Here is a 72,089-nt window from a genome sequence, read left to right as displayed (position 1 = left end):
TATTTTGTATAAGAAACCCGTGACCCTGTCTTAAATCGTGAAATTTCCTTGACTCTGCATGTGTTTGTGATGTGTAATCCGTGTTTTAAGCAGGCTGCTCTTACCTTTTCGAGAACACTTCACAGTAGCATAGAGATTCATGAACAGATGCTAATGATGCATTCCCGAATTTCTTATTATTATTGGGCGTTTTTCGTTGTCAGGGCCCCGTTTCACAAAGCTATCGCAGCATTACGACTGGCGTAACTCCTACACTGTAACATAGACTTACGACAGTCGTAGCGCTACGATAGCTTTGTGAAGCGGGGCCCTGACAGCCGTGACAGCCGTTGAGAGGCTGGTGTACTGCTGGGAACCGAGATGCGGCAGCTGAAAGTTTTCTTCTATGCAAACTGTTTGATTGGCGGTAACGGCCAGTGGGGTGTGGCATGTTTTTCCTTTGCCTCTACTCTAGATGTCAACACTGATTATCAGTGATCTATTCCGCCTCTGTTTTGTTGTACTCCCAAAGCTCTCTGGTTAATCACTGACGTTTCATACTAGCATGCGCGACGGGGTACAGGTCTGGAGAAACAGCTGGCCAGGGGGAATACCGGAATGTGCCACAAGACGAGCGACATGTAGACGGGCAGTATCCCCCCCCCCCCCCTTACCATAACGCTGTGGTCACCAAACTGTCGACGTTGAACAACACACGCGTCAGCATACCGTTCACCTCGCCGACTGTACACCCTTGCACTGTCACGTGTCAAGGTTTAACTTTGTATTCCATATTACCTTTGATTTCTGACCTCAATGCCATCATTATCAACAATATATTTTCTTATACTATTCTATAACTATTCAGTGTTTGTGTATAATTTTGCCGTATTCACTCTGAATATATTGTATGAGTCATGCCATTTCTTCAAACGTCAAACAACTCGTGATGACATTGCTTTGGTTTGACTTTGTAGGAGACTATTGAGCAGGACACATCTGATGCCCTGCGTCAATGTCATTCTCTTAATTAGCTTCCCACAGAGTTTACTTGTCAAATCATCCTACGAACCTCTGTTCTAATACTGCGATATTTCCCGGTTCTCGTAAAATCCCCCTAGCGGCCAAAAAATCGCAACACGAATTATATCCCTTCTTTCTATCCAATCCGAACACGTGTTACATCGACTTAGATCCAATTTGACTAACACGAGCAAATGTGGGGTCACAAATTTCCTTCCTCTCCCCGGGGACTTGTGTTGATGTGACACACAAGACATTTAATGGTTAGCTTGTCCGTTGTCAACGAGGGCGATGGAGACGCCATTGATCAGCCATAACATGACTGAGTTCTGTCTAGAAGAAACGTTTGCGCATCGCGCAGGGGAAGAGGTTCTAGTTTTTCCGAAGCATACGGAAATTACAGAGGCCTTGCGAATAATCACTTTTGAAACAACGTCGCTGATTGCACAACTAAATCTGATTGCAACCAATCACGAATCCTGAACACTCGCACCATGAAAGGGCCGTATTAAAACAGAGGTTCCTCTTACCTCTGTGGGAAGAGAATGCGTCAATGTATACTTCTTGTACATAATGTATGAATTATGTCATTTCATATGAAGAGGAAAACTTTTTAAAGTTTGACAACTTCTTTATTGCAATATATACAACGTTTCGGTGTAGATGCTATCACCGTTATCAAGCAAATGATACACAACATGATTTGGAGTCTTTTTCACAGATGTCCGATGTTCTTTGATTCTAATGTTCAGGGGGCGAGAGTCCCCACATTCGCATTGAATGTAGTAGACAACGCCTGAAGGGTCTTCTTTGTTGCATGTAGCTGGTTTACCGTTGACTTAGGAATATGCCACTAAAAGTCACATTATATGTTATTTCTTAATAACAACCACCAAAACTTCAAACAACTCATGATTACACTGCTTTGCTGAGACTTGTTTTGCATCGATGTATACTTGTCATTCATGTGCCAGCAAGTGATCCCTGAGACACTTATCAGATTTAATGGGAGCTTCAAAGAGGTGATTATTTTCAGTGGGACTAGTTCGGCGTGAAATTGTAGCTGTGAAAAATGTATTGATTAATCTCCAATTCGAAAGGTCAAAATACTGAAATAATTCTAATGCTAACAAATAACCTGCAACACTTGCTCCATTAGGCTTCACACATGGCTGAATTTCATTTCGTCTGTGCTTTCGGGCATTATGATAGCTTGCCTTGCAGCAACAACATCAGCACACACACACCACCCACACACACACACCACCACCACCACCCTCTCCACCTGCATGTTCAACAGGTATCCCTTTCTGCTGACAGATGTTCTGTTGTGTTCTTCACTATTAAGTGTGTTGCAGGTGTCTTTTTAATTTTTCTCCTCATCTGCTCAGGCTATTTGGTGGTCGCCTTTTCATATGCGCCGAACACTACACGACATGGACGATTCTGTGTTGTCTTTTATATGACACTATCAACATACAGATCTTGCATATATCAGCAATGATACCTATCCTTGGCCATGGTATATGCGGGAGAAGTGCACATTCATCAATGACTACGCCTGGTGTTATTGTGTGTGCTTCTTTTTGTGGTAATGTGAAAGCAGATAGATAACAGTTTACAGCTCATCGTGACCTTGTGGAAGTGACCAGTTTCCAATTTTACTTTCACTCATTCATCCTGCTGATATTCCACCTTCATCAAGATATAATTTTACAAATCAAATTGATCTTTATTTGAGACATTATGCCAAGGTACATTAACATCTGAATTACGTTGTAATACTTCTGACTCGATTCAGAAGTTCTCAGAAGAATTACTGAAATTTGCTAATGAAACTCTTCCTAAGTCCTCTCCAAATCCACACCGTAAACAAGCTAGAAGAGCTGGGAGGAAGGCAGAAACATATTTCCGCAATCACCCCACAGTCCACAACTTAAACAAAATTTAAATGTTAAAGCCCGACGCACCTTCAAGCAATCTAAACGCAAATCTTGGCAGAAGTATGTATCTTAAATCAATTCCAGAACTCCAGTGTCTAAAATTTGGAATATGAAGGTACATTATTAACAGATACATCAGATAAAGTACACAAACTTGGGGAATGATTAGCTGAACATACTTCCCCATCGAATTATACACCAATATATCATAAATGTAAAGACCAAGCAAAAAGAAAGTGGAAAAAAAGAAAGTAGACACTATTCTAACTTCTCAGAATATGGACCACATATTCATATGGACTGGTGACATATTTGAGTACCAATACATGGTTGTATTTGTGAATTTCTAAAAGTGCGAAAAGTTGGATAATACGTATGTGAAACTCGCTTACGTGTCCACAGTAAATTAAGAGATAGGCCCTATTTCAGTTTAGTTCATGTAAGATGACTTTATTAGAACCATGTTGCTGCCTATAATAGTATTTTTAGCTATATTTCACCAATTTTTTTTATTTGATTGAAAGTTCTTGTCTTTTTGAAGGCCGAAAACCGGCATTCTCGATAAAGGTTATATCCTTCGGGAAGGGGAGGGGAGGACTAATTAAAGAGATTTGCATGTATTCCAAATGTTTTTACTTGCTTCTGTTTCTACTTTTATTTGTAAAAAAGACATAAAACAGGCAACCGCGATCGGAACGATATCATTCCTGTGCAAAAATTCAACAGGCATACCCTTATAACTATCTAGACTGTCTGACAACAAGTTACCGGCAACAGTGCTACATGTAAATGATTTTCATTGCTTTCTATATCTAACAACTAAAAGACAAATTGTCATGTACTTTTCAAGGATAAGTGGTAGGTTTTATAAAGTGAAATGGAAAAGCTAAAGGTATTATCAAATGACTGCAGATGTTTAGGTAATAAGTCCAAAAGGTTAAAGGTATTTAACTTTAAAAAAGAAGAAAGGCAGTATATACTGTTTACAAGATGTGCACTTCACATCTGAGCAAATCAACCTAATAAAACAACAGTGGGGTACCAGTGAATGTTATGTAAGTACTTACACCTCCAATGCTCGAGGAACTACTGTCTTTTTTAATAATAACTTCAAGTACTGATCTCCAAACTCGATGAGGATGGTAACTATGTGGCTTTAAAAACCCTCAAAGATGAAATTACATATACAGTTATTGCCATATACGGGCCAAATGACGATGCACCAGAATTCTACGACAATATAATTAAAATGGTTATGGACTTTGATAGTGATGAAATATGCCTTTGCGGTGATTGGAATCTGGTGTTAAACCAACAATTGGACACTTATAATTATAAGCACGAAAACAATACAAAAGCTAGGAAAAACGTAATGGAACTTATTGACACCTTTGATCTTAAGGATCCTTGGCGAGAAGCTAACTACGAGTGCAAAAGATACACATGGCGTCAACAAAACCCCCTGAAACAGGCTAGACTAGATTTTTTCTGGATATCACATGATTTGATGCCATCAGTTAAGTACGTTAACATTTCACCGAGTATAAACTCATTCTTAAAATAGAATTGCCCTCTCTACTTCCGGTTTAAGTCTTGGAGCAGGCTTTTGGAAATTTAACAATTCTCTCTTACAGGACAGAAAATATGTCCATCTTATAAAGGAAACTATCGAAACAACGCAAAAGTATTATGAAGTAGCAGATGAAAACATTCCCTCTAAATACTCTATTAATGATCAATTATTATGAGTGACTTTACTTCTGATGATTCGAGGTAAAACATTTTATTATTCTTGTACCCAAACGAAAATATGTGCAAAAAAGAGAAATCACCAGAGCATGAGTTAGAAAAATCTTGAGGAAAGTTTGGATTAATCAAAAAATCATGCAGAAAAACAAACTATACTGGAAAAAATTAATACAATTAAAAACGATTTGGATGATATCAATGATATTAAGATAAAAGGAATGGCGATAAGGTCGAAAGCAAAATGGATTGAACACGGCGAGAAACCAAGCAGATATTTCCTCAAACTCGAATCCAGACACTTTCTAGATAAAGCAATCACAGAGGTAGTAAAATTTGACGGAACAATAATTACATAATGATGCAATACAACACGAAACTAAACTTTTCTATGAAAAATTATGTACAGCCCAAAACAATAGTCAGATAAACTTGATTGACTACTTCATGGATGTCGATGTACCTAGAGTAACAAAAGCAGAATCTGAGAGTCTTGAAGGGGAACTAACTTTATCCGAACTGTCAATAGCATAACGATCAATGAAAAATGAAAAAAGTCCTGGCCCCGATGGTTTTACTGCGGAATTTCTAAAATTCTTCTAGGAAGATCTGGGCTCTTTCTGTTAAAATCACTAAATTACGGATATAATAACGGCAACTTAATGAAGACCAAAAGGCTTTATTAAAGGGAGATTCATAGGTGAGTTACTAGATTGATTTATGATTGAATGGAACACACAGAGACCTATCAGATACCAGGACTACTTTTATCAGTAGACTTTGAAAAAGCATTCGACTCAGTTGATAGAAATTATTTGATACATTAACTATCGTTCTTAACTTTGGTTCAAGTATTATTAGATGGATTCAGACTTCTTATAATGATATAGAATATAGGATTATGGTCAATGTTTTTGCTACACAACCTGTGACGATTGAACATGGGAGTCGCCAAGGATATCCTATTGCACCATACCTGTTTATTCTATGTGTGGAAATATTAGGTATAATGCTACGTAACAATGATAAAATTGAAGGACTTAGTATCGGTAACCTAGAATATATTCTGTCGCAATTTGCTGATGACACTATTCTTATGTTAGATGGATCCGAAAAGTGCCTCAATGAAGTAATGACCGTCCTGCAAATATTTGCTCCTTTTCTGGTTTAAAGGTAAACGTTTACAAGACAAAACTCATTTGAATTGGTTAAAAAGAGATCATGTGACAAACTATGTAAAGAATACAACTTTGATTGGTCTCAAACAGATTTGAGTCTTCTTGGAATTAACTTTAATATTGATCTTGAAACCATGATTGAAGATAATTATATAGGGACAAAACTGCAAAAATCTAAAACAAATGAATATTTGGTCAATGCGTTCGTTATCTCCTTTTGGGAGAAAAACTTTTTCAAAATCCCTTCTACTTTCACAGTTAAATGGTCTATTCTCAGCCCTTCCCAATCCATCAAAATCACAACTCGATAAATTACAAAACGCATGTTTCAGATTTATATAGAATAATAAGCCGGATAAAGTAAAAAGAAACAAAATCACTTTAAACCCAGAACACGGTGGGGGTCAGGGTACCAGATCTACAAAATGTAATTTATGCTCCAAAACTTAAATGGATAAGTATACTTATTACTTCAAATAATAAATGGGGTCATATTATTCTAAATAAAATACCTAGTTCATATTCCATCTGATCTGGTAATTCAAAGCAAATTAAACAAATATGTATTCCAAATTTATCCAATAGATTTTGGAAAGATGTTTTACTGTATGGGAAGTCTTTCTTGCAAAATATGAATCAAGTGTATTATCAGAAACCAAATTAAATGTCAAACTACCTGGGCTAACTCCAACATAACTATTGATGACAAACCAATAATGTATGAAAACTGAAAGACTAAAGGTGTAGTCTTTGTTAATGATATTATACATTAGAAAGGTAGGTTATTAACTTTCGAAGAATTTTCTAAAAATATCAAATAAAACCAATTTTCTTACCTTTCAAGGAATCAAAGCAGCAGTAAGGTCATACGCACACAAACATAAAATTTACGATTTTTCAGAACCGCAGCAAAATTCCAGCAACCCTTAATTACCAATCATTTAATAATACTGCGGAAATAAGTATTTATATAATACTCTTTTGAATTCATCCTTCATGTGTTACCATGCTATTCCAAATGGGAACGTGTTTTAGACAGATATTTCACTGAAAAGAATTGATGATTTACAACATTATCCCAAACAAATGTACTAAAAGTACTGAACTTAGGTGGTTACATGTACTGTTTGCTGCCTACCTGTATGATCCTATAATGTTTGCCTGTACAAAATATTGAAAATAATAAAAAAAAGAAAGAAAAACGAAAGGAAGTGAATATTAATTCTGATAGTGGTGAGGGAGTATAATGAACGTTTCTTCTTACATGAATTGCACACTGGTTTAGGGCAATCGCACAATACTGCAACAGAGGGTGATAGTATTCATTATCAGGTATTAAAACATTTACCGGGACACTTGTCTTGAAGTACTAATATATGGACTACCAGAAATTTCCCTTCTTCATAGCGGAACGTTGCTGTCATTCCTATATCTAAACCTGGCCGGGATCATACAGATCCTTTAGATATAGGCCAATATCTCTTATGCTATGTTCACACTATTGCGATTCACGCCAAGATTGAAATCGTGGTGATCCCATCAGATCTTATCATATCTAATCGGATCTTGAGGTCAGTCGTGGCAATCGTGTTGATCGTAAAAACTTTTTGGACAGTTCAAAATTAACGGTTCTACGATTAACAGGATTAATTGTCAATCGTGATCATCGTAATCGTAAAAAAGCAACATATCCCATCTAATCGTACTTCCAAATCGTGGTGATCGGAATCAATCGTGGACAAGATAAACATCACAATGGTTGTGGGTTGTAGTGTTCACTCTATAGAAGTTCTAGAAACAGTGAAGTCCATGGTCAGTCAGGCTATATGTATATCCATCGGGGTCAATCGTAGCTCAAATAATGATCACCCTCGATCGTGATCATGAAAGACTTCGCGACCACAGCCATATCCTATCGCAACAGGGGTGCATTGGTTCGCGATGAACGTATAGGAACGTACCTGATCGTCCCAAATCGGGAACCCCGATCGAGGTGATCATATGTCAGATCGCGATCAATCGTGGACTCGATCGGGACAATCCTATCACATCGTATGTGATCGTATCTGAAAGGGAGACCAGATCGTGACAGATCATGTCAGCAATTGACCAATCGTGCCAATTTCGCATCCAAGCGCAAAAAAATCGTATCAGAACGCATAGACTCACATCACCTTGTATCCAAACCTAAAATCTCAGAGAAGTTCCACGATCAGCTACGAATGGCCAATATTGGGGTTCGTAAGGGATCGCACGACAGTGTGTTACCAGCTGTTTATGTAAGACCGTGAGAGAATAGTCAATAATCGACTAATATTGTACCTAGAGTTTCGTTTTGTGCTATCAGAACTCCCAAAATATCACAGAATGAAACAAGAGATTTGGACCAAGTCTCGTTAAAACGCCGTCATCAGCGAAGACGAGAATATTTTTTTATAGAACAAGGGAAGCAACAGGCCCGACAAGCCTTCATTACGAAAAATTAGGTTAATTAAAACTTAATTACGACAATACCTTGAACATTTAGCCTTTCGCCAGACAGACCCCATGCTCACTTAACAGTCAATTTCCCAAACCGTTACACCGATTTTCGTGAAATTTTGCCTGTACCTCCACCAGTAGTATACACAATAGTGGAACGGGATTAGGGACTTACCAAGGCCTTAATTTGAAAATTAAGGCCTTGGGAAGGACCTAATCCAGTTCCACCATTGTGTATACTACTCCCCTGTACTCAAGTCTAATCAAACACTGAGACTCTGTGGAGACTACAAAGTCACAGTGAACCAAGCATGCAAGCCAGACCCTACCCAATCCAAGGATTAAAGATCTGTATGCCAAACTCTCCGGAGGACACTTGTTCACAAAGATAGACCTTCGCGGCGCCTTCCTCCAGCCGCCTCTCGATGAGAAGTCAAAGGACTACACAACCATAAACACCCATAGAGGGTTGTTCAGGTTCAACAAATTGCCTTTTGGGATTTCATCCTCACAAGGCATATTCCAACGTTGCATAGACAATCTCTTACAGGACATTCCTATCACTGGTTGTTACCAGGACGATATTATCATCTCAGGTCAGGATGATACCAAACACATGGAGAACCTCACCACTGTGTTGGAGAAACTTTGGAGGCGCAAAATAAAAAAGTGTGTTTTTTCAAGGCACCAGATATTGTGTACTTGGGACACAGAATCAGTGCCGAGGGTCTACACCCAGTGTCAGAGAGAAAGTGGATGTCATCATAAATGCACCTGCTCCTACAGTCATGACTGACTTACTGACTTTGGTTTTACGCCACTTTTAGCAATATTCCAGCAACATCACGACACACCAGATATGGGCCCTACAGTCGTGACTGAACTTAAGTCATTCTTGGGTCTACTGAATTACTATGGGAAATTCTTTCAAAACCTCTCTACGGTCCTAGCTCCTCTACACTACCTTCTAAAAGAGGACATTCAGTGGCATTGGGATGCAAACAGAATGATGCCTTCACAGAAGCAAAAAGACTTTTCAACTCAGCAGAAGTCCTGGTGCACTTTGACAGTAAAAAGAACTAATTCTTGCATCAGATGCATATCACAGAACGGACTGGGCACTGTCTCTCTCACAAGATGCCTGACGGGATCACAGCATCCCATATCATTCGCATTGCGAACACGCAACCAGGCAGAAAAAGGGCACTCACAAGTCGAAAAAGGGGACTGTCATATTTGGAATTAAATGATTCCAACAGTATCTCTACAGGAGACACGTTCTGATCTCAAATGACCACAAAACCCTCCTATTCCTGTTTGGAGAAAAGAAAGGTGTTTCGGCTATGTCTTATCCACGTATTCAGAGGCGGGCAACAACCCTGTCTACCTACAGCTACTCCTTCGTCTACACTCCTAGAAAGGATATTGGTCATAATAGGTTACCACTACACAATGCACCTTCCTCGGTTACCACTCCTCTAGAAACGCTGTTTCTACTGGAATTCTTGGACTCGACGCCAGTGACTGCAACTGACATAGAAGCATGGACGAACCACTATCCACTTCTTTCACGGGTGAGAAGATTCATCACCAGTGGGTGGCCATCATCAATAAGTGACGATGCAATGAGACTGTAGATGCAAGAACCAAAAAGATCCGATACTCACATCAGAGTTTATTATAACTGTGTCTGGTTACAATTTATCCTTGAAACATAAATATGATATCCTTTAAACGTTGACATAGACTGGTGAACGGTTGTACAACGAATCAGGCTGAGAACGGTTTCACAACTGATGAGCATCGATGAAAACTGATGAGCTCTGATGAGGTTAAAAAAACTACAATAGAAGCAAAAACAATTCCATAATCTTCACTCATTAATGCACTTTAAACTTATTTACTTTTGGCATTAATAAACTCTACAATGCGTATTGAAATTGTACAAGGACATTTGGCTGACTGAACATTTGAACAACACTTCGTTGAACTGTTATCAAAATTGTTTACCAATAATTCATTATTAATACAAATGATAATAATGCAATAAAGTTAGAAATGATATAAGTTGAAAGTAAGTTATATTTGTTCCCTGACATGCAGTGATTCGCAGACAGTGAGGTGAAGCAACCTTCCAGAATGGTGGTCAGGTACAGACTGATGTGCATGCTTTTCCAAACCATGTGCTTTCTTAGAGAGGTCCTGTGATAAACAAGTGCAAGAAATGAGGCTAATTTAAATACGTTATGTACATTAGTTTAATTAGTTACAAAAGTTTAGTTAGTGTAAGTGGGGTTTAAACCTGCAACCTTTGGATTACAAATCCACAGCCTTTACCATTAGACCAAAGAGTTGAGATATTTGAATGTGAAATTTTAGTAAACCTAAGTTGAAAATTAAGTTTAAACTTTAAAACAATGTTAACAGATGGAATAATGGAATAATGAAACATTTAATCTTGTATTTACACAGACCATTCTTTTTCACAACGAAATGAACTGAGTTCACACGGTGGTGTGATACTGTGGGGACAACGATCTGTACCGGAACAGGGTCGCGCACATATACTTGAACTGTTGCATGAAGGACATCCAAGAATGGTGAAAATGAAGATGTTTTCACGTCACTATGTATGGTGGCCAGGCATTGGATCAGGAAATCAAGGGGAAGGTAAAGACCTGCTACACTTGTCAGGTGAATGGGAAAGCCACACCTCTGGTGAACATTCATCCATCCCTGAGAACGACTGCATATCGATTATGCTGGCCCTCTGATGGGAAAGATGTATCTAGTTATAGTAGATGCTCATTCCAAATGGATTGACGTGCATGTGTCAAACACAGCAACATCGGTAGCAACCATTCAGAAGCTTCGAGAAACTTTCGCGATCTTTGGACGCCCATTGTGTGTCAGACAATGGCACATGTGTTCCAGTTCAACATGTTCCTGAACAAAACGGAATCAAACACATATTCACCCCTCTATACCATCCAGGATCAAACGGCCTTGCAGAAAGATCAGTTCAGAAAGATCTGAAAGAGGGTTGGACGGCGGTATTCGAAGATAGCCCGGTATTCTACCGTATTCTACCTCACTCCATCACGGGGAAGCCTCCTGCTGAGCTAATCATGGGGAGAAGAATGAGGACCAATCTGGATTTGGTCCATCCTGACGAGGCCAGAGTAAGCAAAAGGCCTACAAAGATGCTCATGCACTCACCAAAACCTTTCGAGTCTGCAGCGTCACTAACTTCGACAGTAGTCAGAGATGGATCAGAGCCTCTTTGTGGCGCTCTTCGAGGACCTGCCTATGGACTTGAGACACTGTAGAATTTAGTTTTCTGACATAGTTCTAGTTTCATAGCTTCATTCAGATAAGCTTTTATCAATACAAGAGACTTTGTATTGAGTTGAAGTTAAATAATAATTATTTCAATTTGTTGTATATTTCTCATATCTTAAGAGGTGAGAAATGTGATGTATCGTGCCAGCAATAGCGTAAAAGAATAATAAGCTAAATTAATGGTCCCTCTGACAGTATTAAAGGAGGACTCCCCGAGCGCATGCACACAGAACTAGAAAGCATGGCGACCATGTGCTCAGTTAGGAAGGATAACAATGTATGGATGAACAACTTTTATTGCTGTTAGGTTCTAACACCGTTATCAAGCGAGTGATGATACAACGAAACGTTGCTCTCACAGCAATAACGAAGTTCATCCATATATCGTTATCCTTCCTCACTGCTCCAACTTCTAAATGCCTCTCAAAGAAGACATGTGCTCAGTTGTATATATCACACAAACGTGAATAAATCACTATGATACTCCCCATTGAGTGTAGTAATTTCACAACCTCCAGAGGGAGTCTCCAGTTCAAATTCAGATGTACAACAGTGAGTTGAGCTGAGTTTTACGCCGCACTCAGCAATATTCCAGCTATATAGCGGAGATGTACAACAGAGATTATCAAGTTTCTTTCCATACTTGCTGAAAAAAGTCTCTGAATCCATGGATGTATCAGTTTTAAACCCTGTCACAAACCAGAACAAAAACAAGGATTACAAGAACCAAATTATATTTACATCCCACTCATGTATTTGAATTCTCAATCACACAGCACTACGCACATACACACCGCACACACAACTTCTACTCTAATAACTAACTGATTCCTTGGTTTCTAAATACCTATATACCTATATATACTATAATTAATTGAAGCTAATACAGGTTAGAACATGTGCTCAACTCAGTTCATCTTAACCGACCACCACGGTTATGTTAGTCCATCTGGTTGTTCTACCTCGTGGTATCAGTACATTCCACTGACCACCGCCAGTCCATATACGACTGTTATCCCTTCTCTACCGTCAGTCCATCCGACTCGGCTTCACCTCTCCTGTACCCGTCAGTCCATCCGACTGTTATCTCCCCTGTACCGTCTGTCCATCCGGGACTGTTCACCTCTTGTACCGTCAGTTCATCCGACTGTTATCCCCCTGTACGGTCAGTCCATCCGACTTCGTTATCTCTCCTGTACCGTCAGTCCATCCGACTGTTATCCCTCCTGTACCGTCAGTCCATCCGACTGTTATCCCCCTGTACCGTCCAGTCCATCCGACTGTTATCTCTCCTGTACCGTTAGTCCATCCGACTGTTCACCTCTTGTACCGTCAGTCCATCCGACTGTTATCCCCCCTGTACGGTCAGTCCATCCGACTGTTATCCCCCTGTACCGTCAGTCCATCCGACTGTTATCTTTCCTGCACCGTCAGTCCATCCGACTGTTATCCCCCTGTACCGTCAGTACATCCGACTGTTATCTTTCCTGCACCGTCAGTCCATCCGACTGTTATCCCCCCTGTACGGTCAGTCCATCCGACTGTTATCCCTCCTGTACCGTCAGTCCATCCGACTGTTATCCCCCCTGTACGGTCAGTCCATCCGACTGTTATCTCCCCTGTACCGTTAGTCCATCCGACTGTTCACCTCTTGTACCGTCAGTCCATCCGACTGTTATCTTTCCTGCACCGTCAGTCCATCCGACTGTTATCCCTCCTGTACCGTCAGTCCATCCGACTGTTATCCCCTGTACGGTCAGTCCATCCGACTGTTATCCCTCCAGTACCGTCAGTCCATCCGACTGTTATCTCCTGTACCGTCAGTCCATCAGACTGTTATCTCTCCTGTTACCTCAGTCCATCCGACTGTTATCTTTCCTGCACCGTAAGTCCATCCGACTGTTATCCCTCCTGTACCGTCAGTCCATCCGACTGTTATCCCTCCTGTACGGTCAGTCCATCCGACTGTTATCCCCCTGTACCGTCAGGTCCATCCGACTGTTATCCCTCCAGTACCGTCCAGTCTATCCGACTGTTATCCTCCAGTACTGTCAGTCTATCCGACTTCGTTATCCTCCAGTACCGCCGTTCATCCGGACTGTTATCCCCCAGTACCGTCAGTCCATCCAACTGTTATTTCTGCTGTACCGTCAGTCAATCCAACTGTTATCCCTCCAGTACCGTCCAGTCCATCCGACTGTTATCCCCCTGTACCGTCAGTCCATCCGACTGTTATCCTCTCCTGTACCGTCAGTCCATCCGACTGTTATCCCCCTGTACCGCCAGCTTCACCCGAGTGTTATCTCTCCTGTACGGTCAGTCCTTCCGACTGTTATCCCTCCTGTATGGTCAGTCCATCCGACTGTTCACCTCTTGTACCCCTCAGTCCACCTGACTGTTATCCTCCTGTAATTCGGTCAGTCCATCCGACTGTTATCCCCCTGTACCGTCAGTCCATCCGACTGTTATCTTTCTCTGCACCGTCAGTCCATCAGACTGTTATCCCCTGTACCGTCAGTCCATCCGACTGTTATTCCCCAATACCGTCAGCCCATCCGACTGTCATCCCCCTGTACCGTCAGTCCATCCGACTGTTATCCCCTGTACTGTCAGTCCATCCGTCTGTTATCCTTCCTCTACCGTCGGATTGTCCATCCGACTGTTATTTCTGCTGTACCGTCAGTCCATCCAACTGTTATCCCTCCAGTACCGCCAGTCCATCCAACTGTTATCCCCTCCAGTACCGTCAGTCCATCCGACTGTTATCCTTCCAGTACCGTCAGTCCATCCGACTGTTATCCCTCCAGTACCGTCAGTCCATCCGACTGTTATCCTCTCTCCAGTACCGCCAGTCCATCCAACTGTTACCCTTCAGCAGTACCGTCAGTCCATCCGACTGTTATTCCTCCAGTACCGTCAGTCCATCCGACTGTTATCCTCAAGTACCGTCCGTCTATCCAACTGTTATCCTTCCTTGTACCATCAGGTCCATCTGACTGTTATCCCCTCTCCAGTACCGCCAGTCCATCCAACTGTTATCCCTCCCAGTACCGTCAGTCCATCCAACTGTTATTTCTGCTGTACCGTCAGTCCATCCAACTGTTATCCCTCCAGTACCGTCAGTCCAGTCGACTGTTATCTTCCTGTACCGTCAGTCCATCCGACTGTTATCCCTCTCCAGTACCGTCACGGTCCATCCGACTGTTATCCCTCCTGTATAATCAGTCTATCCAACTGTTATCCCTGCTGTACCGTCAGTCCATCCGACTGTTATCCCTCCTGTACTGTCAGTCCATCCAACTATTATCCCTCCAGTACCGCCAGTCCATCCGACTGTTATCCCTCCCGTACCGCCGGCCTCCATCCGACTGTTATCCCTCCTGTACGGTCAGTCCATCCGACTGCCATCCCTCCTGTACCGTCAGTCCATCCGACTGTTATCCCTCCAGTTACGGTCAGTCCATCCGACTGTTATCCCTCCTGTACCGTCAGTCGATCCGTCTCGTTATCCCTCCTATTACCGTCCTCCATCGAGTCTTATCCGTCTGTTATCCTATCCGATGTACGGTTCGGCTCCGATCTGGTCTGCTATCCTCCTCTGTACCGTCAGTCCATCCGAACTGTTATCCCTGCTGTACCGCCAAAGGTCCACGATTGTTATCGTCGGATCGTCACTCCATCCGATTGTTATCTCGTACCGTCCACTCCATCCGATTGTTATCTGTCGTACCGATCATTCAATGCGACTGTTATCTGTCCTGTACCGTCAGTCCATCCGACTGTTATCCCTCCTGTACCGTCAGTCCATCCGATCTTATCACCTGTAATTACCGTCCACTTCAGTCCGACCGTTATCTCTCCTGTACCGTCAGTCCATCCTCGACTGTTATCCCTCCTGTACCGTCAGTCTATCCGACTGTTATCACCTCTTGTACCGTCCGTCCATCCGATCGACCGTAATCCCTCCTCGTACGGTCAGTCCATCCTGATCGTTATCCTTCCTGTACCACGATCAGTCCATCCAACTGTTATCTCTCCATGTTTTGGTCGATCCATACGACTGTTATCTCTCTGTACCGACTGTTCACCTTTTGTACCATCCATCCGACTGTTATCCCTCCTGGTACCGTCAGTCCATCCGACTGTTATCCCTCATAAAAATGTCAGTCCATCCGACCTGCTATCATCCTTCCTGTACCGTCAGTCCAGGACTGTTATACTCTAATGTACTGCCAGTCTCAATTCCGAACAGTTACTTCCTGTGCCGTCAGTCCATCCGACTGTTATCCCTCCTGTACCGATCGGTCCATCCGACTGAACATCCCTCCTGTACCGCCGGTCCATCGATGACCGCGATCGTCCTGTTACCGATCATTCCGTCCGATTGTTCACCTTTTGTACCGTCAGTCCATCCGACTGTTATCCCCCATGTACGGTCGGATCCATCCGACTGTTATCTTTCCTGTACCGTCGAGTCCATCCAGACTGTTATCCCTCTTGTACCGTCGAGTCCATCCGACTGTTATCCCTCCTGTACCGTCGGATCCATCCGACTGTTATCCCCTCTTACCGTCAGTCCATCCATCTGTTATCCTCTCTCTACCGTCAATCCATCCGACTGTTGTCCTCCTCTTGTACCATCCAGTCCATCCATCTGTTATCCCTCCATCCACCGTCAGTCCATCCAATCATATTCCACTGTCCAGATTCATCCATCCCTGTTATCCGTCCATACCCATCCATCTGTTATCCCTCAGTCCATCCGGCTATGCACCCTCCTGTACCGTCAGTCCATCCGGCTGCTATCCCTCTCCTTCACCGTCGTCAGTCCATCCGATCTGCTATCCGTCCAGTCCGCCGTCATTCCATCTTAACCAGTCCATCCGCAGCACCGCCATTCCTTCCAGACCGCATATCCTTCCAGTACCGTCACAGTCCATCCGTTTGCTATCCCTCCCGTACCGTCAGTCCATCCGACCGGTGCCATCCTCCGTACCGTCAGTCCATCCAACTATTATCTTCTTCTGTACGGCCGTCCATCCGTCTGTTATTCCTCCTGTACCGTCAGTCCATCCAACTGTTATCCCTCAAGTACCGTCCATCCATCCTTCTGTTATCCTCTCCTACCGTCAGTCCATCCGACTGTTATCCCTCCCGTACCGTCAGTCCATCCAACTGTCCTCCAGTACCGTCAGTCCATCCAACTGCTGTTATCTCTCTTGCTGTACCGCCAGTCCATCCAACTCGTTATCCTCCAGTACCAGTCAATCCATCCATTTATCCCACCCGTACCGCCAGTCCATCCGACTGTTATCCCTCCTGTACCGTCAGTCCATCCATTTGTTATCCCTCCGCATACCGTCAGTCCATCCTGTTATTTCTGGCGTACCCGTCAGTCCGTCCAACCATTGTCCACCTGTTTCCACCGTCAGTCCATCCGGAATCCATTATCCCTCCAGTACCGTCAGTCCATCCATGACTGTTATCCTCCACCGTACCGTCAGTCCATCCGACTGTTATCCCTTTCTTCAGTACGGTCAGTCCATCCGTTCTGCCATCCCTCCAGTACCGTCAGTCCATCCGCTGACCGTTATCCTCCAGTACCGCCACAGTCCACCTGGCTGTTATCCACGTCGGCCATTTCCGTCTATCCACCTGTACGGTCCGGCCGAATCTCTACCGGTCCGGTCCGTCTGTTATCCTTCCAGTTACCGTCCGGTTCATCCGACTGTTATCTGTCCAGTACCGCCCGGTCCGTCCGACTGCTATTATTCTACAAAATCAAGCCAGTCCATCCAACTGTTATCTTTTCTCTCAGTACCGTCAGTCCATCCGACTGTTATCCCTTCCCTGTACAGCCAGTCCATCCGACTGTTATCCTCCCCTGTGTCACCGTCAGTCGATCCGACTGCGTTATCCTCTCCTGTACTCGCCAGTCCCATCCGAGTGTTATCTCCTGTCGTCATTCCGTCCGTTGTCCTCCGTCGTTGTACCGTCATATCCGACTATTATTGGTCCTTGTACCGTCCATGCGACTGTTGATCCTTTTGTACGGTTATCCAATCCGCTGACTGTTATCCCATCCTGTACCGTGGAGTCCATCCGACTTCGTTATTCTTTCTGAACCGTCACCGCTACTCCATCCGACTGTTATCCACCTGTACCCGCCGTCCCATCCGACCGTTATTCCCCTATACCGTCGGTCCGTCCGACTGTTTCCACCTCCTGTACCGGTCAGTTCCATCCGACTGTTATCCTTCCCTGTACCGTCGGTCAATCATCCGACTGTTATACCGCATATTTGGTCAGTCCATCCGACTGTTATCTCTTCCTCAACCGGCAGTCCATCCGACTGCATTACGGCTATCCCGCGTACCGTCAGTCCATCCGGATTTATCCCTCATGTACCGTCAGTCCATCCGACTGTTATCTTTCTGTACCGTCCGGTCCATCCGACTGTTATCCACCTGTACGGTCAGTCCATCCGATCATTATCCTCCTGTACGGCTCTTCTGTCCATCCGACTGCTATTCTCCCGCACCGTCCGTCCATCCGGACTGTTATCCCTCTGTACGGTCCGTCCATCGACTGTTCATCGTCGGTCCGTCCTGTACTCGTCAGTCCATCCGACTGTTGTCCATCCTGTACCTCGCCGTCCATCCGGCTGTTATCCTTCCTGTACCGTCAATCCATCCGACTGTTATCCCTCCCAGCCGCGCCGGGGTCCGTCCAACTGTTATCTCTCCTGTACCGTCCGTCCATCCAACTGTTATGCCCTCCTGCAGTACCGTCAGTCCATCCGACTGTTGGTCCACTCCTCTTCTACCGCCAGTCCATCCCGACTGCTCTCCCCCTGTACCCGTCGTCCATCGGACTGTTATCCCTCCGGTACCAAGTCCATCCGACTCCATCCTTCATGGTACCGTCAGTCCATCCGACTGTTATCCACTCCTGTACCGCTCCAGTCCATCGCGAATGTTATCCCTCCTGTACCAGTCAGTCCATCCTGACTGTTATCCCTCCAGTACCGTCCGGCCCATCCTGACTGTTCACCTTCCTACCTTCCAGTCCTCATCCGACTGCCATTTATCTTCTTGTACCGCCTCCGGTCCATCCAACTGTTGCTCTTCCCGTACCGTCAGTCCATCCGACTGTTCACCTCCAGTACCGTCAAATCCATCCGACTGTTATCTTCTCCTGTACCGTCAGTCCATCCAGGACCGTTATCCTCTCCCGTACCGTCCGGTCCATCCGACTGTTATCCCTATCCTGTACCGTCAGTCCATCCGACTGTTATCCTGTCCTGTGCGCCGTCAGTCCATCCGCTCTGTTATCCACGGTCCTGTACCGGCAATCCTTCCGACTGTTATACCTTCCAAAAATCGGCTGTCCGACATCTGACTGTTATCTTTCTCCTCGTCGTCCGGCAGTCCATCCGACTCGTTATCTCTCCTGTACCGTCAGTCCATCCGACGCCCGTTATCTTCCTGTACCGTCGGCCCATCCGACTGTTCACCTTTTGTACCGTCCACTCAGTCCATCTGACTGGTATCTCCCCTAAAATTGCGGTCAGTCCATCTTCGACTGTTATTCTGTAGCTGTACGGTCAGTCCACCTGACTGTTGTTCTCCTTTCTACGGTCAGTCCATCCGACTGTTCACCTTTTTGTACTCGCCGTTCATCCGACTGTTATCCCCTTTTACCGTCACGTCCATCCATCCGACTGTTATCCTTTCGAGTACCGTCGTCTATCCGACAGCCAGGTCTGTCCAGTACCGTCAGTCCACCCACCTGTTATCTCTGCCTAAAAACGTCAGTCCATCCGACCGTTCACTTCCTGCAGTACCGTCAGTCCATCCGACTGTTATCTTTCTAAAAATCGCCGTGTCCATCCGACTGTTATCCCTCCTGTACAGTCACTTCCATCCGACTGGGTTATCTCTCCTGTACAGCCAGTCGACCCGAAAGTTATCATTCTCCTGTACCATCACTCCTTCCGACTGTTATCTGTCCTAAAATTGCCAGTCCATCCGACTCGTTCACTTTCTTTGTACCGTCAGTCCACCTGACTGTTCACCTCTTGTACGGTTAGTCCATCTGTCTGTTATCCTCCCGTACCGTAGAGTCCATCCGGACTGCGGTTATCTTTCCCCTGGAACCGCTACCCATCCTGACTTCGTTAATTTCTTTCCTGCAACTGCACTCCATCCGACTGTTATCTGTCCTGTACCGTCAGTCCATCCGACCGTTATCTCGTCCGGTAATTCGTCAGCCCATCCGACTGTTACTCCTGCTGTACCGCCAGTCAATCCGGACGTGTTCGCCTCTCTCTACCGTCACTCCATCCAGACTGTTATTCCTCTTGGTACCGCCGGGGTCCATCCACCGAGCAACATTCTCCTGTACCGTCAGTCCATCCAACTGCGCTATCCTGCTGTACCCGTCAGTCCATCCTGATCGTTATTCCTCCAGTACCTCCTCGCCAGTCCTCATCTGACCTGTTATCTCCCCTCTAAAATGCTCACTCCATCCGACCGTTATCCCTTCAGTACCGCCAGTCCATCCGACTGCCATCTCTCCAAGTACCTCGTCAGTCCAGCGACCTGTTATTTCTGCGGTACCGTCAGCCCCATCCCTAACTGCTCACCTTCCAGTACGGTCAGTCCATCCGACTGTTCACCTCTTTGTACCGCCAGTTCATCCGAATGTTATCCTCCTGTACCGCCAGTCTATCTGACTGTTATCCCTCCGGTACCGCCAGTCCATCCAACTGTTCACCTTTTTGTACCGCCAGTCCATCCGACTGTTCACACCTCTTTGTACCGCCAGTTCATCCCGAATGTTATCCTTCCAGTACCTCGCCAGCCCATCCTGACCGTTCACCCTTTTGTACCGCCGCCCATCTGACCGTTATTCCTCCTGTACCGCCGCCAGTCCATCTGGACTGTTCATTCGACCGTTCGACCAGTCCACCCGGACTACATTCCCTCCCCGTACCGTCAGTCATCATCCGACTGTTATCTTTCCTGTACCGTCAGTCCGTATCCGATTGTTATCCCTCCTGTACTGCATTCAGTCCATCCGACTGTTATCCTCCTGTACCGTCAGCCCATCTGACTGTTATTATGTCCTGTACCGTTAGTCCATTCTGATCGTTATCTCTCCCTGTACCGTAAGTCCATCCATCTGCTTCCCTCCTCTTACCGTCGGCCGTCCATCCGACTGTTATTTTCCTCCTGTACCAAAGTCAGTTCATCCGATCTGTTATCCTTTGTACCCGCAGTTACATCCGACTGTTATCACTTCTCAGTACCGTTAGCCTCATCTGACTGTTATCCCTCCCTCTATGCCGCCAGTCCATCTACAGACTGTTATTTCTTCTGTACCGTCAGTCCATCCAACTGCTTATCCCTCCAGTACGGCCAGTCCATCCGACTGTTATCCCTCCTGTACCGTTAGTCCATCCGACTGTTCACCTCTCCTGTACCCGTCAGTCCATCCGACTGTTATCCCTCCTTTCTGTACCGCCAGTTGATGCACATTGCGCGTCCTCCCGTACCGTCAACCTCATCTGACTGTTATCCTCCTGTACTTGCCAGTCCATCCGACTGTTCAAATTCTTTGTACCGTCAATCCATCCGTCTGTGCTATTTTCCTCCTGTACGGTCAGTCCATCCGACTGTTATCCTCTTTGTAAGGGTCAGCCTATCCCCGGAAGACCGTTATCTTTCCTGCACCGTCAGTCCATCCGACCGTTATCTCCCCTGTACCGTCCATCCGACTGTTATCTCTCCTATACCGTCAGTCCACTTGACTGATTACATTTGATTGTTATCTCTCCTTCCTGTACTGTTGTGGTCTGTACTGATTTCACCCTCCTGTCTTCGAATACCGTCGAAGGCTGTTGTAAAATAGCCGGTCAGTCTAATTCGATTGTCCTCTCCTAAAATCGTCAGTTCACCCGGATTGTTATTTATCTCTGTACCGCCGTCCTTCCACTTGACTGTTGTACTTCCCGGAAAATTTCGTCAGTCCACCCGATCGCCGCATGCCGGTCAAATTTCAGTCCTCCGACTTTTTGTCCTCCTGCGGTCGCCAGTCTCGTCTGGGCATTGTTATCTTCCCCTGTACTGCTTCAGTCCTTCCTGACTGTTATCAGTTCCTGTACTGCAAGGCCTTCCGACTGTGCTATCCCTCCTGTGCGGTCAGTCCATCTGGTCGTTATCCTCCTGTACGGTCAGTCCATATCTGACGCCAATCCTCCCGTACGCAGTCACGTCTATTCGATCCACTGTTGCCTTTCCCCGTACTGTCAGTCCATCTGATGAGTGCTATTGTCCATGTGGCCGCTGGTAGTCCATCTGATTGTTATCCCTCCCGGTACTGTCAGTCTGTAATTCGGATCAGCAGCCCCTACGAAATTGCCAGTCGCATTTGACGACAGTTATCCCCGGTACCATCAGTCTAATCTGGCTGTTATCTTTTTAATATACGTAAGTCAGGTCCATCCATCTGTTGTTATCTCTTCTACCGTCAATCCATCTGATTGTTATTCCTCTTGTACCTGTCAGTTCAATCTGACTGTTATCCTCCTGTACGGTCAGTCCATCCTGATTCACTGTTATCAACTCTCCCGGTACCGTCAGTTCATCCGACTGTTATCCCTCCAGTACCGTCAAAGTCCATCCAACTGTTATTTCTGCTGTACCGTCAGTCCATCCAGCTGTTATCCCTCCAGTACCGTCAGTCCATCTTGACTGTTATCCTCCTGTACCGTCAGTCCATCCGACTGTTATCCCCTGTACCGTCAGTCCATCCGTCTGTTATCCCCCTGTACCCGCCAGTCCCACCCGAGTGTTATCTCTCCTGTGCCGGTCCAGTCCTTCCGACTGTTATCCCTCCTGTACGGTCAGTCCATCCGACTGTTCACCTCTTGTACCGTCAGTCCACCCGACTGTTATCCCTCCTGTACGGTCAGTCCATCCGACTGTTATCCCCTGTACCGTCAGTCCATCCGACTGTTAACTTTCCTGCACCGTCAGTCCATCCGACTGTTATCCCCCTGTACCGTCAGTCCATCTGATTGTTATTCCCCTATACCGTCAGTCCATCCGACTGTTATCCCTCCTGTACGCGGTTCGTCAGTCCATCCGACTGTTATCCCTCTCCTGTACGGTCAGTCCATCCGACTGTTATACCTCTGTACCGTCAGTCCATCCGACTGTTATCTTTCCTGCACCGTCAGTCCATCCGAGCGACTGTTATCCCCTGTAGCGTCAGTCCATCCGACTGTTATCTTTCCTGCACCGTCAGTCCATCCGACTATTATCCCCCTGTACCGTCAGTCCATCCAACTGTTATTCCTCTTCCGTATTGTCAGCCCATCCGACTGTTGGTGCCCCCTGTACCGTCAGTCCATCCGACTGTTATCCTTCCTCTACCGTCAATCCATCCGACTGTTATCCTCTTGGTACCCGCTCAGTCCATCCAACTGTTATCCTTCCAGTACCGTCAGTCCATCCAACTGTTATTTCTGCTGTACCGTCAGTCCATCCAACTGTTATCCCTCCAGTACCGCCAGTCCATCCGACTGTTATCCCCCTTGTAATTGTCAGTCCATCCGACTGTTATCCTCCAGTACCGTGCAGTCCATCCGACTGTTATCCCTCCAGTACCGTCAGTCCATCCAACTGTTATTTCTGCTGTACCGTCAGTCCATCCAACTGTTATCCCTCCAGTACCGTCAGTCCATCCAACTGTTATCCCTCCAGTACCGTCAGTCCATCCGACTGTTATCCCTCCTGTACCGTCAGTCTATCCGACTGTTATCCCTCCAGTACCGTCAGTCCATCCAACTGTTATCCCTCCAGTACCGCTCAGTCCAGTCCATCCGACTGTTATCCTCCCAGTACCGTCAGTCCATCCGACTGTTATCCCTCCAGTACCGCCAGTCTATCCAACTGTTATCCCTCCAGTACCGTCAGTGTATCCGACTGTTATCCCTCCAGTACCGTCAGTCCATCCGACTGTTATCCCCTGTACCGTCAGTCCACCCGACTGTTATTCTCCTTGGTACCGTCAGTCTATCCGACTGTTATCTTTCCTGTACCGTCAGTCCATCCATCTGTTATCCCTCCTCTACCGTCAGTCCATCCGACTGTTATCCCTCCTGTACCGTCAGTCCATCCGACTGTTATCCCTCCTGTACGGTCAGTCCATCCGACTGTTCACCTCTTGTACCGTCAGTCCACCCGACTGTTATCCCTCCTGTACGGTCAGTCCATCCGACTGTTATCCCCCCTGTACCGTCAGTCCATCCGACTGTTATCTTTCCTGCACCGTCAGTCCATCCGACTGTTATCCCCCTGTACCGTCAGTCCATCCGACTGTTATTCCCCTGTACCGTCAGCCCATCCGACTGTTATCCTCTAAAAATACCGTCAGTCCATCCGACTGTTATCTTTCCTGCACCGTCAGTCCATCCGACTGTTATCCCCCTTGTACGGTCAGTCCATCCAACTGTTATCCCCCCTGTACCGTCAGTCCATCCGACTGTTATCTTTCCTGCACCGTCAGTCCATCCGACTGTTATCCCCCTGTACCGTCAGTCCATCCGACTGTTATTCCTCTGCACCGTCAGTCTCCTGACTGTTATCCCTCCTGTACCGTCAGTCCATCCGTCTGTTATCCTTCCTCTACCGTCAATCCATCCGACTGTAAACCCTCTTGGTACTGTCAGTCCATCCGACTGTAATTCCTCTTGGTACCGTCAGTACATGTGGTTCCTGCAACCACCTAGCAGGAGCGGAGTAACTACAACACAAGTATATTCATATACTATACGTGCATTACTTACAAGGAAGATTTGTTTAACATTGTTATCATAGCATTTGCACAGTAAATGTGATATCCACATTTCACAAGTGTATCTGAATACAAGTAGCAAGTGTATCTTAAAGTTAACGTATATACACCCACACCATGAACTGTTTATCACAGTAAACGAAACTACGAAATACATTTCGCGGGCTGCGTTCGCAAAACTACCAAATACATTTCAAAGATTGCGTTCGCAAAAGTACATGTATATGCGGAATACACAACATCAAAACTTTAAACATGATTAATCTTAAACTTAAAACTATACCACCCTATATAAACATTTGCTTTGTGTGACCATATATATATTTAAACATTGCTTTGTGTGACCAAATATATTTAAACATTGCTTTGTGTGAGTATATATATATATATATTTAAACATTGCTTTAAACATGAGTAATTCTACCTTTGAACATATTAAAGCATAACTCACGCGTTCCAGCTCACTCCTTCCATCCGCCATGTCTACTCGACACCACGTGTACTGTCCCATGCACGCCGTGACCCTCGAATATATACCCAACCACCCCTGGTTGCGTTTGGGCGATCCGTTTTATGTTCATAAAGTAACTTTTCCAGTGAAGTAAAATACTGATCTTGACAAACACCCCTGACATGTTTGATAGCCTTTAGATATTGTTATATGTTCGCATTCTTATAAAACAGGACACACAAGTGATCAGGCCATTAAGCACATGGCGAGCAACTTTTATATACCACCAGTCAGAATCGGAGAACTGAAACGAACCACCGTATTCCAATCTGGTACAAAAATATGGATTCACCATTAAACGAAATATGTGACATCCCTCTGTTGTAAACGAAAGAAATTAACAGTCCTTTGTTAGCACTAACTGTATAGTCAGCACTGAATCAAACATTTAAACTTTCTTGTAAAGAAAAGCATGTTAAGAGATTGACAATTAAAAGTCTTTCCACATCGAGTATTAATCATAGCGTGATGGTTTGAAGATCAGACGACCCTTCGATGTGACACCAGTTGGTTGCCGCGATGTGTTAGGAGTTGCGATTGGAGTCGATGTTGTGGTTGTCTGATGCGATGATATCTCTATCTTTGCAGAAGCAGCTGGACTAGTAGAGGTGCTAGCAGGAGGGCTAGGAGCCTCCTGTCGTGAATTCTGTTTGTCAGGTATCATGTCTCTCTTGTTCCGCCTATACTCTGCACCTTCTGCTGTCTTCACATAGTACGATCTTGGAGTTTCAGCTCGTCCTGTGACTGTTGCCGGAATCCAATGTCTTCCTTGTCTCATCCTGATGGTATCGTCGCTCTGAAAGTCAGCTCTGCTGTGTGCAGATCGATCATAATAGAATTTCTGATTGTCCTTGGAATCTGACAAAGCTGTGTAGACTTTGTTACCTTCTTGTGTCTCGGGTATCAGCAAGATGGTTTTACATGGCAGGTTATCTCGCAGTCTTCTACCCATGAGTAGTTGCGATGGAGAGCACCCTGTGTCTCCTATGGGAGTGTTCCGATAGGCAAGCAGCGACAGGTAGGGATCAGACCCGCTCTGCTTTGCTTTTGTTAGAAGTCGTTTCACTGTTTGCACTGATTTCTCTCTGCCAGACCATTAGCCTGGGGATACAGTGGTGACGAAGTCACATGTTCAATGTTCCATGAATCAGCAAAACTTCTAAAGTCTGTTGACGAGTATTGTGGTCCATTATCTGAAATGATCCTGGAAGGTATGCCATGCCGAGCAAAGATGGATTTCAGATGAGTTATCACTGTTGATGACTTCGTGTTTACCAGCAGGGCAATCTCATTGAAGCGACTGTAAAGTCCACCACTATTAGGTAGTCTCTACCATCTAACTGGAACAGATCTGTAGCCACGATCTGCCAGGGCAGTTTGGGAACTTCAGTAGGAATCATTGGCTCTTTACACTGTGACATTCTATTTTGTTGACAAGTACTGCAGTTGTCAATCACACGTTCGATGTCTATATTCATCCGTGGCCAGAACAATATTGTCCGAGCTCGATCCTTGCATTTCACAGTGCCCTGATGCCCAGTGTGTATCTTGTCCAACATCTCCTTCTAATAGTGTTTGGAATGACAATCTTGTCACCTTTGTAGATAATGTTGTCTACAACACTCAGCTCATCCCTGAAGTTCCAGAATTCTTTGACTAAAGTTGTACAGTCTTGAATTACCTCTGGCCATCCCATAGTGATACACTTCTTCACTGCTACAAGTTGCTCATCTCCACTCGTTGCCTTTGCTATCTCACCTAGTTTTTTATCTGTCACTGGAAGATTGCTCACAACCATGTGAACGTAGGAATGGATGTCTGCATCCAGCGAGAAATCAACATTGTTGGGTGTGTCCTTGAAGTGACGAGACAGCTATGTCTCCTACCGGGACTTTTGCTGGGTGTGAATTGCACGTCTGCGTCGTATATCTGTAGTCGCATTCTCATCCTCTGAAGCCTCAGCGGCACAGCGTGCAAGGGGTTTCTTGAAGACCACTTCGAGAGGCTTGTGGTCTGTCCTCACCTTAAAGTTCCTTCCAAATAGATAGTGGTGGAACTTCTCACACCCGAATAGTATTGCAAGCATCTCCTTTTTCAATCTGTGCGTAGTTTCTCTGTGCATTAGTCATTGCTTTAGATGCGAAAGCTATGGGACCTTTATCTTGGAAAAGGACTGCACCGATCCGTTCTGTGAGGCATCTGTCTCTAGTGTCACCGGGTTTCTGTGGGTCGAAGTACTGTAGTACAGGACCAGGTGATCTTGTGATGAGGTCTTTGACTTCTTGAAAGGCTTGTTCATGATTCTCAGTCCAGGTGAATAGGTTGTCTTGTTTTGTTAGCTCTCGTAGGATGTGGGTCTTCTCCGATAGGCACGGAGCATACTGTGCTAGGTATGTGAACATACCCAGATAGCCTTCTAATTCTTTCTTGCTGGTTGGGACCTCCATGTCTTGGACCGCTTTCACTTTCTCTGGATCGGGTTTCATGCCGTTTGCCGTCAGCACTTCACCGAAGAACTTTACTTCTTGTTGACATAGTTGTGTCTTCTCAGGATTCAGCTTGATTCCTCTTTCTCTCGCTCTCTGTAGAGTCTGTCGTAGATGAACATCATGTTCAGCAACGGTGCGACCTGCGATTAGAATGTCATCAACTATGGGGTAGGTTTTTTCCAGCCCTTCAAAAGCTCTGTCCATCCTTTTCTGGAATATTTCACTTGCTGTATTTATTCAAAAGGGCAGCCTAAGAAATCTATACCGTCCGAACGGTGTATTGAAAGTAGTCAGCAGTGATGACTTGTTATCCAATGGCACTTGCCAAAAGATGATTTGGCATCAAGTACAGTGAAATATTTCTGTCCAACAAGTTTGTCAGTCACATCTTGAAGTGTTGGCATTTTGTAATGTTCTCTCTTCACAACCTTGTTCAGGTCAGTTGGGTCCAAACAGAGCCTGATCTCTCCATTTGGTTTTGGTGCCACTACCATCGAGTTGACCCAGCTTGTAGGTTTATCCACTTTGCACACTATTCCCATCCTCTGTAACTCTTGCTGAATCTTCGGTTTCAATGCTACTGGACTTCTTCTCACTGCATTAACTACAGGCACCGCATCCCTTTCCAACTGTATTCTGTATTCATCCTTGATACAGCCAACTCCCTTGAATAAATCCTCATATTCACTCAAGATGCCCTTTGATGTTGTGACTTGTGACTGGTTGATTGCAAGAACAACTTGAATGAGACCCATCTGTCTGCACGCTTTGAGACCTAATGCTGGAGGGAATGACAGTTATTATGGTCTACTACCACAAATTCAAAATGTTGAACCATGTCTTTTGTATTGACATTTCAATGTCACTGTCCCTAAAGTGCGAAGGGCAACTCCTCCATATGCAAAAAGTCGCCTCTGAGCTGGACGTAGTGGACCTGCTTGTTTTCTGATTTTGTTGAACTCGTCATCGGGTAAAACGTTTACCTGAGCACCAGTATCTAACTTAAAATCAATCCATGCACTGTCATTTACATTAATGGGAACATACACCTCATTTTTGTCATCCAGTTCCTGTTCCAAAGATCCAATAAAGAAATCCTGCTCCTGTTCAAGATAGTGTATCTTGCTTTGTTGTTGATGGTGAAGATGAAGTATGTGTTGTGACCTCGGCAAATAAAGTAGCTCTACACATAAAAGCATAGTGATTAAGTCTTTTGCATTTATGACACACTTTCCCCATAGCAGGACATGAATCTTGGTGAGAATGATATTTCCCACAGTTCTGACACAACATAACACTCATGTTTCTGTCACCATGGTAACCATAACTACCACGTCCACCTGATCTGTTTGATTTGCTCAAAGAATGTACATCACTCTGAATTTCTTTCATTTTGCTCTCTACTCAATTCATAACTCCTTGCTAGTTCTCTTGCTTTAGCAAGTGTCAAGTCAGGTTCTTGTAACAAACGTTCTTGTACATGTTTATCTTTCGTTCCACACACAATTCTATCCCTTACCATCTCATCTTCTATCTTATCAAATGCACAGTGTTTTTGATAAACTTTTTCAGTTCAGTCACATATTGATCAATGCTTTCCTTGGTTGTTGGTTCCTCGAGTAGAAACGAAATCTCATCACAGTGGTATTTTGTTGTGGTACGCAATGTTGGGAAAACTTTTCAAACAGTATCTTGATTTTGTCAGTTTCTTCCTCCGTTAATTTCCATGTATTGAAAATGTCTCTACCTGCCTGACCGATGTGTAACAGAAAATATGAGCACTTCTGTTTCTCGTCCTTCCCCGCTAAGGGGCCTGACAATAATAGTTCCATAGTTTGCTGCCATCGCCGCCATGTTTCACCAACGTTAGCTGACTCAAAGTCCATCGGCGGAATTTCAATTTTACCAGCCATTCTGTTACCTATTTTCAGTTTCCACAGCGCGTGAAATACATCTAGGCTTCTCCGATTCACGATCCCACTTCTGACACCATGTTATATGTTCACATTCTTATAAAACAGGACACACAAGTGATCAGGCCATTAAGCACATGGCGAGCAACTTTATATACTACCCGTCGAATCGGAGAACTGAAACGAACCACCGTATTCCAATCTGGTACAAAATATGGATTCACAATTAAACGAAATATGTGACAGATATATGTAAAAGACGGTCTATTAATCAATCTTTATTTCAGTACTTAAAAAGGCCACAGGCCTGTAGGACATTTAGAGTTTACATGACTAGATAGAAGTCATTTATAAATTCTTTTCTGTAACAATATTTTTTCTTAAACTCATAGCGAAATAGATGTACATGGCCAGATTCTGTAATAGTGATGTGGTAGTATCTGTTAATAGTGATACTGATTTTCTTACACTCGGATACTTATAATAGTATGCATTAGGTTTGTACTGACGCTTGTTTTGTGTGTTTGGACCAGGAAAGGATATTAGAGAAACATACGCCAAGGTACTTATACACACTGATAGTTTGGAGTAGTTGCCCTTTATAATACCATTTTTCTAATTTACAGAGATTTCCATCTTTCTTTAAGACGATAATTTTGGTTTTGTCTCTGTTTACACACAATTGATATTGGTCAGAAAATTCTTACTAATAAGACAGTGCGATTGTAGAAGTCTCCATAGTTTATTCAGCTGCACAGAATCAAAAGCCTTTTTGCAAAATCAACGAACAGTGCGTAGAACTTTCCGCCTTTTGAGCTGAGGTATCTTTGTATTAGGTTATTCAGTATAAAGATATTATCTGTTGTATATCCCTCCCTAAAGCCCGCTTGACCCTCGAATATCTGATCCATGACGTCAGCCCATTTAACTAATCTTTTGTTGATAATATAAGTAAATAACTTGCACTTTATATACTAAGTACAGTTATTCCACGGAAGTTATTGGTATCTTAAGGGTCACTCTGTTTGTAGATTGGAGCAAGAATGCCAACTGATCAAGATTCAGGAAAGTTCCGAGTGTCGAGAATAATTTTGAGAATATGATATGAAGTAAAGATCAGAAAAATGTTTGAACAATTCCGGGAGGATGTTGTCTATTCCTGGTGATTTATTACACTTTAGATGTTGTATGCTGTTTCATATTTCATCTCCACTTATTGCGAGATCCAATATGTCGGAGGCGACATCTGAAATATGAGCAGAGACTCGCTCATACAATCTTGTCTATTTGGATCCGGGTTGTTATCAGAGGTAGAGAATAATAACTGAAAGCAAATGAGCCATTCGTCCATTTCTATGTTGCTGTTTTTCTTAGGATTTAGTGTTTTACTTTCATACCAGATTTTTTGGGATCATTAATATAATTTTCTAGGTTTTTTTCTTCTATTCCATAAATACCTTTCTCTTTTTTCCTTGCAATTTGTATAATATCTATTTCTAGCTTTGTGATAACTCTCCATGTATTGCAAAGTCCTAACTTTTGGAAGAAGTGAGGAAATTTACACCTTTCTTTTTCTAAATGATCACATTCATCATCATACCAGATATTCGTGCTATGGTTTTCTGAATGGGGATCAGGTGAGGATCCTCCGTGTTGTATCCCTTGTTATGAAAGAATCACAGTCAAGCATTTCAATGTATTTCAATGTAAAACTGTTAAGGATCTTTTTACTACTGTTAATTATGATTTAATCATGTTTATTTTAACGAAATATAATTACTGCATAAATTTTTGATTTGTTTTGTAGATAGATACATATTTTATAATTAGTAGTTTAAATTATCATCTGGGATTATTCAGGTCTGTATCCACAAAGGGGTTAAAGTACTGTAAAATAAATGTCTTCGTGAGGGAGTACATAAGTCCCAATACATTTCATAGTAAATTTAAACCTACTACTATTTTAATCGTAGTAAATATGTTATTTTAATGTATGGCTAGATTTACCTAAATTGCTAACGGCTGAAGGGATGGTGTAAATCCAGCTAGGCTCCATGCAGGAAGCAAAAGTACTGTAAGTCCCCATGGTCCCTAGCATTGTGATCTACCTTCAGTTGTTAGCAATATATCGCCTGTTTTTATATTGTCCTGTCATCTATAGTTAAAAATGTTAGTGTTAATTACTAGTTTTAAATTGAAATCTGTGATAAACTAGTTGTTTTACTGTCCTTCGTTGACAGGTGTTGATAATTTATTTTTAATCATTATAAATCTATAACTTGTTTTAGTCACGATATGGCTGAAATATTGGTGATGTGACTTAAACTCTTAACTCATTCACTCACTGAAAAGCGGCGTATCCAGGTTTTTGTTTCATATCCGAAGCAGCTAGACACAATGCTTCTATGCCATAAACTATACATTGACTTATACCAGTGAATGCTACATCAACAGATTTATCAAATAAGTCTTGTATATCATCCGATAGTAAATTATTTCTGAATTGCGGCAGCATCTTGCTATTCCACACTAATGTGTATGCTTCATGATCAGATTTAGATTCGGCACTCATAATCTTTGGGTGTACTAGTGGGTGATGCGCACGTAAATCTAGGGTTAACGGGAGGTGAGAAGACTCTGCTTTAGTAGGTATAGCAAAATCTAGCACTTTGTCAAATAGATGTGCAGAAGCTAAGATATAATCTATGACGCTTGTGCCATTTGTACCTATAAATGTAAAACCACCTAGTTTAAAATCTTTACCACATCTGCCACCCATAATGTGTATATTTAAAATGCTAAATAAGTGTAGGAGACATCTAAGACGGTCTATAATAACCTGATTTATTTTTTTGTTTTCATTCTTGCTTTAAAGTTTCCAGATATATATAAATATTCTGGAGAGTTGCACATCATTATTTCAAACAATCCAACAATAGTAAATCCATCTGCATTTGTTTTGTCATAGAGTGTCTGGAGAGCATTCACGTGACAGGTAACAACGAACAAAATGTATATGATGAAATAATGCAACAAGGAAGGTTCTGAGGTGCGGAACTATACCGGTGTGAAATTCTTCATAGACATGAACAAGAATATTATAATCTATTAAACGTTTCTGATAGAAACTGTAGTGCCACCACTATGGCGTCTATGTTTCCTCCTCCCAGAACACAGCTGGGCCCGGCTGTTTAATACTCGGTTATCTTAACCGCCGGTTAACTCATAACCGCCGGTTTACTCATAACGGCCGGTTAAACCCTTAATGAATGTTTCTTGTTTTGCATTCCACCCCTGAAGAATTTATTGTTTTGTTACAATTGGCATAGTTTTCAGATCATGTTGATCAAGTTGACGATAACTGTATCCAGTAAAACGTATGCATGTGAATATTTCAGTTCTTTATTTCAGGACGGGGTGAGGTAAAACAATACCATGCACAAGAATGAATGGTGCCGATCATGGTGAGTATTTAGAAAGAGAAACATAGAAATGTATTCACATATTCTTTTGGTTTTCCTCCTTGCTTGTTGGTAGTGAGTGAGAAAATATTTAACGTCACCTCGGCAATATCTCAGCCATATTGTGACGGAAATAATTTATACAGTATAAAGTGAAAACATTTTTTAAGATTAAAACCTGTCGACAATGGACAGTAAAAATACTAGAGAATCACAAACATGAAGATAAAACTAGCGAGCAAAGCTAAAACATTACAATTAAAGAAGACAATACAGTATAAAATACGGGCTATAGATCGCCAACAACTGAAGGTAGAACACCATACTAGGGACCATGGGGACTTACATTACTTTTGCTACCTGCATGAACCCTAGTTGGATTTACACCATCCCTTCAGCCACTAGCGATTGTAGGAAAATTAAGCCGTTAGTTAAAAAAACAAAAATACTACGATTAAAATGTGGTAAATTTACGTTTTACTTTGAACGTTTTGGGACGTACGTACCCTCTCTGGAGGACAATAATTTTAAAGTACCTTAACCCCTTTGAGGGTGCTTGTTCGTAAACAAGCACAACCAAATATGGGTTCTTCCTGTCCATCAGACTGATGCCCCAGTGTATTGTTACTTGGAATCAACCTTACCAGGATTTTAAGCGTGGAATGTTTGTGATTTTAATTATGGCTAAATTTGACTAAAATCGCCAGCGGCTGAAGGGATGATGTAAATCCAACTAGGGTCCATGTAGGTAGCAAAGGTAATGTAAGTCCCCATGGTCCTTAGTATGGTGATCTACCTTCAGTTGCTGGTGATCTATAGCCCGTTCTTATATTGTACTGTTGTGTCCGGTGATATATTTTTTATGGTAGCGTACTAGTTTTAAATTAAGAGCTGTGATATTCTAGTAGTTTTACTGTCCCTCGATGACAGGTTGTTACGTTATACATTTATTGATTTGAATATAGATAGAATATGTTCTCGTCACGATATGGCTGCAAATATTGACAATGTGACGTTAAATTTTAACTCACTCACTACTTGGAATCAACAATAATTAATGGATGCTTCTAATTTCAATTCCGTTTTCCCCTTGATAGGGACCGATCTTACGATTTTACCAATCTTCTCGATCTTTTTAACTGTTTGTGTGTATAATTTTTGAAATATCAGACTTTATCAAATCCAGTGACTCACTCACTCTCTGACAACTGAGACACAACTTAAGAGCTCAGTCGTAATGGCGATGTTTAAGATACATCTCTTGCTTGTTCACAGATGGCCTGTACAACATTCAGAGTGACACAAAATACTTGCCAGGTAAGAACCTCTATAGATGCAGATGCTATGAACTGTTTTAGCTTTGGCTGTTTTTTTCTGTTGCCTCTCGTATGGTGTATACTGTAACTCACTTACTGATGGATAACATTCTTCAGGCAACATTGTATTCTTTTTGCTTAAATTCTTTTTCTAAATGCCCCAAACCTGTATTTGGTTGATGCTCATAGATTACAGAACTTACATATCAAAACGGCTCGAATCTTGTCAATGTTCTGTTGCAGATAAATGCTCAGCGTGTGAGGCATTAAGAAACAGATACAGGGAAGAACACAAGAAAGGTCCGCGGCATCCAGCAATACAACTACACGTAGAATACAACATCATCAGGGGAAAGAAAAGCAAAGAGAAGTCATCAGTCTTGGATAAAGTAGCAAAAGCAGTGTCAGCGTTACGTAACAGTGGTGGGGAGTGCTGTTAGTTCATTTGGAGGGGACATCACCAGAAGATAGGTGTCTCGAGTACTTTGATGAATTTGTAGTGAAGACTCTCACAAAACTTACTGGAAGGTGGCGAACTGTATACGGACTCATATACACGATATTTTCTTAGTGATCGACCGAAATTCACGGACGCGCGGACTTTCTTTGTAGTACAAGTTAACAAAACAGCAAGTTTAGCTACAGTTGATTTCAACACGAAGGCAAACAATGACAATGAGAACCTGGATATAAATTCATTTTGTTCTCTCAAGTATTGGGCAAAAGCTGAAACAAAGGAAAAGAAGCAAGCGTCTCTCAGGAATCTACCCCAAAATGTGAACACTTTTCATGAGGATCGGCATATACAGTTGAAAGCGTTTAAAGACAACACTGAAGAGATCAAGCGAAAACAAACCAACGCTGGAAAGCTGACTGATCATATCTGGCACAATCTTAAACTGAAAGATAACATAACTTCTATGTCAAAGCTGGTTCAAGGCGGGTCATACTACCTGGGAGTTAACGAAAAGAATATTAAGACACAGAGAGGTTATCAAACAAAGGTTGCAGAAGTTGTTGGTTTCAAACTACACGTGAGTCAGACATCCTTGATAGAGAGTATATACAGGAAGGTTGCGACAGATCTGATCTGTGTGTTCTGACAAGGAAGAGAAAGTTCACAGACGCTCCTAGAGATCTGATAAACATAGCATTCCACCCTATCCAACGATCTGAGCTTTATGTTTTGGAAGTAGCCATTCGATATTGCGATGGAGTTGTTTTCTACGATAAGCAAGGACCCAGATCATACATACTCGATGAAAAGACCAAACTGTTCGTAGAATGAGCAATAGTGAGTGGCTTCAGAAATTCTCTGACATTCTGACATTGAATGCAACAGCTCTTACACTTTAGTAACAGGCAGCCAGCCAGTTCCCTTCCACTGATTCTGAACAAGACTTCCGGAGCAGCCTCGTGTTTCATGTTTCAGTCAACGCATGAAGGTTCACGGTGACGACAAATTATCTGACACACTGTGTGACAAGAGGGACGCCTTCAACGTTCTAACTTTCCTGTGGCCGTTGGGGCAGGATACAATCAACCCTTCCCTCCTCGTATCTTCACTATGGCATCGTGAAATCTATATTTTATAACATTTTGGTAGCATACTGAAGCGGCACAACCAGCTGTACTTCAACACCACAGCTGTACTTCAGCACCAACAGCTCTACTCAAGAAGCACCACCATCTGTACTCAAGTTGCACCACCAGCTGTACTCAAGCAGCACCACCAGCTGTTCTCAAGAAGCACCACCAGCTGTACTCAAGCACAGCCACCAGCTGTACTCAAGCAGCACCACCAGCTGTACTCAAGTAGCACCACCAGCTGTACTTCAGCACCACCAGCTGTACTCAAGCAGCACCACCACCTGTACTCGCAGCACCACCAGCTGTTCTCAAGAAGCACCACCAGCTGTACTCAAGCAGAACCACCAGCTGTACTCAAGCAGCACCACCAGCTGTTCTCAAGAAGCACCACCAGCTGTACTCAAGCAGCACCAACAGCTGTACTCAAGCAGCACCACCACCTGTACTTCAGCACCACCAGCTGTACTCTTCAGCAGCACCACCAGCTGTACCCAAGTAGCACCAACAGCTGTACTCAAGCAGCACCACCAGCTGTACCCCAAGTAGCACCAACAGCTGTACTCAAGCAGCACCACCAGCTGTACCCAAGTAGCACCACCAGCTGTCCTCAAACAGCACCACTAGCTGTACTTCAGCACCACCAGCTGTACTCAAGTAGCACCACCAGCTGTACTCAAGTAGCACCACCAGCTCTACTCAAGCAGCAGCACCACTAGCAGCACCACCATGAGCAACGGTACTGACTCCAGAGTGCAGCAACATGTCCGACAACAGCAGTGACACCTCAGTTGGGTCCAGTCCGTACCAGTCTGACGAGAATGTGATGACATTCGTTATGGTTGGAGAAGCCGTCGATACAGGTAGGAATAGCTACTGTGTAATTCTCTAAGTTTGAATATAAGCAAATGCATAAATGTTTCTTAGTGCGACCTGACCGTATTAATTCTTACACTGCCTTCCAGGAAAACTGCCCTCCCCATGAAGAGCATGTCAATTACTACTTGACCGGACAAATAAAATAGTCCGATTGAGAGAACGAAGGCTTTACAGTTGCATCACAATGTATCAGTTTAATGTCATCTTTTGCATTATTTCTGATGCAGTTTTCAATATTCGAATTTTATGTATCATGAATATTTTACTTGTTTTAGTCACGATATTGCTGAAATACTTCCAATATGACTAAAACTCATTAACTCAATTTAAGTCATAATGGTGTTACACCGAAAACTATATAATTCCATTCAAGCTATTTATGATAGAGTTAAATTTGACAATCACTGTTCAGAGATGTTTTATGTAATGTCAGGGGTCCGACATTAGTTCTGAGCCCAGAAGGGAATCAGTGTCTTGACAGAGTGTTCTAATATCTATGGCTTAACTGTAAATGTGTTTATTTAAAGGCGGCGGTATTCTTTCTAGGTTTGAAAAAGTAGTATTATTGAGATAAATGGCTAATGCGTGCTCCATTGAACAGGTATTTGATGTTGTTGTTTCAAGTAACCTGTCATGGAAAAGTCATATTACTAATGCTGCTGCACAGGCTAAACTTGCACTGTTCACTGTTTTAAAACTCTTGTAAGTCTGAAGCCTATTCCATATCTATAATGTATTTTTCAGGATATTCATTACTAAAGTTCTGCCTATTCTTTTACATGTTTCTGCGATTTGGGGTATTGATATTTACAAGAAAATTGAATCTGTAATCAGAAAATCAATCAGCCATATGCCCCTGTTATTCTTTTGATCTATCCATCAGTTAATACTGTAGACAGTCAGAACAAAATTATATTGAATCTTGACTATCCCCAGAAACAAATTCCATTTGGTCTAAAGGGAAAACTGTTTGTGAAAATCATATGGATGGATCATTAAAATCAGTAATAACAGTGGTTTTGCAAAAAGGGTTTGCATGCATCCGCTATTCACGATATTTGCTCTAAAGATGGAACCTTTTAAAAAAAAAATGTATAATGTTGTTTGTTTAAACGATGGCATATTTATTGGTGTGAAAAATTAGAAATGCCTGAATGTATGTATCAGAGAAAATGTTATCATCTGTAGTTTCGATCTATAAATACATGCACTGGTAAATGTAACAGGACTTCAAAGATCAAGGTGTTATTACATACACATGGGAAAATAATTAAACACATCGTAATGAAAAATAGGAGCAGTGATGGACATATTTACAGGAATACATTGTGATTATATGCCTGTTTTCACGCATCATACGATGGGCATGTGAAAATCTTTTCAATGATTTTGAAAGAGAGGCATCTATAACAACGCTCTAATTTTGACTTTCTTGTACATGTTTATATTTATGCTTATATATTATATGGTAGGTAGTATAGTGAGGGTGCTCAGACACAACTTTGGGGATCAGATGCTGACTGGCTCATCCAAGTCATGTGATCGTAATAATTGAGTGAGTGAGTGAATTTAATTTCACGCCGCTTTTAGCAATATTCCAGCAATATCACGGCAGGTTACACCAGAATGTGCCCATGTGGGGACACGAACCCGGTCTTCGGCGTGACGAGCTAATGCTTTAGCCACTATACTATCCAACCGCCTGATCACAATAAGGCAAGAAAACTCATGAATATGCAAATGATTGCATGACGTAAAAGGTCAGTGAGGTTCGTAGCTATGTCATTATAAGGCAAGACAATATGCATGAAAACTCATGAATATGCAAATGACTGCATGATGTCATAGGTCAGCAAAGGTTCAGGAATTGTAGCCATGCCGACATCGCATTCACCTGTAGACTACTTGATCACACTCGTACCCTATGTCTTGGGACATGTTTTAACACGTCTAACACGTCCTGAGTGACTCATCACGTGAATAAAGCTGCAGTGTATGAAGGAGATGTTTGTGTAATAGTGAATCATTTACAGTTCAGAATGCCTTCTTCCATATTGCTCTTCAATATCTGAAAGAATGCTTATAATACTAGCATGTATTTATGAAGCCCAGCTGTTCATGAAAACTCAAGTGTATCAAGGCCCCATGGTATGCTCTCTCTATCACAAATGTGTGAAATATGTGCTTGGTAATTTGCCATATTTCAGATAGCGTCCTAAGCTTCTGATTTTCCTTTTAAGCTGTGTGCACTTGTGTTGTTAACAGTGTTGCCAGAGGAATTTACGAAACCTTTCAAGAAACAAAGTACAGTTGATATGATGATGCGCGCAATGACGAGGTTGTCACATCACCCTGAATTGTACATAACACGCTGAATGCAGCCGTGTTTCAAAAATACCGACAGTCCGACCTACTTTCTCCAGCCATCTACTCCAAAGCTGAGAAAAGGTATAGCATGTGTTGAAGGTACTTAAATACCACAAGAGCAGACAGGGTCGTGTCAACATGGTTTTGGGGCTGTTGCGTATGTGCATGACTTCAGTTGAGACGTTGGACTGAGAGCTCCTCCACAGTGCCTCGGCCTGCTACCTGTGGACGCCAACGGTGAAGATGATCAGGGTTTATTTACCTGTGTGTACTGTAAGAGTAGATCTAAAATACACGTACCACCGTCTTCTGCGCACATACCGACGTGTGTACCGTGAAGAAATACATTAATGTCTTCAGATTCCTCCTGAGACATTTTGCCGAACGAGACAAGTCATAGTCAAGAAAACCATGTCAGAAAAACAACATCAACAAAGAGGACGAGGCTGAAGAAGAGACAGGGCTCAGGTCCCTGATAAGCGATATTTTGGCAAACCCCGGCCTCTAACGGGGGTAAAAATACGTGTAGATAAAGGCAAACTATCATTCGCCGTCCATGCAAAATTTCCACAAAAAGTCGGTTGAATAGTTTTGGAAATATTCACTTTTAATGAGCATGGGGTAGTTTACAGGAGCCTTAAGATCTGTAGGGCACCAGTGAGTTTCGGCAACCAAAATACTATGGAACCAAACAGCAATATGGGCTTGCGAGCCAAAATAGCGGCGGCATACCTCCTCCTATTGGAAAATACCATGGGAAGCAATCTTCTACTGGACATTGCCATCCAGATAGTCTACACGAGCAATCTTGGCAAAACAAATCTCCAACCTCTGGAAGGTCTACCTACATTCGTGGACAATATCTACGTATCTATCTTCGACAGAAAGACTGCATCTATAGAAAACGAGCCGTGTATTGCACCATTGGAGAAAAAGGAATGGCATGCATTGTTGTTTTCAACTTAGCGAAAGTGCCGTACACGAATATTTCGAGCAAGAGGAGGGCTACGTGCAAAATAAAATTGTGCATACGCTGCAATATGCCATGGATGCCCACTCTGCAAACACAGAGCACTGTACAAAGAATCGAGAAAGAAACCCATTCTGCAGCGAAGACGCAATGGAAATCCCTACATGTGGACGACAAGAGATTCAGAATAATCGTAGTAAAATGTCTCGGAAATACCCATGGAGCGAATACAAGATTCTCGTGGAAAACCTCCAAAACAGACACCGAGACCTCACAACCGCCATGGACTGTGAAGGACCCACCATTCTAGACAATACGGGTAGTTTGGTCAACCAGATCTGTACTTGGATTGGAACCTGGAATGGCTATACCAATACGCGAACGAAAATCTACAACAAAGTGGTTTCCAATTTTGAAGTGCAAGAGCACATCGGGTGGCTACTACGCCGGATTGTTCCAACGAACACCTGCGGAAAACCTTTCTCTCCATCGGGACGTCCAGGCTAGAGGTTGTACTCGCATAGTGGTCTCTTTGTACGTGCACAGGACCAAGGCTGCAATGGCCGACGATTTGGTAGACGAAGCACTGGTGCTATTCCCGAGAGAAAACATATTCGTCGTATCACCACCGGCAAAGCAGTGGGAGAATCTATCGAAATGTCCAGACCGTTGCATGGTGCTTACAGACAGACCCCCACACTGGACTATCTTCGCGGGTTGGTACGCACACACGGGTACGGGAAGAGTATCCGGAATCCAAGTGCAACCAAATGATCGGTTACAGTTTGCATTTCAATATCCTGTAGCAACTCATATGGATTTTTCAGTCCATTATGAACAATCTGTCTATAAATTGTGTTACAGCCAGTCCTATATATTGACATACTCCGTTATTGTTTCTGTCACGAAGCGACATATAGTTAGCTACATATAGTTTAGTTCCTCTGACTGAAAGGCCAGCATGCATCTAAAACTCTGACATTCAGAGGTACGAATCCCTATCATTCATTATGTTTGTGCATATACAAAATGGTTTTACCGTATATGTCATACGCCCTTAGGTTACTAGTGGACTAGTCGTTTCTTTCTCTGTGAATAGAGAGTTGAATGTTAACATTGAACTTACAAGAAGACATTAACTATCAATTTTGCATACATCTGGTGAGAAGTGTGCGGGTGAAGGTGCGAAGGAAACGTAAGGATGGAACTAATTAGAAAACTAAGATATGAAAGAGAGGATAGGGGACTGGAACATTGTGTTAAAGTGACACTGTTGCACCATACAGGTCCTTGCAATCATTATAAGTTGTATTCTTCACTGAGGGTAATACTATAAGTTGTCCAGTGGTCACGAGGCATGGGTTGATAGTACCCGCGATGTTTGTTTCTGTTATGAACATAAACAAACATCGAGGGTACATCAACCCATGGACCCCGAGGGACCAGTGAACAATGTATTTATCTTACCGAACACCTTATTGTTAATTTTGAATTGTTTGAAGTACGGGTATAAATCCTTTAGTAGCCATCGCTAGATTTTGCTGACAAGAAAAATAGACTTAGAGTTATCTCCCTTCCATCGATTTGCATTCGCAAAACATCGGTAATTTCAGCACACATCATACGCGATTCAATGTTATTCGAGATAAAGAATTACTGCCATGAAGTACCAAATGGGTTGCCATTGACAGTGGAGTACATTACAATGTACCCTCGCTTGTAAGCCGGGTACATTGAAAATAATAGAAGCTTAGCTAATCAGAAAGCGACATTTATGTGTGAGGTAAGATAAAGTCTGATGTACGCCTCTTTGTAACAGTGTTACCCGAGATCGAGGCGAGGGATAACACTGTTACAAAGAGGCATACATCAGACCCTATTACCCATGGGAGAAACATACAAAAGTACAAAATTAACATTTTATTTATTTTGAAGATCGCTACTTACTATATGACGCGTAAACAAAATGGCGTCTGTCTTTCGACTCGATTTTTAAAATCAGTGAAATTATATTATGACAATCTTAAAACTGCTATAAAATGGTTAATTGTTTTTAAAATTGAGCGTGCAAACGATTCAATGTATAAAATAGTTTCAATAAAGCAGTGAAAGTCGGTAAAATAAATGTCTACATAGTGAACTCAAAAAGCTAATCGAATGGTTTTCGAACTCCGGCACGCATGCGTCATATTATGACGCCATACGATTGTTAGCGATACAACTTCTGGGCGGAGATTTTGACGGTTACTATGGCAGCCGGTAATATAATTTTTCCAGTTGTCACTCTCCTGGGAGGGCTGACACCGAAACTTGTTAATGTGTCATTGACCAATAAAATTAAAAGCATTTTACATGAATGTAAGATAAAGAATGTTATGGGGATACAAAGGGACACTGGGACTACACGGAGTTCTATTTAACTGTTGCATTGCAGATGACGTTGCTTGCCCAACTCCTGTACGACATGTTGGAAATGAAGGGGAACAATCAACCTCAGGGGCTACACACAAATTGGCTGAACAAGAGCCAGGTAAGCTGGAAGCTTGACATCAAGCTTGTCATGTCAATACGTGTATTTGCTGCAGTAGATACAGAGTGCTGATCTGTTGGGTACATAAGGTGGGGACAAAAGTGTGAGGGTGGATTAGATGATAGTAGGTATGGAAGTTAACCCGGGGGCTAAAAAGTTATGATGCCGACCTTTGAAAGATGTACAGTACTTCTATGATGAATTGACTTTTCGTTTTCCTTTAACCAAGCACACGGCTTTTATGTTAATAATGGCCGCATGTCCATGTGGTCATAGTAGTTCTTATATGTTATACTTTCTGACTGTAACCATCATTAATACAGTGCAGATAACAGTGAAGTCTTGAATATTATTTCATTGCTCAGTTTGACATTGCCCTGACTGATGATTGTCTAAGTTGAGCACATTGACAGTAATTGGTGATTACCCAGCTACATGAAGAATACTCTATGAGATATTGAAAAGACAGAGTGAGTGAGTTTAGTTTTACGCCGCACTCATCAATATTCCAGCTATACAAGACAGATAGATATTATACTGAATGGGAAGGTACATTAGTTTCTTAGATGTCCGTGGAAAATGTTAAAAACTCTACAATTTAACGATTAAAAATAACAGTGTATACAAGTATTCTAACGGTCGTTTGTGAATGGAACAACTAAAACATATATATTACTAACAACAAATTAGGGAAATAAATGTTAATTTTGTGAGTGTCTAACAGTATTTGGTATGTCCACCATGTTTAAGCAAAATATACACCACACCTGGATTCCGGCTGCAGATCTTCCTGAAGCTGGTCCAACAGCTGAATCTCTGCCGTACTGTCAATGTCTGTGTGCTTTCTTGTCGAACTGTCCATGATGGTCTCTGGTATTGTCATCTTGCAATTCAAAATTTATGAAGATTTTCATAACGAAAGGGATAGTTTCCATTCCCAATAACCAAATCAGTTCGGGTGTCATGTGTGATACCATCATGCCCAAGAATGGCCAATGACAAAACTTTGATGTGAAAAACAACGTGTGACGTCATTGCTGCATCGAGTCGGTTGTAACGGCCAATGTAAAAATACCTTACTGTTATTGGTCGGATTTATTCATTGATAACGGGTGAAAATGTGAACATAAAACATAGCGCAGTTACAAACTGGTCCAGGTGTCTTGTGATCAGGCCTTCCATCCTAATCTCTTTGTAACCCCAACCATTTGAAAGTACTTGTCTCGCTGTCGAGAAATTACAGTTTTGATTTGCCAAACATTCGAGTAACTTAGTCTCTTCCTCTCTCTATTTTTTCTCAATGAGACATTGTACTGTTTGGTGATTGCTTATACCAACTGCATTAATTATTACTCTTTTTTTACGTCTGTTTGAACGTGCACCGCGTGCAATTTATTCAGGTCATACATCTTTATAATATTACTGTTTTATTTCTCAGGTAACATCGTCAGTATTGAGGAAGAAAATATCCGACTGAGGAAGGTGACTTTTGATCAGTTTTATATTGTTGAGGTTTAATGTACTTAAATACAGTTTAATGTTGTTTAGGGCACCGCCTCCGTGGTGTAGTGGTTAGAGCGTCCGCCCGAAGAGCGGAAGGTCGCGGGTTCGTACCCCGACCGCGTCATACCAAAAGACGTTAAAATATGGTACTTGTTGGTCCCTGCCTGGCGCTCGGCACTAATGGGTTCATCGAGGACTGGTCGGCTCGGAGTCAGTATAATTTGTCTGAGTGGGATATTCATGCTTCACTGCCTCATGGTATCTCAGTGGACTAGTACTATAAAACCAGCTTCAGTCTGGGCTAGTACAAGCAGCCGCACATAAACATACACACGCATGCACGTCGTCATATGAGCGAAATATTCTCAAGTACGACGTTAAACCCCATTTCACCTCACCTCATGTTGCTTTGGGTTTATGCCAATGATATAGCGACGTTCATGGATGGTGTGTTAGGCTGCTTGTACAGAAGGCTTACAGCATCCTCTAACGTATTGCGGCCTAGAAACCAGACCACCAAGGTTACATTCTCCAGCCAGATGCTGTATCCACCAAACCACGGTATTGTTAAACAACATAGGACGTAAATACATGTAAATCTGATGATATTATCAAGAAAACAATATATTGATCGAACAATCTTCATTTGATCCATCTTTCGTCTTGCAAGATACCACACGGTAAAGAAATTTATATATAAAACTGTCTGACGAAAGAATAATAACGGGCATCATTCTGGTTCTACTGAGATTTGTGATACTTCAGCATGTTTTCTGGTGAGATTTCTCTCCATTGACATACCTAAGCTGAATCTATAAGATGGTTTCTGAGACGATTTGTGTGACAGGATTCTACCTGGTATTGTAGCAAGCCAGTCAGGAAAACAGACAGACTACATTAACTTCATTTGTTCGGTTCGGTCCACTTTTACACAAATTACTATATCCATACTACTGGTGCCACGACCCGATAACTTATCGAGTGCCAAAATCATGAGGTGCGTCATCGTTCCCAAAGGGTATCAGCAGGTATTCAACAAGGAACGCCTGCAAATTAGCCATCCTATATCCCATGCAATGCATCCTTCTTCTGTCCATGTTTAACACCACCACCACGTCTAACGCACAGAAATCAGTCAAATAGTGATCAACGCCGGGGAGACTTCTGTCGAAACACACCAAGAGAGAAGCAACGCGCTTGCAGAACTTTACCACGATGTCATATTCTGCGAGATTTCGCTCCTAAACAATCAATGCGCTCTAAGAACGACAAAAGAAAATCCCACCTTTGAAAATTGCAAAATTCAGAATGTCAGTGTCATTGTTAGAAAATTATTTTCTCCGTCACATGAGTTTCAGATTCCTTTGCTCTAACAGCCGTTAAGGTGCAAACGTTTTGTGAGACGTAATTTCTTTTGCATTTTAATATTGCAAACAATTATGGTTAATGCTTCATCTTAATATTGGCTTCGTTTCCTCGAGTTAGTATTGTGAGAGAATTACATCAATATCTTGAATTGGAACTGCCTGACATTCCTTGCACAGCAGTGTTTTCACAGACAGCTCAGTGACCACGGTAAGATAAAACAAGCGGTAGCCATGACGGTGAGATGAATTCTTTGAAGCCTCATCACTTGGGGTAAACGGTCTGATGTACCCTCTGTGTTGCATGTACACCTCCCCTAACTGATCAAACTACACGGCAACACAGAGGGTACATCAGATCGTTCATCACTCGTGATACTGCTACAACGTATATATTAACTCCTTATTTTGCTCTGTTTGCACCCACAGAGAATAGAGGACCTGGAGTCCTTATTTGACCGGATGTCTGTTTCTACTGCGGACAGTGGGTTTGGCACTGCGAGAAGCAGTCTGGCATCCTCGAATAAGAGTTCAATTATCCGGAGAAGTCAGAAGCCTGACGTAAACCGCGGTGACAAGATGAAAGGTGCTTTGAAGAGATTATTCACATTTGGACGACCAAAAGAGACAGGTAAGCGGTTGTGGGAGGTTAGGTAACCGTGACATTTAACACTGTTCAGGATAAACAACGGCTGACAAACCAGGGAAATAGGTTCCACACGTTGTAGCCAGCTGGGATACCAGAGGTGTGAGCATGACGGAAGCTAATGAACGCAAGCTATTATGTGCATTACATAGATAAATTCTCAGGTTTTTCATGTTGAATTTCAGATTCAAACACAAATTGGTATATTATTGCTTCTTTCGAGAAGTTAGGTTTAATATGCACAAGAATGCGAATCAGCTGTTTGAGGTCACAAATCCCGTCTACGGGTTGTTTTTATTTCGTGGTGTTTTTAAAAAATTACAGTATGGGTAATAAAATAGAATAACCAACGAGGTACGAGTAATTACGAGAAATATGTCATCGTTAAAATAATGTTAACAGTGCCGAGTCTTGGCGAGGCACTGTGAAACATTATTTCAATTCAGGGCATATTTGCGTAATCACTCGTACCGAGTATATATACTCTGAAATTTTCAGTGTCCTAAGAAAGAGAATATCTTCTATTATATTTCTTCAAGAGACACACATAGTACTTTAGAAAAAGAACGCCCATGGGCAGCTGAATGGGGTTGTAGACGTTTTTTCTCACATAGAACAAGTAACAGTGCGGGAACATTAATTTTGATTAAAGATAATTTTTGAATATGAAGTTCATAAAACAATTTCAGATGACAATGGTCGCTTTGTTATACTTGACATTACAATAGAAAATATTCGATTTTCGGTAACAAATATATACGGACCAAATAAAGATTCGCCAGATTTCTTCCAAGACCTCTTCTCGGAATGAGAACAATTACCCGGGGCTATTAGTTCAAGATTATTACTTAGATACCTATAATATAAAGCACAGAAATAATACTGGGGCATTTGAGAAAATGAAATAAAAACTAAGCTAGGGTTGGTTGATCCGTGGAGAATGTTTAACCCAGATAAACAACAATATACATGGCGACAAGGCAACGACATTAAACAAAGCAGACTGGACTGTTTCCTTGTCTCTGAAGAAGTAATGTCTCTTGTCAAGCGCGCGTCCATAGATGTGAGTTACAGGTCCGATCATTCTATCGTTTCACTTGAGCTTGCGCCGAGTCCCCCACAGCGTGGACCGGGTTACTGGAAATTCAATTCGTCCCTACTCTATGTCCGTGACTATGTCCATCTTGTTAAATAAACTATATGCGACACTGTATTTGAATACTATGTCTCTGGAGACTTGGAGAACTTAGAAAGTATCGAATTATCAGTGAATGATCAATTATTATTTGATATACTTAAAATGAATATAAGAAATAAAACTGTAGGGTAACGCTGAAACGTGAAATATATGAAATGGAAGCCAGATTTTCAATATTAAGTAGTGATGAAAATATAGATTTATGCTTCAAAAAGGAAAAACTTGAAAATATTAGAACTGCTAAAGTAAAAGGGCTTATATATTTCGGAGTAAAGCAAGATGGTACGAAGAAGAGGGAGAAAAAATACGGAATACTTTATGAATTTGGAAAAGAGAAATTATATCAATAAAACTATGGGTGAACTTTTAACGCCAAGCGCAGTTTTGACAAAAAGGAAGACATATTAAGAGAATCTTCCAATTTTATAATAATTTGTACACAAGTAAACGTGCAAGTTACTGGCAAAATGACATAGATATCGATGTTTAACTTACAAATGATAATCGCGAACTTTGTGAAACTGAACTCACGCTTGATGAATGTGCACGAGCATTTAAAAATATGAAGAACAGAAAAGTACTGGTTCCGACGGTTTTAGTGCACAATTTCATAAAGTTTTCTTGAAAGACATAGGTGTAATTCTGTGGCGATCTATTACATATTCATACAAAACGTGAATTTTGTCGGATTTCCAAAGGCAAGGTATAATCACATGTATACCTAGAGACTCACGCGATAGACGCTACTTGAAAAACTAGCGACCAATTAGTCTTTTAAACGTAGAGGGGCGGTGGGGTAGCCTAATGGTTAAAGCGTTGGCTCGTCACGTCGAAGACCCGGGTTCGATTCCCAACATGGACACAATGTGTGAAGCCCATTTCTGGTGTCCCCGTCGTGATATTGCTGGAATATTGCTAAAAGCGACGTAAAACCCAACTCACTTACTGACTCACTCACTTTTAAACGTAGACTATAAAGTTACACCCGCTGCAATTGCTTCACGTCTTAAAGAAGTCTTTCCTGGTATAATAAGTGAAACGCAAACAGGTTTGTTTATTTTAAAAAAAAAGATTTATTGAGGAAATTACTACCATACTGTATGATCTAATGCATTATTGTGAAGAACGTGAAGTACCAGGTCTTTTAGTTGCAACTGATTTTGAGAAAGCATTCGATACAGTTGAGTGGGACTTCATTGACAAAACGTTGGAAGCCTTTAACTTTGGCCCTGTACTTAGAAATTGGGTTAAACTTTTTCAAAGGAAAAGCTGTAGATCTATTTCCAATTCTGGTACATTATCAGAGTGTGTCACTTTAGGGGTGGTTGTCGTCAAGGTGACCCGTTCGCCCCGTACATCTTTGTTGCTTGTGTCGAATTACTAGCTATTGCAATTAGAACAAATAAGAACATAAAAGGAGTTAAGAGAAAGGGTATGGAATACCTCATTTTCATGATACCAATTTTACACTTGAAGGATCTATGTTATTAAAAATTTGCTACCGTGTCTGGTTTAAACCTCATCTGTGATAAAACCATAGCAATATGGTTTGGTTACAAGCGAAATTCTAATGATCAACTCTGTCCGCATATACCTCTTCGTTGGTCAAAAGAACCATTCAAAATTCTGGGTATTACTTTTTCAACTAACTAACGTGAAATGATTTCACTAAACTTTGAACAATTTTCAAAAATCAGAAAAATATTATTTTCATGGTCAAACAGATCTTTAAGTTTGAGAGGCAGAATTATGATTATCAAATAGCAGATTATCCCCTTTTACATACCTGTTCATGGTGCTTCCCAACCCATCTAAGCCCTCCTTTAAACGTTTGAATACTATCCTTTTCAGGTTTATCTGGGGCGGCAAACGTGATAAAATTAAAAGAAATATGTTAATAAATGACTATGAAATGGGGTTTTGAAAATGATAGATATCATATCTATAAGTATATGAAGATTAAATGCATCAGCAGACTATTCAAAGCAAAGGGATTATGGCAGCACTTAGTATTTCAAACACTGTCGCCTTTTGGGGGACATTGATCTTTTAACTTTCAAGGAGAAAAACTTTTATCCTACTCCAAAAATATTAAAAATTAGTTAGGAAAGTTATTGTTACACTTGTACCAATGAAACACATGCTGAATGCATTAGTAACTTTATATGTCTACCAATTATGAATTTATATATGATAAAGGTCTGTTTGTTTCATGTTTTAAAACAGGAATGAAAAATATGCGAGATATTATAGAAGACGCTGGTGAAATGAAACCTTTTCTAATAATAGAGAAGAATTTAATCTTCATGAAACATATCTCCTATATTTCAGATTCTTGAAGTACATATTTAAACAATACCTTAATCTTGCTAAGGCAACACCTCATTATGATGAATTAGCCGATGCTGACTCTACTATTCTTAAACAAATATGTAACTCAGCTGAATGTAAATTTGTTTATTCACAATTATGTGAAAATCCCATAATATCATTGGATAATCTTAACTCAAGTGGGAATCTAAGCTCGATAGTGTTTTAGCCGTTACTGATCTTGCTGACTGTTTTACAATGATTAAAGCTGTTGCCATAGAGAATAAAGCTAGGAATTTTCAATGTAATATAATGCACAGAATAATCTTTACGAAGTCATTTCTTTGTAAAATAGGTATTAATCAGGATGAAAATTGTACTTTATGTGGCAGAGAAATAGAAACACTCGAGCACTTATTCTTTATATGTGAGAATACTAAGCATCTTATCTCTCAGTTTGCAAACTGGTACAATTTGAAGACTGGCACTCGCCTCAATATTGATAGTACAAAGTTTTTACTGGGGGACCCTGAGGCAAGTGTATTAGTGAACCACATTTTTATCATTATCAAGCAATATATCAATAAAACAAGATATACCTCAGCGGAATTAAATTTCGACCCAAAAATGGTTATGTCTCTTTCAAATTGATTAAACCAACAAATTGACATAGTGAGTATTTTCTAGGCCGGATGCTGCACTCTTTCATCTTTCCTTTTCTCTCTTTCCTTGTCTCTCCTTTCTTTCCCATATTAATAAAAAGAATTCACATGTTGTGCATGTAACGCGAGATAAAAAAGAAAAGAAACCAGCAGAATACGGGCTTCCACCATTCATTTTAAAAAATGTTTGAATCTGGAAAATGTATACTTTAACTCGTAAAATGTGTTTTCTGTAAATTTGACAATAAAAAAAATTACACTGTTGCTATGGTATCAACGGTGAGCTGATCTGGACAAGAGTGACAGAGATACTGGAACCATACTTGGAACTTTCATCTCTTGCTTTACAGAGGGCGTTGCCCGTCCTACTTCAGTACTGCGTGTGGGACATGACATGGAGTACCGGACCAAGGAGGCTGCACATGCTTTGGCTACACAAGGTATAGCTGGAAAACATCAAATGAAATACATTGAAATATATATGTATGATGTTGTTTTTAAACACATCGTGTTTGAACCAGACAATCCAGTGATTGTCACCATGTGATACGACGACAGAGCATGTGCTTATGAATCACTATCAAATAGTGAGCGTACCCTGCCCCACCGGTGGCACACGTCATAAACATATGTGGTCATATGTTCACCTGAAATAATTTGGGAACACAAAATATAGTCAAAATAGGGACTTGAATCGGACATCATTATTGTCACTGATGCATCGAATTTGGAAAATTCCACCACATGTCTACCAGAACACGTCTTGAAAGCTTTACTGAGACCTTGAATGCTGTAACCTTGATTAAAGCTGATATAGATAGAATTACCATGAAACCGCCCTCAAGTTATCAGAAATGAGCGAGCCGCTGCAAATAAATATAGGTTATCACGTGAGTGTGTTTTTCGGATGGTTAATATCCTGCATTAGGAATAAACATTGTATCTAGCGAGCCTTGGCTTACTGATTATTCCTAATGCAGGAAATTAACCTTCCCAAAACACACGAGCGTGATCACCTATTTATCATGCAAATGTCATTTTGCTATAAAAAATAAAAAAATGCGATTTCAAATGCCACAAATCATGAAACTAAACTTCGTGGAATGTCTATGACGTCACAAATATGTGCGGAGTAATACGTTACGTCACAAGCCCGGTGACATAATTTTCTCCTGATAACACAGCTGACTGCGTTAAGTCATCTAGTTCTCAGTAAGCTTTTATGCTAAAGTACGTATGTTGTCTACAAGTCTTGAGAAATAACAACAAACTCGCTTGGAACTTCATAACCGGTGACTTTATCCATTGTATGATAATAACCATTATCCCGAGGCACCCGTGAAGAGCCACCTCCTCGTGGTGGGTGCTGGGTAACACCAAGAGCTCTTCGACCCCCTGTGGACCCGGGGTATATTTGGTCCACCAACCCGTTTGTCGTGGGTTGCGCACCTGTGTCGGTTGAGAGGACGAGAGTCTGGTGGTTGAGGGCACTGGGAGCCTGGATCCGTGTTCCTTTTGTCCAACACACCACTTTGCCCCTTACTTCACCCAGACGGGAGGTAGAACTGGCCCGATTCTATCAATCGGCTGGTCACGCCAAGCCGTGTGCTACAACTATGTACTATTGCACATATTTTTTTGAAAATTATTACGTGATATTTTAAGTCTTTGCGAATTTTTAACTCCAAATTTCAAATTTACAATTTCATGTATGTTTTTGCCTAGAGTCGTATGCCCAGAAGGCGGTGGCTCATGGGCCAATCTGGTGGAATTATTAATCTTTTTATTTTTCTGCCGAAGTATATCATCCGGGTATCCCTGGTGCTGCAAGCTGGAGATCCGCTTGTTTTAGTATTGTCCTTGTGATACTCCGTGGTGGGTGGGGAGCTCGGATGACGAATCATTAAAAACTTAACCATGGCTTACGAAACTCTCAATAAGAAAACCAAACGTCAATTAGACACTGATCCAGTTGATACTGATCAAACACTGCCCACGTCCATTGAATACTGGCTACGATTTCTTGTCATTGAAACTGTTGATAAGACACCATTAAAGTTGAACCTTTTGGCATATCTAAGGGCATTCAAGGTATTGCCGATGAAGTTAAAAACATTAAACGCTACGTTCCGGTGCTTTGCTGGATGAGTGTGGAAAACGGCAACGAACCACCAACCTTATGAGTACAGATTCGTTTGTCGGCGTTCCGGTCAAGGTCACGGCTCATAAAACACTAAACACGAGCAAGGGAATCATCAGAGACCGTGATAGATTGTTTGCAGATATGTCGGAACTTGACATCGTCTCTGAGATGAAATATCAAGGCGTTCTCTATGTCAAAAGTATCACAACCAAGAAAAACGACGCTGTTATAAAACACCTATCTGTATTCATTTTCATCACCAAATGCTCCAAAATCTCTAAAGGCAGGATATTGTAACATCAATGTTGACACGTACATTCCGAACCCTCTAAGGTGCTTCAAATGCCATAAGTTCGGTCATGGTGTAAATACTTGCACATTGTCTGTTGTATGTGCCACCTGTTGCGAAAAGACACATACAACAGAAGATTGTGACAGTAATGTCAAAAAATGTACCAACTGTGAAGGGGATCATCCCTCTTACTCTAAAAACTGTCCTGTTTGGAGATATCAAATTGAGATAAATAAGATAAAATTCACCCAAAACATCACTTTTGCAAATGCCCAAAAAATTGTCCAAAGCTCAGAACATAAGGACAGCTATGCTTCCGTAACCAGACCTTTATCAGAAGCAAACACTGGAGTCACAAAGTCATCTGCAAGTTGTCAGACAAACTTGACCTGGGTTAAAACGGAATCTCCTCAGATATTCTCACCTGCAACATCTACTCAAACAACAGAATCAGTTCCCAGGACGTCTCAAAGCCAATGTGAAACATTCTCTGATCTCAACTCATCATCTCAGTCGACATCAAAGTCTACACAGCTCGTTAAAGGCAAATATATGAAACAAGATTCTCTGAAAAACTCAGTGGCAGAGCCTCAATAGGGTCGGAACATCAAATCAAATTATACAACAAATATGGATCCCCAATAAAACCTCCCAAAAGATAGTTTATTATAATCCTATTATACAGTGAAATTGTAGGGGTTTAAGGGCTAATTTCCATGAATTACACATTTTAGTCCAGGATTTTACACCATCAGCATTCTGTCTGCAGGAGACCTATTTAAAAGAGACAGATACTATTGACCTGCGTCTTTTTAAGGCATATCATTGTTTTTCGCCTCCGAGCGAAAGGGGCCACTGGAGGATCTTCAATCCTAGTTAAACATAATGTTATCCATAGCCCTGTTTTATTTACTACTAATCTCCAAGCTGTTGCAGTGCGACTTACATTACACGTTGCATTTACATTATGTTCTATATATATCTCACCATCATCAACCTTTCAGAAGACTGATCTTCAAACTTTATATGATCAGTTACCCAAACCCTGTATTATTATGGCGAATTTAAATGGCCACAACCCTCTCTGGGGTGGAACAACTACTAATGCTAAAGGCAAACTATTGGAAGAGTTCTGCTCCGATAATGATTTGTTCATATATAATGATGGTTCCAACACATATTTACATCCTGGTACAGGAACATATCCTGCTCTCGACCTGTCAGTCACAAATTCAGAATTACTGAATGAATTTGAATGGTCAGTCCACGATGACCTCTGTGGAAGTGACCATCTTCCTACTATACTAAATCCTGTTACTTCATCTGATGTTCCTCCATCATCAAGGCGGAATTTAAAAAGCTGACTTGGCTTTGTATGAAACACTGTGGAAACACTGAAAAACTTAAACCTGAACTTTTTATTGACGTTCCTGATCCTGTCAGATGTTTTTCTGATGCACTGAACATCATGGCTGATGAGTGTATACCAAAATCCTCTGCAATTCCACATATTCGAAAACCTCGGTTCAACGATAAATGCAAACAAGCTTGTAAGGCAAGGAAAAAAGCAGAACGTTATTTCCGTTGCCACCCTATGGAGCATAATTTTAAATTTTAAAATGCTGAAGGGCGGCGTACCACTAAACAGAATAAACATCAATCTTGGCAAAATTATGTGTCCAAAATAAATTCTCGAACACCCATGTCCAAAGTATGGAACATGGTGCAGAAAATTAAAGGCAAAGGTACCAAATCTAGCGTCCATCATCTTAAGCATGGAGATCAATTACTTACTGATAAATCTGATATTGCGAACAATCTGGGTGAAACTCTTCCTAAACATTCTTTCTCTTCTAATTATGTGCCTAAATTCCAGCAATATCAAAACAACAAGAAAGGAAACCTCTTAACTTCAATTCAGATAATGGGAAGACTATAATGAACTACTTTCTATTCATGAACTCCATACTGCTCTTGATCAAGCTCACGATACTGCTACAGGAGCTGATAACATACATTATCAACTCCTGAAACATTTACCGGAATCCTGTCTAGAAACTCTTTTAAATATTTTTGATGATATTTGGACGTCAGGGAAATTTCCTTCCTCATGGTGTGACGCTATAGTAGTACCCCATACCTAAACCTGGACGTGACCATACGGATCCGTCCAATTATCGACCAATTTCACTAACTAGCTGTGGACGAATGATAAATAATCGACTTGTTTGGTACTTGGAAACAAATAACCTTATAGCAGACATACAATTTGGTTTCCGTAAAACAGAAGTACTGTCGATCACCTAGTGCGTTTGAAAACATTTGTTAAAAACGCTCTAATTGTAGAGAATCATGTGTCATGATATTTAATTTGCATAACTACCGGAAGTGTCTGTCTTGTCCTCTACCACACATGCGTCCTCTATTTTCCGTCCCGCCTGCCATGCGTGTGCGGAGTCTTTCATAACTTTCATTTCTTAAGTTTTGGTATAATCAACTTTGGACTCATGTCTTCGAAACGTAAGTGTTCCACTTGTAAAGAAGCTTTATCTGGACACGACGGGTCTTCCGGACGCTTATGCAAACAGAATGAAGACAACCTTTACCTCGTAGACGAAAGTTCCTTCGCTGCAGCGGCAGAAGACTCCGGCTCCCGTGAAACGAGAACTTCAGGATAGTCTTCCTTTGCCTCAGGACGCGCAGAAATCTGCACTGGTCTCGGACTTAAATGAAACGATCCAGGCTTTAGAACGTCAAAACGGGGAGTTAGTGTCACAAATCTTAGCAGTGCGGCTGACGGGGAAAAAGCAGTCAACCGTTACCTTATCATCGTTGAGGAAGGACAAGACTGCCGTCAGCAGAGCGGATAGCAGAGCTCGTCAACTATTAGAATTAGACAGAACTACTGATTCGTCCTCCGACGACACCAGAGCCAAACTCAACAGCCAAACAACCAGGTACGTCTGGATATTCTTTACTGAAACGAATAAAAGGGAAGAAGCCTAAATCAGGTTTCACTCGCACAGCAAGTTATAAAGCAGTTTTCGATGTTGCTTGGCCACAAGAATATTCTGGGAGTGAGGATACCTTGTATATGAACTTGTCAGTACCAGATTATCAGAGTGAAACACACATAATCCAATATGTTGAACTTTTCATGCTACAAAGACAGTAGAGCTAACCACCTCATACAGTGCATGTTTTATGTTGAGAAATTCCTGTGGGCAAATGTTTTGCGTTTCCATCAAGATGTACTGCATGAGATTGAAAGTGGTCGTGCCACATGGAGTGATAGCTTTGAACATATAAAGGCCAGGAGACTTTTGGACCCCTAACCTGCCCTCTACTGTGGCCCTTTCCAGGGGAGCATGCAGCAAAAAAGACAGGGAGCACAAGAATGCTCGTGGGCATCTGGAACAACATATTTGCAGCCAATGCCTCACACGTCGCGGGGTTTCTGCGAATCATCCAGCTAAACACTGCAAGCAGGTTAACACACCTTATAAGAGGAATGCTCAGGCCAATCAGTTCAGAAGAAACTCTGATCATCAATCATCAAGTAATGCTCAGATGACATGACCTATCAAGGACACCCTAATGATTGCTCATAATTACTTCATTCAGTTACATGCTAAAATCTTCAACTCATGACTTCCAAATTGCAAAGGCAAGCGGCTCTCTGTGGCCTCCAGTATTAATATAAACTTTCTCCGAAGAGAGCTTGTCAATAACAGGGATACCGAATACAACGTTTCAGGGCTTGTTCTGGCCCCATCATCAGGTAAACGGAACAGTAACTGTTAACTCTGGCCGTGACGTCACTATGCTTATGACGTCACAATGCTATGACGACGCAATACATGTGGTGGTCAATAGATACAGATGACATGGCTAATAGAATACATGTTATTATGAATATATAAGATGTCATTTACTGCAAAATTAATGGATCAATTTAGAACTGTGCAGATACTTATACAAAATTGTTGATTGAATTAGAAATGTACAGAGACGTATTTATAAATGTATAGAATGTAAAGTAATAGCAGTGTATACATAGAAATTATGCTTTATACATGGGAACAGTGACGAGGTAGGGTATTGTCTTATTGTTTTATGTACCATGCATTTGGGAGGTAGACACCCTGGTCCCTGTTTATTGCTGGTTTTGTGCGTTTGATGAAGATAGCCTCAATCAACTTGCGTTTACGCCAGTTAGGATTAATCATAATGTGTTCAGAAACTGCAGATTTCAGATCTGATTTGTCCACTGAAGTTTTGTGTTCTTTCACACGTGTAGCTACTGGTCTGCCTGTCTCACCAATGTAGATGTCACCACAGTCACATTTCAGTTTATACACACAGCCTTTAGGGTTGGATATAGCGTGATTGCACCCCTTACCATTTGGTAAAACTTCAGTGGACAAATCAGATCTGAAATCTGCAGTTTCTGAACACATTATGATTAATCCCGATCATGAAATTGACTGGGAAACTGAAGTCCCCTCAAAAAACATCAGTGACTGGCGTAAACTCAAGTTGATTGAGGCTATCTTCATCAAACACACAAAACCAGCAATAAACAGGGACCAGGGTGTCTACCTCCCAAATGCATGGTAAGGGGTGCAATCCAACCCTAAAGGCATGGTAAGGGGTATATCCAACCCTAAAGGCTGTGTGTATAAACTGAAATGTGACATCTACATTGGTGAGACAGGCAGACCAGTAGCTACACAATTTTGCAGTAAATGACATCTTATATATTCAAAATAACATGTATTCTATTAGCCATGTCATCTGTATCTATTGACCACCACATGTATTGCGTCGTCATAGCATTGTGACGTCATAAGCATTGTGACGTCACGGCCAGAGTTAACAGTTACTGTTCAGTTTACCTGATGATGGGGCCAGAACAAGCCCTGAAATGTTGTACTCAAGAATAAAAAGAAGATGTAACCCAGAAAAATCTCTATCTTCATCAACTAGCATCTTCTAAAATGCCAATCAAGCATCTAGGGATACCGAAGTTTTAGATTTTATGACTTTTGGATGGCCAGTGGGCTACACGAAGTTGTCTCCTCCTTTACCAAAGGCTAGTCATCAGAATCATAGGTCAGTTATTAATTTCAAGGCACATATAGAAGATTTCATTGTGAAGGAACTTCACTACGGAGCCATTATGGGCCCTTTGCCTGCAACCTCTATGTTGTGAAATGATGTTGTCCCCTCTTATGTCAGTCCCTAAGAAAGACTCTCTGGAGAGAAGAACAGTCATGGACTTGTCTTTTCCTGGCAACTCTTCTGTCAATGATGGTATTCCTCAAGACAGTTTCCTAGGGGACCCTTGTAAACTACACTATCCATCCACTGATCATCTGATTCGGCTGATCATCTGATTCGCCTTATCAACAAGCATGGTAGAGGCTGCTTGATATCAAACGGTGTTATCGTTGGATACCAGTAGACCCAGGAGATTATCACCTGCTAGGTTTCACATGGAATGGACAATTATATTTCGACACAAAGGTGCCCTTTGGAATCCAGACAGGCGCTATGGCAGCTCAGAGAACTACAAATGCCCTCATGTACATATTTGAACAAAGAGGTTATGAAGGAGTCAACCACATTGATGACATAGCAAGATACCACAAAAGCTGAGGAGGGTTTTAGAGTCTTGCAAAATCTCATCATTGACATGGGGATGATGCCAGCAGTGGAAAAATGCTCCTTCCCAAGCGCTCAGTTGGTATTTTTGGGCAAGAAATTTGACACTATGGCTATGACAGTAGCTATTCCTCCTGAAAAATTAGTGGAAATCAAACAAGTGCTTCATAAAATGTTGTACAAGAAAACATGTACCAGACGGCAGTTACAGTCTCTGATTGGCAAGCTGGCTTACATATCAGACATAATCAGATCATCCAGGCTATTTATCGGTGGCTTTACTGCGCAGTGTGAAGAGTAACTTCTGCCACATCAACATATCTCACGAGGCCCAGAAGGACATGCGATGGTTCTTAATATTCATGGAGGACATCAATGGAGTATCAATAATTCCAGACCATTCATGGAGTGGGTGTGACCACGTCATTGCCGCGGATGCCACTTTGGGTGGTATACGTGGTATCATGAACATCGACGACCAAGTGCATTTCTTTCATGCCTGTTTCCCTGACAGACTGTTAGGCCAACATATATGTGTTTGCGAAATGTTGGCAGTGTACATAGCCATTAAGTGCTGGTCTGATCAACTGCAGCGGAAACGCTTATTGATACATTGTGACAATTCTGCTTCAGTGGATCTGCTAGGCTCAGGAAAATGCAAAGATACAGTTATGCTTGCGATAGCTCGTAACATATGGTTTACTTGTGCCAACCAGAAAATATAAATCAAGGCAATACACCTCCCTGGAAAAGAAAACCGTGGCCCTGATTGTTTATCTTGATGGACAGATGATATCTCTTTCAAACGTCATTTTTGACATGTTCAAGGATTGTGCTTTGGTAGAATCTGGAATTAAAGACGTTCATTTTTCACTTGATCACTCTTTCTGACTTCAGGTTCACAGTGGAAAACACTAGGTACAGCAGTGAAGGCAGCTCAGCATGCTGCTTTCCGACCAGGTACACACAAAAACATGCACTGCCAGTTGAGAACCTCTCTTTTTTTCTGTGACGAAGTAAACTGTAAGGATTTTCCAACCACCACTGAAGTTTTGAGTCGTTATGCATGCTTTCTAACAGAGAACTTTAAGAGTGTCCAGTCAGTCAGAAACTACATTTCCGGAGTCAGGACCTGGTCTACCATCCTTGGCATAGACACTACAGATTTTTATGCTCCTAGTGTCAAACTCACACTAACCGGTCTGGAGAAAACGAGTACACACTTGGTCAATCAACGCTTACCTTTATGGCCTTGGCACTTGGAAGCCATGTTTCATCATTTTGATCCTCACAACAATGAAGACTTATCTTTGTGGGCGATGATTTTACTGGGATATTTTGCTATGCTCAGAAAATCACAGTTCATTAGCTCCACTGGAAACTCGTTTGACCATTCCAAACAGTTAACAAGATATGACATTTCTTTGGGTGTGTCAGGATTAACCATTCGGATTAAATGGACTAAAATCTCTACAGTCCTGCAGATCAGTGAATTGTGTGCCTATAACAAGAATGCCTCATTCATTATGTTGCCCTGTGCGTGCCTATTGTCGTATGGTGAACGCCATACCAGCCAGACTTTCTGATCCAGCATTCGTTCAGTGCTACAAGGGACAGTTACGTTCTTGGTCTCGACAGCGATAAGACCAAAAGTTTAGCTGCCTTTTGCACAAATGTGGCTTGACTCTCAATCATACTCGTTCCACAGCTTAAGAAGGGGTGGCGCTTCGCTGGCTGCAGCTACAGGCTCAAGTGACAGTGACACTATTGTGCAATCTGCCTTTGGTCATCGTCGTCTTATAAGGACTATATCAAACTCTTGAGTTTCTGGCAGAATGGCACAAACATTTAAATAACTTGGTCAGAGTACAGAACTTTCCCATGTAGTCAGTCATATTTGTATTCTTAATCAGGCTGTCATAACTTGTCACAACTATATATGTTCACACATTACCAGTTTTTCTATTGCCTTGATTTTCTCAAAGGCTAAATGTCAAGCCATTTCCTTCATTTATTTGTATATATTGATGATTGCTTTCAGAAACTGTTTTTATACTGGGTCAAAAAAGAAACTTCACAAAATGTAATTTGAAAAATAATGAATACTTTTTCGCTGATGATACATCTATGTATCCGAAATGGGATCCCTATCTTTCGACTCTAGAAAAACGTTAGCAAAACCCACTCAAACCCATCCATTCGTCGTGCAAATGACGTTAGTGCCAAATCAGGTTTTGCAAGTGCAGTCGATCACGTGATCTTCGCATTGAAGTTTTCTTCATATGAACGTGTTTGCATTGGCTTCAAGCATTGAAAAAACACTTTTAAACCACAGTTCTCACGGTACTTAAAATGCCACGATTGTCAAATGTGCAACGTGAACGTTGGAAAATCAGTTGGAAAAAATCAGTTATTGACGTCGAAGAGCAATGGGATGCAGCCGTCGTACTGTGTATGACTTGCGAGGTCGTCTACAACAAACTGGCACCACTTCTGATCGCCCAAAGGTCGCGTCGTCCGCGAACAACCGTTCCCGACTTCTGGTCATCCGTGGAAACCTCACAGCTGCTGCTTACCGCAACCAGGTGCTCACCCCTGAACTCGTTCCTTTCATGGCGGCTCATGGCCCAGGTCTACAGTTCCAGCATAATGCTCGGCCGCATACCGCGATGTTGACACGAAATTTCCTTTAAAACGCTGGAATCAACGTCATGGACTGGCCATCAAGGTCCCCTGACCTTAATCCAATAGATCACGTTTGGGATGCACTTCAGAGAAGGCTTCGTGGTCTTAGGAACCAACCTCAGAATTTGCAGGAACTTGGGGCTGCCTTGCAAGAGCAATGGCGCAGAATCCCCAACCACGTGTTCACAAGCATCAGGCAGTCGATGAGGAGACTATGTTTGGCAGTGGTGAATGCGCGGGGCGGCCATACACGATATTGAACTGAGAAATTTCGCATTTTTATTCTTGTGACTTGACATTCTGTATACCCATGTTTTGGAACGGCGGTGTAACCTATTGGAACTGATTATGGCACTGTCTGTGTATCGAGTACATCACACAAATCTCAGCAATGAAATAATAACAATTTAACAATTTAACCATCTCCCAACTCTTGTTCTTTTATAGTGCCCTGAAGAAAGAATGTGAAGTTTCTTTTTTTTGACTCAGTATATTATAATGTTGAATCTGCATAGCTGTTTGAACCTATATTTTCAACATGGCTTCCTTTTGGTTTAGATGTGATGTTATGTTACATATTTACTTTAAGACTGGAGAAATAGACGTATTGACAGGATGGTGCTTGCCTACTTCAAGTGGGTTACCTTTTGGATCTGTCCGTGCAGATTTCTTTTGTCAACATTCTAGTTTCCCCTCAATGTTAATTCATGCCTTCAGTTATATGGTTAATATAACAATTGTGAACTGATGTTTGGTGGACATTTTACTGTTCAGCTCTTGGATGCTCTCTCTCTTGTTTGGCGGGCTTTGCCTTGGTGTCAGTGGTGTTTATAGTATTTTAGGTCAGTCTTGGGCTGTGTGATATTTTTCACCTCAGCGACTTGTTTACCTATGTTATTGAACTCCACCTTAACCGCCAAACAAGTGTTTGTTTATTTTCTTCATAGTGTTGATGGAGGTCTAGCAAATTGTAGAATCATGTGTCATGATGTTTAATTTGCATAACTACCGGAAGTGTCTGTCTTGTTCTCTACCACGCATGCGTCCTCGTCTTTCCGTCCTGCCTGCCATGCGTGTGCGGAGTCTTTCATAACTTTCATTTCTTAAGTTTTGGTATAATCACCCTCCATCCCTGCCTTCATATGTTCTTTCGTTTTCTTACTCAGCCTCATCACACATTGTTCTGCCTTAACACCTTCAATATTTTATCTGATCTTTCTGCTTATGACTTACAGCTCTGTTAATAGTGTTATTACTTGAGACATGCCATGATTATGGTGTCTGTGGTGTTTATAGTATTTTAGGTCAGTCTTGGGCTGTGTGATATTTTTCACCTAAGGGACTTATTAAACTCCACCTTAACCGCCAAACAAGTGTTTGTTTATTTTCTTCATAATGTGGATTGAGGTCTAGCAAATTAATAAACAAGACGAAGTGTCTGTCTTTTTTTATCTTGAAATAGCATATGACACGACGTGGATATATGGCATTATAAAAAAATTACATGGCTTCAGATTGCCAGGCCGTTTGCCTTAATTTATAGCCATCTTTTTAAATGACAGACAATTTCAAGTCCGCGTGGGTTCTACCGTGTCTAATCAATACAATCAGGATCAGGGTGTCCCACAAGGCAGTATCAAGATTAACAGTTTATCCAAGGTTTTAACCGATACAATCGATGGATCATTATTTGTGGATGATTTTAATATTTATTGTCGTGGGAAAAATATGCATACTATTGAACGGCAACTGCAGTTGTGTTTAAACAAAATAGATAAATGGTGTCTTGAAAACGGCTTTAAATTTTCGAAACCAAAACTAATTGTGTACATTTATGCCGTAAATACAAACCTCATAAAGACCAAGAACTTTCTTTAAATGGCAATCCCATCAAGTTGTGAAGAAGGCCGAGTTCCTGGGTCTAATTTTTGACTCCCATCTAACGTTTCTACCGCATATTAATCCCTTAAAACTAACTGCCTGAAGGCAACTGACTTGATGAAAGTCGTTTCAAATTCTAGTGAGTGAGTGAGTGAGTTTAGTTTAACGCCGCACTCAGCAATATACCAGCTCTATGGCGGCGGTCTGTAAATAATCGAGCCTGGACCAGACAATCCAGTGATCAACAGCATGAGCATCGATCTGCGCAATTGGGAACCGATGACATGTGTCAACTAAGTCAGTGAGCCTGACCACCCGAGCCTCTTACGACAAGCATAGTCGCCTTTACGACAAGCATGGGTTACTGAAGACCAATTCTAAACCGGGACCTTCGCGGGTTTCAAATTCTAAGTGGGGAGGGATCAAGCTACCCTCCTACATTTGTATAGATCATTGGTCCGTTCAAACTTGCTTATGGCACCATCGTATATGGTGGAGCCTGCAATAGCAACCTACAACTTTTAGATTCTATCCATCACCAAGGCCTGAGACTTTGTCTTGGCTCTTTTAGAACTTCCCCTGTTGACAGCCTCTACGTCGAGGCAGATGAGCCATCTCTTGCACAACGCCGTATAAAATTATCATTACAATATATTACCAAACTGTCCTCTAACAATTCTAACCCTGCATATAACTGTGTCTTTAATCCTCTTTATGGGGATTTATACAACAAAACTCTTCTCTTGTTCCGACTCTTGGGCACAGAATTAAGCCATTCATTTCAACCTTGGCAACTGGTGAGGCCTGAAGTTGGCCTAACTCTGACAAAGTTTAAGACATCTGAAACTAATGAATTACAATATAAACAAGAATATAATCAATTAAAAAGTGAATATAATACATACAAACCCTTATTTACAGATGGGTCCAAGGATGGTGGCGCAGTAGCATGTGCAGAACAATATTGGATTCAGAACAATATCTTCTCGACTACCAAATAATAGCTCTATTTTCACAGCAGAAGCAAACGCCATATTAACAGCTCTTAAATATATTAATAAACATCGTAAATATAAACAATACATCATCTTTTCCGAATCTCTTTCGTGCCTTCAGGCCATTAAAAACCTTTCTTGTAAACATCCATTTTAATTGAAATTATTTTATAATGAGCTTGCTACTGGCCAATGCGAAATGGTCTTTTGGTGGTTACCCAGCCATGTTGGCATTTCTTGGAACACAATGGCTGATCTTGCTGCTAAGGCAGCACTCAACAAATCTGTGACACCACTTCTTACCCCATACTCTGATTACAAGGCTAGCATTAGAACCTACATCCGTGATCTGATGCAGAAGAAGTGGGACACCCAAGTAGGTATCTTAAATTACATGAAATAAAACCCTTTACTGGTTACTCCTACTTGGGTTGTCAGTCCAGATTTGAAGAGGTCATCATATGACGATGTCGTATTGGCCACACAAGATATACTCATGAATACCGAATGAAAGGCGAGGACCCTCCGTTTTGTATCCCTTGTGATGAAAGAATCACGGTCAAGCATGTCTTGCTTGACTGTGTTGAATATTCCATCACAAGGGATATCTATTTCAAATCACGAACTATGAAGGATTTTTTTACTAATGTCAGTTCTCATTTAATTATTGCTTTTGTAAAAGAATTAGATTTGTTAACCCATTTGTAAATATATAAATATTTTATGATTGGAAGTTTGAATTAGTAGCTCGGATTGTAAGTGGCTGTATCCTCAAGGGGGATTAAAGTACTGTAAAACTATTGTCCTCCTGAGAGGATACGTAAGTCCCGAAACATTTGAAGAACAATTCTAATCTTCCACTTTTTTAATTGTAGTATTCTTGTCATTTTAATTTGTGGCTTAAGTTGCCTACAATCGCCAGCGGCTAAAGAGATAGTGTAAATCCAGCTAGGGTCCATGCAGGTAGCAAAAGTACTGTAAGTCCCCATCGTCCCTCGTATGGCGATCTACCTTCAGTTGTTGGCGATCTATAGCCAGCTTTTATATTGTTTTGTCCAGATAGTGCTATTAGTTTTAACTTTCTATACTAGTTTTAATTAAAATTGTGATATTCTAGTTGTTTTGCTGTCCTTCGATGACAGGTTTTTATAATATACATATAATCCATTTAACTCACTCACAGCGGTTGACGTCACGCTCCACAATGAGGTCATAATCTTGTTTCATGACCTATTATAGCTAAAATGAAAGAATTATTAAAACGCCTGCATTTTATATAAGAAATAAGCGGATCAATGTAACTTGATAATGCTCCCAAATTGCCATTATCACGCCCGATTTTAGGTGAGGTAATAAGGAGCTCAGCTCTTGATGTTCAATCACCTACGGCTCGTTTGAACTTGGTTTCAAGATTGTAGATTGTAGGAAAAATGTCCTCGGTAAAAAGTACCGGAAAAAGTACTATTGTAATAAAAACCTATTTATTCATCAACTTTGAGGTCAAAGATTTTGAAAAAAACGATTGATAACTCCCACATATGGGTTATTAAATCGATTAAATATATTTTATCTTTTCAATGACACTTGTAAAAACATCATTAAGCACTCACATTCAAAGGGTGATGAAAAGTACGTATTTATTTTTAGATAGGTCTTTCATCTTTAAATGACAATTATTAACACAGAGTCCATTTTTTGTGTTTTCAAAGGCATGAGTTGAAAGTGTCAAAGTGTGTTACATTTCCATGAAGTACTTACATTTTGTGAATATAACGGACAGATTCGATATTCAAATTGATCTTTGATCTTTAAAACAATGTTTTCAAAGGCATGAGTTGTAAGTGTCAACGTTTCCATGCAAATTTTTGTTCACTGATTATATTGTAATTTTAGTTGACTACATTGTAAGCCAGTGTTTCGTCTAATTGATTAGAGTAAGAAGATTTGTTTCATTTTTAGTGTAAGGTATAAACATGTATCCCAGTACAACATTAGTAACAATTCCACCATGGAAGTTATTCAGACCAAGGGTGATTTGAAGCTAGTCTTGGATGGGTATATGTTCACCAAGCACGCAAGTCGAAAAGCCAAGATTGTTTGAGAATGTAGTATTCAGTCCTGAATGAACTGCCAGGGCCAGCTGTTGAAGAACATTGAAAATGAAAATCCAGAGCTGACCAAATCCCATTACCACTCTCCTGATGAAGCTCAGATATCACTGACAAAAATGCCCCTATCCATGAAGAGAAGGGCAGCTGAGACCAAGGATAAACCAGGCCAAATTTTCGCTGATGTGTCCTGAGACTACCCTGAAGATGTAAGAGCCCCACTGCCAGATCCTGATTATTGTAAGAGAACAATGCGCCACCAGCACCAAGCACTCCTCCAGCATCAAGTAGACGTACTGACCTTGGAGATACCGGAATAGTTCAAGATTACAATCGGAAATGCTCCTGAAACCTTTATCATTTATGACAACAGCCCAAATCACCCCAAAGAGAATTCTTGCTTTTGCAACACCGAGGCCTGAAGGCGCTGAAGATGCCGAGACTATCTATATGGATGGCAACTTCAAGATGGCTCCAAAGATTTTCAGCCAGGTATTCATATATTTTTTATGTGTTGAGCGTTGTAACCATAATTTATTTATTTCATGAAACAGTGTCTACACTAATTCATGACAGATATGTATGTAATAAGTGATAACTGTCTTCGAGTCCCTTTCAGCAATAACACCACCACTGCAGTCTATGCACGCCGAACAGGACCCGCGTTTATTGTGAAGAACTACTACAAGTAGTGGTAGACAAGTATCGTGAACTTGACCTTGAACGTAATGTTACCACTGTAGTCAGGTGACTTTGAGGATGTTGTCCTTAGAGCATTTCTTGCTGTGTTTGGACGTGATGTGAGCTCCCATGTGTGGTTTTACCACTTCACTCAGGCAACATGGCGGCACATAAACGGTTTTGTTTTGGCAAGTCACTATAACAACAACGAAGCTTTTCGTCAGTTTTGTGGAATGTTTGATGGACTTGCTTTCTCTCAATAGATCATGTTGCTGAGGGTATGGAATTTGTGAAGTCACTGCTACCTGATCACCCAGAGAGAGAAGAACAGACTGAGTACTTTGACAGGACAGGACTTATGTCACTGGTACCTTCAGACGCAGACAAGGACTATCTTTCAGTGTCAGAAGGGTGCTCGCTATGTTCCTACTACGTGTCTGGAATTTGCGAGAACAAACAATGTGTATGAAGGATGGAATAAAAATTCTTCAACTTGTTTAGTCATCATCACCCGTCTCTGTGGTGTAAAACTGAGTGGTTCCAGAAGGAGCAATCTACTGTGAGAAAACTGTCATTGGCCAGGGCGCAATTGGCAATGCTTATGTGAGGAAACCAAGAGCTGTATTTGTCAATATGTAGAAACGTCTACCCAAGCTATGCAGTGGCATGGTAACAGGAAGAAAATCAATCCCCGGATTCCTTTATGGCGTGGTAGTGAACATTAGAATGAATAAGACTCAACGGGCATTCCAGACCTATGCTATATACGAGAATGAATAGGAGTCAGTATATTCTGATAGTGATGAACCGCAAAAGAAACGCGAAACGATAGCGGTTTCTTAAACCACACACTTTAATTCACTCTAATTAACAATCCAAACGGAGGATTGCGTTTAAACTTGACAATTATGGTTAACACATGTTCGGGAATTACATTTAGAGTTCACACAAACAGATTCACCAAAAATGGTACCACTAAGGTACCGTAATGGGTCCTATGACTCTCCTTTTGTCAGAATCTCCCGGAGGTGATTAATATGCATGAAACTCATTAATAGGCAAATGAATGCATGACGTCATAGGTCGTGGACGATAATGAGTCGTAGCTATGACGACAGTAAGTTATAAAACCCCTCATGAATATACAAATGAATGCATGAGGTCATAGGTCAGCGAGGTTAAATGAATCTCGTAGCTATATGTTGATTGGTTCATCCAAATTACGTGACCTTAGTGAATACACATGAAAAACTCATGAATATGTCAAATGAATACCGGACATCATAGGTAAGCGAGGGGTGAGCGAATCATACCTATGACGATGATAAGATAAGAAAAATCTTGAATATGCAAATGAATGTTATATAAGTCATAGGTCAGTGTGGTTCATGAATGCCTTTAATACTATCAATGTATGAAAATCAAGTAGATCATGTACATGACAATCGAAGTGAAGGTATTCTTGGAAATTCAGGTCTCTCAAGGGCCGTGATAAGCTCTCTTTATCACAAGAGCGTGCTTGGTCCTACCTGTGACCCCGACCTAATTTCTCCCAACTATCTACTCCAGATGGAACACCCCTGCCCCGGACTTTTTGGGGACACCAGTTTTTCTGTGTTTTTGCAAATCGGGCACGTCTTGAAACACGAATCCACAGTCATCGCAAGATGGCATTGTTGGGAGGTTTTCTTCACACGTCTGCTCACTCTGAAAGTCTAACTCGGACTGATTTATCCTGGTTTGGAGGTCTCCTTGTAAACTGAATACATTGGAACAAAGTCGCAAATGGGGAGGTGTTTGTGGTTTTAGATCTACCACAAGTATCCATAAGGTTTCTGGGTAGCCCTTTGAAACAGGTCCATGAAATAAATACTGTTTTCAGGATGCATTTGCCTTGCCAAAGTCATGATGGGTTTTCAATCGATGCGGTTGTTGAACAGGAGTAGATGACAGTTTCTCCCTTTGAGTAGGGTCCTTGCTGTAGTACAAATTCTGCTTCAAGGCGATCACCAAGAGATTATGGTAATGACTTCCTTCGGTAGAAAGATCTGTAACGCGTGGGTCTTTGCTTGCTGTCGACATTAAGTCATCAAAATCAACCACGTTCACAATACTGGGGTCCAGAACTCATCCGTTTTGAGATGAGAAGGAATACCTTGACAAACACTTGGACAAACACAGCATTATGCAGTGGCTGCCATCGTTTGTAGAGACATATAATACGTCCAGGATAAGGACTAAGTAGGTTACCCACAGGAGGTGGGCCCAGAGACGATCATGGTAAATGGATGTAGTAGCCTGAATTCTTCCAAGGACTGAATAGGACTTTCTGATGCTTGTGGTGGCACTGGTTGCATCAGTGGTGGTGGAGGTTGATTGCTGAGATGTTTGAGCATGGCATCCCTTCTCGAAAACTTACGATGGCACACAGGACCTATTGTTGCTGACTGCATGGTGGTCTGAGTCTAAATGTCATCGAACCTGTCTACAAGCTGTTTTATCTAAACCGTTGTCTTGTGAGCAATGAGTGAGTAAGTGAGTTTAGTTTTACTCGCACTGAGCAATATTCCAGCTATATTGCGGCTTTCTGCAAATAATCGAGTCTGGACAAGACAATTCAGTGATCAACAGCATGAGCATCGATCTGCGCAATGGGAAGGAAATGATTTTTCCGACTTTAAATCCCCTTTCTTCTGCCTTTGAGTCTTGGACTGTTCCACTGCTTGTTGAGTCGATGTTACATAATTAATCTTAAGTTCCTCATCCTGTTTGTCACATATAGCCCTCATCTTCTTCTTTTGCCATTCGGGATTGTACACATGTAAACGTCTGTCCACACAGTATATGGATGCTCTTTGGCCTCCTTTCATGACATCGTAATTGGGTCCAAGTTTTCATTCCCCTTATAATGTGTAATACCTTATAATTGTTTGTGTGTCCGGTACATAAAGTTTATATTTTTGTGACATCATGATAAAGCAGAACGGCGTAGTGTCACTGTTACTGTTCCTGAACTACATGACCCCAGTTTGCCCAGGTCGCCCTTTATATAGACATATTATTGACCTTCAGCTTTCACCACTTGGTATTACTTCTGGAGCCCATCCTAACTACCAGCATGTTTGGCATCATCATATACTCTTCCCATGGAGCCATCTCTATCTACAATTGGTCATGTATGTAATTGACATGCTTTTATAGACAACTCACACTCTATGTCATGATATATTTCTTGTATTTGGGTTTATAAGCCATGTACAATATTTACAACCTTTCACGGACATACATTAATGTTTTTCCCAACAGGTTTTCCCCAGCTTTTCCAGGGTTTGTCAGTATCAGAATGGGATAAACCAATGCCTATTCCCCATCTTCTATCAAAGGGGCTAGCTTCAGCTAACGGCTTAGGATAGGATTCAATCAATACAAATTTCAAGTCATTGTTCTGGGAACTAAGACTGACAGTGTCACACACTTTCTGCGTAAAGCCTTTCACACATCTCCCAAGACGTTTTTGTTTGGCTGGAAACACTGTCCAAATCTCGAAAGTACATTTGCATTAGAGAATGTATAACACTGTTCAACATAACTCAATGTAACACCGTCCAAGGTAAACACAGCTGGATGAAAGTTGGTGGACGGGGATTTCCTTCCATAGAAGTCTAATTAATGATTCCACATGTCATATCCATGATGGTTGCAAAAGGAACACATGAGGTACATCATTTGGTTCTGATGATCTTCCCGTAACATAAACGGCACCATGTCCTTGAGCTCTGGCGCAAAGTCTGACATCACTTCTGTAAAGTATCCAAGTTTCTTCCACTGGTCTAAGGATGAAAAGATACCCTTGGCACCGGGAACCATAGAATCCATAGAGTTCTTCCAACAACATTGACGAATCTCTATGCCCGTGTGCTCCATGACAACAAACACATTATGTCCCTGTTGCAAGATGCAATCTAATGTAATGAAGGCTCCCTCAGCGCGTACAATGTATGCTCCCGGAAGATCGGGTCCTGTTTTACAACATGGCTACCTAGTAAAGTCAAGTGACAACCTAATCTATAAGTTGCGTCTTCTCTCTGGGTGTTAAGCACACAGAACCATATTGCAACATGGTGGAAGCGGTGAAAAAGTGATCCGATGTCATTTGATGAACTCTTTTATTGACGAAAATTCCCTGTTCGTTGGAATTTACGTTTTTTGTCTAACACGTTGACCGGATGGATTCTGGCGCGCACTTGGTTCATGTGAATGATGTATTTGTGATGTAAAGTGGCAAGAAACGACTTTGATAAGTTGTGTAGGCGGAAATATGGCTACAGGAGGTAAGGTTAAAGAGGTTTTGCCGGAGATTAATCACGTGATTCCTCCAGATTTACCTCTACCTAGCGATTCACCACCTGCACATTTGAAAATGAATGCTACTTCTCTTTCAAATGATTGGAAAACGTGGAAGCAATTATGGGACTATTATTCAGTAATCATTACGCTGTATCAGCACCCAGTTCCATATCAAGTTGCATTAGTTATGCGTTCTGTTGGGTGAGGTGAGGTGAGGTGAGGTGAAATTGGGTTTAACGTCGTGCTTGAGAATATTTCGCTCATATGACGACGTGCATGCCTGTGTATGTGTATGTGCGGCTGCTTGTACTAGCCCAGACTGAAGCTGGTTTTATAGTGCTAGCCCAATGAGATACCATGCCGCAGTGAATACCCCACTCAGACACATTATACTGACTCCGAGCCAACCAGTCCTTGTTGTACCCATTAATGCCGAGCGCCAGGTAGGGACCAACAAGTACCATATTTTTTAACGTCTTTTGGTATGACGCGGCCGGGGATCGAACCCGCGACCTTCCACTCTCCGGGCGGACGCTCTAACCACTACACCACGGAGGCAGTGCGCATTCTCTTGGGCCTGATGCAAATAAACTCTATGCTTCTATGGAATTCTCAAGTGATCAAAATAGAGACATTAAGACAATTAGGAAAAAGTCGCATGCTTTCACGATTGGAGAGACAAATGAGACCTGTGTACAGCTGGAGAATGAAACTTTTGATAATTATTTGTCAAAGATAAGAAGTCGGAAGGTCCAAAACATGCATCTCACTGTGAAATCATGTATCTCACTGTGTCGAAGTGCGAAAGCTGCCAATGCATGAATAAAAGCTATGGACACGGAAGATTTACATTATGTGAGTCATTCTCATCGAAACAAGAATGGGAAAACTACAAAAGGTAATCCCAAACCAACGGCACAGTTATGCACATTTTGTGGATACAAGCACGTTATGAATCGAGTCAAATGTCCTGCTTGGGGCAAGACATGTTCTCAAGGCCAAGGGAAAAACAATTTCAACACATGTTG

The 72,089-nt window shown here is 41.8% G+C and overlaps 1 protein-coding gene across 1 annotated transcript; it reads left to right on the top strand.

Annotated features, from left to right (window-relative positions):
• Window positions 1–36,566: 36,566 nt before the first annotated feature.
• LOC124266709 lies at window positions 36,567–59,900 on the top strand (the record flags this gene model as incomplete). The annotated part of the gene is made up of 6 exons (XM_046701506.1): window positions 36,567–36,696; window positions 42,484–42,579; window positions 44,018–44,061; window positions 45,876–46,077; window positions 50,613–50,702; window positions 59,262–59,900. Coding segments are annotated over exons 1-6 (1,171 nt in total), but the record flags the coding sequence as incomplete, so codon positions are not given.
• Between the last annotated feature and the right edge of the window lie 12,189 nt (window positions 59,901–72,089).

The sequence above is a fragment of the Haliotis rubra genome, unplaced genomic scaffold (genome assembly GCF_003918875.1).
Source record: "Haliotis rubra isolate DU_JTF1 unplaced genomic scaffold, ASM391887v1 Scf1273, whole genome shotgun sequence".
In the NCBI taxonomy this organism is placed as follows: domain Eukaryota; kingdom Metazoa; phylum Mollusca; class Gastropoda; order Lepetellida; family Haliotidae; genus Haliotis; species Haliotis rubra.
The sequence above is the reverse complement of the archived record's forward strand: the minus strand, read 5'-3'. Positions and strand labels throughout refer to the sequence as shown.